The sequence below is a fragment of the Melospiza georgiana genome, chromosome 6 (genome assembly GCF_028018845.1).
Source record: "Melospiza georgiana isolate bMelGeo1 chromosome 6, bMelGeo1.pri, whole genome shotgun sequence".
NCBI classification, from domain to species: Eukaryota; Metazoa; Chordata; class Aves; order Passeriformes; family Passerellidae; genus Melospiza; species Melospiza georgiana.
In genome coordinates, this window is record NC_080435.1 from 21,978,526 (window position 1) to 22,039,473 (window position 60,948).

General features: G+C 60.2%; 12 protein-coding genes across 20 annotated transcripts in view; 5 read left to right on the forward strand and 7 right to left on the reverse strand.

Moving 5' to 3' along the window:
• SYT7 (synaptotagmin 7) overlaps positions 1–10,097 on the forward strand; it is a 26,368-nt gene extending 16,271 nt beyond the window's left edge. For 2 of the 3 annotated variants that reach the window (XM_058026250.1, XM_058026251.1), the window contains 6 exons: positions 5,407–5,542; positions 5,956–6,226; positions 6,559–6,728; positions 7,143–7,257; positions 7,338–7,537; positions 8,350–10,097. In XM_058026250.1, the coding sequence (XP_057882233.1) occupies positions 5,407–5,542; positions 5,956–6,226; positions 6,559–6,728; positions 7,143–7,257; positions 7,338–7,537; positions 8,350–8,454 (997 nt within the window). In that variant the 3' untranslated portion in view covers positions 8,455–10,097. Of the gene's footprint in view, positions 1–1,067; positions 1,440–3,083; positions 3,210–5,406; positions 5,543–5,955; positions 6,227–6,558; positions 6,729–7,142; positions 7,258–7,337; positions 7,538–8,349 lie in introns of all 3 variants that reach the window. The other variant, XM_058026249.1, reaches the window with a different exon arrangement.
• Positions 10,098–12,766: 2,669 nt separating this feature from the next.
• Positions 12,767–13,615, reverse strand: LRRC10B (leucine rich repeat containing 10B). Its single transcript, XM_058027073.1, has one exon. It carries the CDS (start codon positions 13,613–13,615, stop codon positions 12,767–12,769), a length of 849 nt encoding a protein of 282 aa, XP_057883056.1.
• Positions 13,616–14,415: 800 nt separating this feature from the next.
• Positions 14,416–16,614, reverse strand: LOC131084206 (uncharacterized). Of its 3 annotated transcripts, XM_058025433.1 has the most exons (7): positions 15,975–16,614; positions 15,693–15,904; positions 15,188–15,267; positions 15,061–15,111; positions 14,853–14,933; positions 14,707–14,779; positions 14,416–14,633 (listed from the first exon to the last, which is right to left on the reverse strand). In XM_058025433.1, exons 1-7 carry the CDS (start codon positions 16,259–16,261, stop codon positions 14,503–14,505), a joined length of 915 nt encoding a protein of 304 aa, XP_057881416.1. In that variant the 5' UTR covers positions 16,262–16,614; the 3' UTR covers positions 14,416–14,502. The 3 variants fall into 3 exon arrangements, with proteins under 3 accessions (XP_057881416.1, XP_057881415.1, XP_057881414.1); XM_058025432.1 differs by having other exon boundaries at positions 14,416–14,779; XM_058025431.1 differs by having other exon boundaries at positions 14,707–14,933.
• A 93-nt stretch (positions 16,615–16,707) lies between these two features.
• Positions 16,708–18,658, reverse strand: SDHAF2 (succinate dehydrogenase complex assembly factor 2). The gene is made up of 4 exons (XM_058025438.1): positions 18,578–18,658; positions 17,862–18,070; positions 17,064–17,173; positions 16,708–16,984 (listed from the first exon to the last, which is right to left on the reverse strand). The coding sequence occupies exons 1-4, from the start codon at positions 18,590–18,592 to the stop codon at positions 16,854–16,856; spliced, it is 465 nt and encodes a 154-aa protein (XP_057881421.1). The 5' UTR covers positions 18,593–18,658; the 3' UTR covers positions 16,708–16,853.
• A 1-nt stretch (position 18,659) lies between these two features.
• On the forward strand, positions 18,660–26,385 carry CPSF7 (cleavage and polyadenylation specific factor 7). 2 transcript variants are annotated; one of them, XM_058025429.1, is made up of 10 exons: positions 18,660–18,693; positions 19,305–19,425; positions 21,806–22,024; positions 22,470–22,573; positions 22,819–22,964; positions 24,188–24,593; positions 24,668–24,786; positions 24,860–25,025; positions 25,108–25,281; positions 25,362–26,385. In XM_058025429.1, exons 2-9 carry the CDS (start codon positions 19,372–19,374, stop codon positions 25,274–25,276), a joined length of 1,383 nt encoding a protein of 460 aa, XP_057881412.1. In that variant the 5' UTR covers positions 18,660–18,693; positions 19,305–19,371; the 3' UTR covers positions 25,277–25,281; positions 25,362–26,385. The 2 variants fall into 2 exon arrangements, with proteins under 2 accessions (XP_057881412.1, XP_057881413.1); XM_058025430.1 differs by having other exon boundaries at positions 25,414–26,385.
• A 193-nt stretch (positions 26,386–26,578) lies between these two features.
• TMEM216 (transmembrane protein 216) lies at positions 26,579–27,993 on the reverse strand. Its single transcript, XM_058025439.1, has 5 exons — positions 27,934–27,993; positions 27,648–27,749; positions 27,473–27,565; positions 27,062–27,263; positions 26,579–26,971 (listed from the first exon to the last, which is right to left on the reverse strand). Exons 1-5 carry the CDS (start codon positions 27,944–27,946, stop codon positions 26,956–26,958), a joined length of 426 nt encoding a protein of 141 aa, XP_057881422.1. The 5' UTR covers positions 27,947–27,993; the 3' UTR covers positions 26,579–26,955.
• Positions 27,994–28,530: 537 nt separating this feature from the next.
• On the reverse strand, positions 28,531–31,037 carry TMEM138 (transmembrane protein 138). Its single transcript, XM_058025436.1, has 5 exons — positions 30,997–31,037; positions 29,991–30,212; positions 29,737–29,908; positions 28,929–29,004; positions 28,531–28,846 (listed from the first exon to the last, which is right to left on the reverse strand). The coding sequence occupies exons 2-5, from the start codon at positions 30,116–30,118 to the stop codon at positions 28,734–28,736; spliced, it is 489 nt and encodes a 162-aa protein (XP_057881419.1). The 5' UTR covers positions 30,119–30,212; positions 30,997–31,037; the 3' UTR covers positions 28,531–28,733.
• Positions 31,038–31,125: 88 nt separating this feature from the next.
• On the forward strand, positions 31,126–33,496 carry LOC131084208 (lysosomal membrane ascorbate-dependent ferrireductase CYB561A3). 2 transcript variants are annotated; one of them, XM_058025434.1, is made up of 6 exons: positions 31,126–31,209; positions 32,037–32,242; positions 32,305–32,513; positions 32,587–32,741; positions 32,961–33,117; positions 33,231–33,496. In XM_058025434.1, exons 1-6 carry the CDS (start codon positions 31,169–31,171, stop codon positions 33,252–33,254), a joined length of 792 nt encoding a protein of 263 aa, XP_057881417.1. In that variant the 5' UTR covers positions 31,126–31,168; the 3' UTR covers positions 33,255–33,496. The 2 variants fall into 2 exon arrangements, with proteins under 2 accessions (XP_057881417.1, XP_057881418.1); XM_058025435.1 differs by lacking the exon at positions 31,126–31,209 and adding an exon at positions 31,333–31,415.
• A 415-nt stretch (positions 33,497–33,911) lies between these two features.
• On the reverse strand, positions 33,912–38,217 carry TKFC (triokinase and FMN cyclase). 3 transcript variants are annotated; one of them, XM_058025426.1, is made up of 18 exons: positions 38,112–38,217; positions 37,433–37,479; positions 37,158–37,347; positions 36,976–37,086; positions 36,711–36,892; positions 36,562–36,640; positions 36,374–36,463; positions 36,227–36,261; positions 36,046–36,130; positions 35,882–35,971; positions 35,682–35,798; positions 35,392–35,511; positions 35,169–35,306; positions 34,814–34,920; positions 34,618–34,721; positions 34,507–34,540; positions 34,311–34,400; positions 33,912–34,230 (listed from the first exon to the last, which is right to left on the reverse strand). In XM_058025426.1, exons 2-18 carry the CDS (start codon positions 37,436–37,438, stop codon positions 34,063–34,065), a joined length of 1,746 nt encoding a protein of 581 aa, XP_057881409.1. In that variant the 5' UTR covers positions 37,439–37,479; positions 38,112–38,217; the 3' UTR covers positions 33,912–34,062. The 3 variants fall into 3 exon arrangements, with proteins under 3 accessions (XP_057881409.1, XP_057881411.1, XP_057881410.1); XM_058025428.1 differs by having other exon boundaries at positions 37,433–37,475; positions 38,112–38,211; XM_058025427.1 differs by having other exon boundaries at positions 37,433–37,532; positions 38,112–38,211.
• A 76-nt stretch (positions 38,218–38,293) lies between these two features.
• DDB1 (damage specific DNA binding protein 1) lies at positions 38,294–50,599 on the forward strand. Its single transcript, XM_058026893.1, has 27 exons — positions 38,294–38,444; positions 39,550–39,698; positions 39,792–39,908; positions 40,761–40,982; positions 42,199–42,313; positions 42,412–42,509; positions 43,190–43,348; positions 43,691–43,774; positions 43,926–44,042; positions 44,373–44,475; positions 44,571–44,646; positions 44,726–44,834; positions 45,054–45,232; positions 45,313–45,476; positions 45,557–45,664; positions 45,873–46,080; positions 46,177–46,272; positions 46,444–46,555; positions 47,002–47,125; positions 47,353–47,517; positions 47,866–47,960; positions 48,084–48,254; positions 48,726–48,835; positions 48,999–49,168; positions 49,278–49,380; positions 49,603–49,726; positions 50,016–50,599. The coding sequence occupies exons 1-27, from the start codon at positions 38,384–38,386 to the stop codon at positions 50,097–50,099; spliced, it is 3,423 nt and encodes a 1,140-aa protein (XP_057882876.1). The 5' UTR covers positions 38,294–38,383; the 3' UTR covers positions 50,100–50,599.
• A 1,707-nt stretch (positions 50,600–52,306) lies between these two features.
• On the forward strand, positions 52,307–58,053 carry VWCE (von Willebrand factor C and EGF domains). Its single transcript, XM_058026779.1, is given in 21 exon segments — positions 52,307–52,338; positions 52,340–52,358; positions 52,360–52,496; positions 52,498–52,991; positions 53,254–53,382; positions 53,660–53,776; positions 53,843–53,959; positions 54,363–54,491; positions 54,591–54,898; positions 54,977–55,070; positions 55,160–55,242; positions 55,441–55,528; positions 55,637–55,722; positions 55,889–56,006; positions 56,379–56,464; positions 56,635–56,731; positions 56,800–56,882; positions 57,033–57,123; positions 57,216–57,298; positions 57,404–57,535; positions 57,538–58,053. Coding segments are annotated over 21 exon segments (3,039 nt in total).
• A 550-nt stretch (positions 58,054–58,603) lies between these two features.
• On the reverse strand, positions 58,604–60,593 carry LOC131084862 (pepsin A-like). The gene is made up of 9 exons (XM_058026622.1): positions 60,506–60,593; positions 60,269–60,413; positions 59,968–60,085; positions 59,738–59,856; positions 59,456–59,655; positions 59,219–59,335; positions 59,007–59,145; positions 58,841–58,933; positions 58,604–58,753 (listed from the first exon to the last, which is right to left on the reverse strand). The coding sequence occupies exons 1-9, from the start codon at positions 60,559–60,561 to the stop codon at positions 58,604–58,606; spliced, it is 1,137 nt and encodes a 378-aa protein (XP_057882605.1). The 5' UTR covers positions 60,562–60,593.
• Positions 60,594–60,948: the final 355 nt, after the last annotated feature.

Genomic DNA, 60,948 nt, shown 5'->3' on the forward strand with positions numbered 1-60,948 from the left:
GCGGCAGCGTCCGGGCAGTGCCTTTGGCCCCGGCCGCGGGGCTCCGTCCATCCCAGCTCTCCGCTCCTCTCCACTCTCCCTTCCCTCCTCTCTCTCTTTCTCCCACCTTTCGCTCTTTCTTCACCTCCTTTTTTTTTTTTTTTTTTTTTTGTTTTTTTGAGCTGTTTATCCCTCCCCTCTGCTGGCCCTCCCCGCTGCTGGCCCTGCACGATGGCACCGCTTCGGGACGGGGACAGGGTCGGGGGCTGCCGCTCCAGGCCACCCCTCGGTGCCGGGCAGTGGTCCCGGGAGGATTTTCCTCCCCTGATCTCGTGGCCTCGAGCTTCCCAGGCTGCCGTGGGCGATCCGGCGCGGCTGCATGGGCTGCGCCACGCATGAGCTGCATGGCCAGCGCCGCTTCCTTGGGGCATCCCCTGCTCTCTGCGCTCCGCCGCCCACACGAAGCCCGTGCGCCCCGGGCTCTGCGTCCCACCAGAGCTGCGTCCGTATCCCCCAACCCCGTGATCTCCCGCCCCGGTTGGAGCCTGGCTTGGCCCTGGGTTCGCCTCGCTGCAATGTCACCACCCCGGGGGTTCGGCGATGCGGGACTCCCCCTTCCCGCAGCGCCCAGCACGGAGGGGCAGGGCCGCCGAGCCCCCGCGGCGCTGGGCTGGGCTGGGCTGGGCTGGGCTGGGAGGGACCGGGGCGCTGGGATGGGCTGGCTGGCAGCACGTGAGCGGGCGCCACGGGATTTGCCTCCCCGCAGCAGCCTCATTATCCCGCAGAGCAGGTCGGCCGGCGTGCTGGGCAGGCGCCGGCGGAGCGGCGGCCGCGGGAGCGGGTGGGCATCCGGCCCTGGCGAGCCCCCCGGGAGGCAGGATGGCGGCGGCCCGAGCCCCCCGCGCCGCCGGCAGGGCCGAGCCGCGGGCGAGAGGCGGAGGATCCGGGCGCTGCCCCCGCTGGCTCCCGCCGGAGCGCTCCCTGCGCTGGGGCATCTTCTCTCTAACTCTCTTCTTTTCCTTCCTCCAATTTTGCCCCTTCACCTTCTTCTCCTTTCTCTCCTCTCCTCTACCCTTCCTCTCCCTAAGTTTCGAGGACTCCACCCTGTCCACAGCCACTACCCTTGAGTATATCCCCACCTCAGCAGGCGATCCCAAATTCCAGAGGCCCCGCACGCTCGTGCGCCAGCAAAGTCTGCAGCAGCCCCTGAGCCAGCACCAGCGCGCCAACCACAGCCAGCCCACCACCAGCCAGAGCCTGGGCCACCTGCAGGCCCACAGCGGCTCCCCCGCCGCCGCCGCCAACTCCCGGGGCTCCCGCGGCGGCGGCCCGGCGCGCCAGGGCACGGCCGCCGGCTCCAAGACACGGATGGCCGGGGGCAGGAGCCGCTCCAACCCCGGCAGCTGGGACCACGTGGTGGGGCAAATCCGCAACCGCGGCTTGGACATGAAGTCCTTCCTGTAAGTGTGCGCTCGCCATCACTGCCCTCTGCGTTCTCCTCTCCGCCCCCGTCCATTCCTCTCTCCATCCCTTCCCCTCCTCTGCTCCATCACTCTCCATCACCGCTCTGTCCTCCTGCTCTTTTGGTCTCTCCACCCCTCTCTCCATCGCTCTCCTCCGCTCCTTTGCTCTCTCCATTGCCTCTCCATCCCTCTCTCCTCTACTCCTTCCTTCTGCCCATCCCTCTCTCCTATGCTCCTCTACTTGCCCCGGCGCGGCCGCTCATCTGTCACCCCCTTGGGGACACGCTGCCCCCGGCCTTTGGGAAGGTCCATGTCTCCCCCGGCTCACGGGGAGCTCAGGGAAGAGCTCGTGCCCTTCCCCAATGAGCTTTGCCACGTCCCTGGCCATCCCCTTCCATCCCCAGGGACGGCCACAGCGAGGTCCCCAGGGAGTGACGTTGTCCCCGGTTGTCACGGTGCGGGTGGCGCAGTCTCCCGTGCCGGGTGACCGTGAGTTGGGCCCCGATGTCATTCCCAGCCAGAGGAGCTGTGGGATCTCTAATCCTCCTTAACCCCATCTCCTCCATCGGCGCTGGATTTCCAGCATCAAACCCCGGGCACTAATCCGAGTCCCGTGTTGTCACCGTGTCTCGGCACATGACATTGTCCCTCCTCTGCAGAGCTGGGCCCCCCGGCTCCATCTTCCCTTGGATTCTCCAGCTCCTCCCCGGCCGCTGTTTGCCCCCTGGCACCCTGGAAAAAGGAATGCTGAGGTCCCAGCTTTGCTTCCTGCAGGCTGGTGGCACTTGGAGGGGATGCAGGAGTGACCCTGCCCTCCATGAGCTGACACTTCCCGCACCAGGATTAGATGAGCGACACAAGTTTGGGTGCCCATCCCACCCTGTCCCGCTCTGGTGAGCGGGTTGAACCTTCCTCCAGGCACCCTCGGGTGCGCTGCCCACCATCCCCTCTCCGCTCTCCCAGGTCCCTCCCAGCTCCATTTCCCGGCTTCCCGGTGTGGAGCTGCGGCTCTCCAGCCATCCCGAGGGTCACGTTCTCCCTGTTTACCCAGCGCCCGTGCTGGTTCCAGCCTGACTCGGCGGAGAGGGAGCAGCAGCCGCAGAGCCCAGACGTGCCGAGTCAGCGCCGCTTCCCAGCGGAGGAGCCGCTGTCATTCCCCACCGCCTCTCTCCCCATCCATCGATTTTTCTTTCGCTCTTTCACCCCGCTCACCCTCCCCGGCGCCGCGGCGTAAATGCAGTGACAGACCCGAAGAGGTCAAAGAGCCTGGCCACGGCACCGCCAATCCCTTCCTCCATGGAATGATGCTGGCACCTCACTCCTGTCACGCTCTCCCTCATTCCTCCAGGCATCTTTTCCCCCCCTTTCATCAGGATTTTGGCACCCTCCCTGCCCGGACCGGCGGAGGAGAGGGACAGCGCGGGTATCCACGCCTGCCGGGCTCCCTGGAGCCTTTCTCCCCACAGCCCTGTGCGCCCATCCCGGCACCGCCACCCCGCAGGAGCCGGCGGGGAGAGCCGGGGTCCCCTGGCCGCCGGGGGTCCGCGGGGCGCCGCCGGCTCCTGCCGGTTCCCTGCCTGACGCTGTGTTCTCCTCTCTCTTTCTCTCTCTCTCCCGCTGCCGGCGGGGCCGCCCGGGCAGGGAAGGCCGGATGGTGGTGCTATCCCTGGTTCTGGGACTCTCAGAGCAAGATGACTTTGCCAATATTCCCGACCTGCAACCCGCTGGGACGCAGCCGAACCAGGCGAACGCTCAGGGGGACAAGAGGTATGAGCGAGGACGAGGCCAGTCCCGCAGGAGGAGGAGACGAGGGCCTCACCCAGGGTGGAGGAGGAGGAGGAGGAGGAGGCTGGCCTCGTGGAGCGCGAAGGTTGGAGCGGCACAGGGTGGCCCAGCGGGCACCGGGACGTCTGAGCTCTCCCCGGCACCGGCACCCGCGGTTCTGCCTCTGGAGCGGCGGCACCGAGAGGACCCCCATCCTTTCCTCCTCCCTCCTCCCTCCTCCCTCCCCTCCTGCCCTTCCCGGCCCTGGCTGCATGCGGGGAGGGGGGCGGGGGACACGCTCGGGGACAGGGGTCACGGGGAGCGCCCCCGAGCGATGCCGCATGGGCTGAGCCGCGTTCCATCCCGACACGCTGCTGCCGCCTCCATCCCGGCGGGATGGGCAGCTCCCCGGGGACCCGGGGACGCCGCTGCGGTGGCGGGGGGGCACAGCGAGCGCCACGGGTCGGCAGGACTCCGTACCCCCGCTCTGCTCCGGCACGGCACGGCCCCTCGCCTCCGGCTGCTCCCGCATTCCCGGCGCGCCGCAGGCTCGGCAGCGCATCCAGCCCCGGCGCCGGCGCCCGGCCGCGGCCACGGCGCTGGCTGGCAGAGGCAGAGGGTCCGTGCGCCGCCGGGAGCGGGTGCTCATCCCCTCCGGAGCGGGGAGGAGGTGTGAAGCCGGCGGGCGCTGCCTCCCCGTGTGCTCGGCGTGCGGATGAACTGGCACCGTTCTCGCCCGCCGGCTATTTTTACCCTGCTCCGCTTGGTTTCGCTCCATCTTTTAGCACTTCCCTCCCCGGCGTCGCGCTGCGCAGCCGGTCCCCGCCGGGAGCACCGGCAGCCCGTGCCGAGGGGACGGGGACGGGGGACACGGCGGGTGGGTGGCTGTGCCGCAAGACCCCGCTCCTGCTCCCCGCTTGCCGCAGCTCCCTGCTCCCAAACCCATCCCAGCACATGCATGGCGCTCCCCGCTCCATCCCTCCCGCCCCTCGTTCCCTGGACTCCGCAGGATCGGCCGGCGGAGGGGACGCGCTCCGGCAGCCTCGGCGCTCTCCCGCCCCCCGACGCTGCCGACCACCCGCTCTTCTTCCTCAAAACATCTCCTCCATCCCTGTTTCGCAGCTTCTTCCTTCCAGCCCGTCCCCGGCGGCTCCAGCCTCGGCGCGTCTCCTGTCCCGGCGACTCCGTCTGTCCGTCCACCCGTCCCGCTCCTCTCTCCCATTCCCTCCCGGCAGGCCGGCGCTGGACGACGCTGCTCCTCCTTTCTTTTGCTCTCTCCCGCTCTCTCTCCCGCTATCCGTGACCTCCGCCGGCATTCCCGGCTCCACCGGCGCCTCCTCGCTCAGCGGCCGCGCCGCCGGCTCCTCCACCTTCATTTTCCCTGGTTTTAACCTGATTTTGCCTCCCCAGCTGCCTCGGCCTCTCCGGTCCTTCCTGGGTACCATCCCGTGTGTGCGTGTGGGTGTCCCCATCGCCCCCCCTCCATGTCCCCTGCCCGTGTGTGTCTGCGTGTGCTTGGCGTGGTGGCGCGTGTCCGTGGCATGTTGTGGCTTCCCGTGTGTCCCTGCGCCTCTCGGTCCGTCTGGTGGTTTGTCACCGTGTCCCAGCTCGGACAGGAGCCGTGGCGGGGGTGGTGAGAGCATCCCGGGCTGCCTGTCCCCTCCGCCACGCGCCTGTGTCCCGTTGTCCCCATGCCTCGTGGCAGCGTGGCCTCGGCGCATTCCCGCCTGTCTCCATGGCTGCTCTGTCCGTCTGCCTCCCGCCGCCCCCGGCTGCCCACCCTGCCCGGCGCTGTGCCCGGGAGCCACCGAGTGTGGGGACAGCCAGGACAGTGATCCCAGGGCTGTGAAACGAGACAGGGGCAGCGAGCCCACGTGGAGCACCCGTGGGTGCCTGGCACCCACCGGGACAGCAGGGTGTTGGTGTGTGAGGAGCAGCCAGAGCTGTGGGTGCTGTGGGGACCGCGCTGTGCCTGCCATCGCCGTGGGACGTGGCCAGGGGACCTGCTGGCGCGCCCCAGAGGTGCCAGGCCACCAGCTGGCGCTGGGACAGGGCCGGGACGCTGGCGGGCTGCAGCCACCGCGTGTCCCGGCAGCGTCCGTCGCTGGCTCAGTGCCCGCTGCAGAGGGCGCCCGGGAAGCCCCTCGCTGTCTCGCCCCCGGCTCCCGGCCCCTCTCCTCCAAGGCCTCTCTTCCCGCAGGTTGCCGGCCGCCGGGAAGGCTGGGAACGCGGCACCGGCACCGGGGCAGCCGCCGCACGATGAGTCCGACCGCAAGACGGAGCCGCACTCCTCCGTCTCCGACCTGGTCAACTCCCTGACCAGCGAGATGCTCATGGTGGGTGGGTGGGGTGCGCTGGGTTTGGCGGTCTCCACGCTCGGTGTCCAACCCTCCCGGCTCCTCCCCGCGCCATCCGCAAGCGCTCCGGCACGTCCCCGCCCGCTGTGCCGAGTCCCCGTCGGCCGAGCCGAGGCGGCGCGGACGCGTCCCCCGGGCTGGCACGGGGGAGCGAGCGGTGCTGGACACGTGAGGGATGCGCTGTCAGGAGGAATTTGGCTAATTGGAGCTCCCGTTCCGCGGGACGAGTGGCGCCGAGCCAGCAGCCGTCGGAAGCGGTGGGGGCGGCGGGAAGCCGGGCAGAGGCTGATGCCCCCTGACAGCTGCCGGGGCTGGGGTCTGGGGGACGGGGCTCGGGCCCCCGCCTGTCCCCGGCGCTGCGCTCACCCCCCTCCTCTGCCCCCCTCCCGCAGCTCTCCCCGGGCTCCGAGGATGACGAGGGCCACGAGGGCGTCAGCCGGGAGAACCTGGGCCGCATCCAGTTCAGCGTCGGCTACAACTTCCAGGAGTCCACCCTGACCGTGAAGATCCTGAAGGCGCAGGAGCTGCCGGCCAAGGACTTCAGCGGCACCAGCGACCCCTTCGTCAAGATCTACCTGCTCCCCGACAAGAAGCACAAGCTGGAGACCAAGGTCAAGAGGAAGAACCTCAACCCGCACTGGAATGAGACCTTCCTCTTCGAAGGTATGGATTGGGATGGGTTGGAGGGGATCAGGGTGGGAGCGAAGCCTCATGAGACCCTCCTGGTGGCTGCTGGTGATGCGATGGGTTGGCCAAGCCACTGAGGCCAGGCTGGATGTGCATCCCATAAGGGGGATGTAGGGGAAGGTTTGGAAGGTTCCGTGCCCCTGTGGATAGGTGCAGGTGTGGGAATTAATGTGGCAGCAGCTCCTTGTGCCATGGGCTGTTCCCTGTCCTCTGCCTGGTGCCAGGCTCTTGCCACCAGCACAGGAAGGGTGGAGCAGTGCTGGAACTGCTGCTCCTCATCTCCTTTGGCTTTTCCACCTGTGCCACAGGGTTCCCCTACGAGAAGGTGGTGCAGCGGGTGCTGTACCTCCAGGTCCTGGACTACGACCGCTTCAGCCGCAATGATCCCATTGGGGAGGTGTCCATCCCGCTCAACAAGGTGGACCTGACCCAGATGCAGACCTTCTGGAAGGACCTGAAGCCCTGCAGTGATGGCAGTGTAAGGCCCTGGATGCCCCCTCATCCCCCTGGGGAGGGGAGGTGACTCCCTGCCCCTGCAGTGTCCCAAGAGGAACATCCCCCATCACAACAGGGATATTTTATCCTTCAACATCTGACGGAGATTTTTCTCTTCCCAAATTTTATATTAAGTAGCCCAAAGTCCCATTTTGGGTCAAATCAAACTGTTTCAGGTAGACCTAAAATGAAAGTTTTTTCCTCCTCCTGCCTCCAGCAAGACCAGAAAATGTCCCACAGGGGGTGGCCCCATTTCCTCCTGTCCTGCCCTGATTTTCTGTGCCTTCCCAAACCCCAGCCTTGGGCTGCATCGGTGGGGGTCCCGTGCCAGCACCCAGCTCCCACAGAGGAGCTCTGGGGGGCGTGGGTGTCCTCAGGGAACACGTGTGTCCTGCAGGGAAGCCGTGGGGAGCTGCTGCTGTCGCTGTGCTACAATCCCTCAGCCAATTCCATCGTGGTGAACATCATCAAGGCAAGGAACCTCAAAGCCATGGACATCGGGGGCACCTCAGGTACGGCACGGGCTGGCCCCGATCCCGGGCAGCATTCCCTGGCTCCCATCCGGGGCTGAGAGCGGCTCCTCTCCCGCCAGATCCCTACGTGAAGGTGTGGCTGATGTACAAGGACAAGCGGGTGGAGAAGAAGAAGACGGTGGTGATGAAGAGGTGCCTGAACCCCGTCTTCAACGAGTCCTTCGCCTTCGACATCCCCACGGAGCGGCTGCGCGAGACCACCATCGTCATCACCGTCATGGACAAGGACAGGCTGAGCCGCAATGACGTCATCGGCAAGGTGGGTGACACGCCCGAGGGACACCCAGGTGGGAACTGGGAACAGCCAGGCCCAGAGCTGCCAGCACCTGGTGCCATCTCCAGTGGGGAGCACGGTGGGAACCCCTCGTGCTGGGTGTCACAGCCACAGAGGGCCGGAGCTCTCCCAGAAAGGCAGGGATGGAGGGATGGAGCATGAGGAGACACACTGGGATGGATCCCACCCCCTGGGATTACTCCCGGGGATGGGAGCGGTGGAATTATCCATGAAATCACCCAGCTCATCGTTAGCACAACGATGACAAACGAGCGCCATAATCCCCATCCATGATCCCCAAACGCCGCGCTGGGGTCGGGACAACTCAGCAGTGGGGATAAATCCATTAAATAAATCCCTGGATCAGCGCTGCGGGCTGCCGAGCAGGGGAGGAGGTGGCAACGTCCCCAGTGTGGGCACATCCAAGAGCCTGATTCCAGGGATGGACAGGCAGTGGCCACGATATCCCGCTCTCCCTTAAAACCCCGCCGTGGCCTGAGAGTCGCTAATCACTTTTGATCGCATAATTAGCAGCGAGCCCGGCTCCATCCCGGCTCTCCGCGCTGATCCGTGGCACCGGCTCCCCAAGGTGGTAGCAGCAGCAGCAGCAGCGAGAGCTGGCACACGCACTTTTCCGCGGTGCCATATGGAAAACTGAGGGATAAAAATAGCGCGGCCCCGTGCCGAGCCCGGAAAAGCGGGGCTGCAGCAGTTTGGGGGTGAAGGCGTCAGCGCCGGGCAGCGGGATGGGTGGGCATGGAGAGGCCGCGGGGGCTCCAGGGATGCGTTTCCCGCAGATTTACCTGTCCTGGAAGAGCGGTCCCGGCGAGGTGAAGCACTGGAAGGACATGATCGCCCGCCCGCGGCAGGCGGTGGCACAGTGGCACCAGCTGAAGGCCTGAGCGCCCCCGCACCGCGGGCTCGGGGTCCCCCTTGCCAGCCCCCGGCCCCTTCCCGCGGCCCGGGACCGGCGGGACAGCGGCCTGGCTGGCGGGAACCCCGCGGGAGGACGGGGACGGAGCCCCCCGAGCCCCGGCTTCGCCTCTCCCTGGGGCGCGGGGTGCGGAGCCGCCCCCAGCCCAGCCCCGGCCGAGGAGGTGCCAGAAGCGATGTCCCCCCATCCCTATTCCCACCACCGGGCAGGACTTCTGCGAGTGCTTCCAGCCCCGCTCCCGGAGCCCCTCGGCCCCTCCCCGGCCTCGCCCCCCGCCCCATTTCAGGGGGTCAGGCTGCGGGTGCAAGAGGGACCCTCCTCCCTCCCCTTTCAGCTCCATAGAACCTCTCGGAGCCGCCAGCGGAGCCACGGAGCCCCCCTGCCCCAGCTCGTCCCCCCGCGCCCCCACACCGAGGGGAGGGGACAGCCCCTTTTCCTGGGATCGGAAGCCATGACACAGTTCCTAATCCAAAGCGGGCTCCTTCGTGCACTGCCTTCAGCCGGGTTCGATGCTTTACCTCCGTCTCGGGTTTCGGCGGGAGCGGCGGGTCCCCAAGCCGCCCTGGGGACCGCGGTCCTGCCCTCCCGCCCAGCCCGGGCTGGAAGGGGCCCCTCGGGGGAATGCAGAGCTCCACAGGGTCCCCTTCCAGCCGGGCTGATCCGGGCGCCGGGGCTGCCCCGGGAGCTCCGTGCCCACCCCTGGGGATAAAGGGTGGAGCGAGCGCTGTTGTCCCCATCGAGGGCAGGTGACATTCCCCGGGCTGGTGGCATTCCTTGGGACAGCCAGCCTGGCAGGATCAGTGCCAGCAGCAGCATCCCCACGGAGCCCTGGGATGCACACGCCAGACCCCTTCCCACTCCACTCCCTGGGACCCCCAAAAACAGGGACAGACCCACCTGGGAGCCCCCACAGCGGTGACAAGGGGGTCGGTGGTGGCTCTCCGTGGCAGACACCAGATCATCCTCAGTCTTCCTGCTCCCCCCGTGGCAACCTTGGCTCCCAGCAGCTCCCACAGCCCCAGTTTAGACGATTTTGGACAATCTGGAGAGAAGTCATAATACTGCTATTACAGTAATAACAACGCTTTTAGGGACATTTGTATTTTTGTCATATTCTCTCTTTTTTTAACATAAAAGAAGAGACTTACATGCCTGGGGAAGAGGTGGCAGGGCCAGGGCTGTGCCAAGCCGGGTGCCCCCCACGGCCCCTCGGGCACCCCGCTTTTCCAGGCTGGATTCCTCGTCCGCGGTCGGGCTCCCCGGGGGTTTGTGTGTTCATTTTTAACTCTAGAGCTCATAGCCGTGATCTTGTTCAGGTTCTCTCTTCTTCATGTGACGGTAACATCCAACTGGTGTGTAAAATAAAGAAAAACAGGACAAAAAAAAAAAGATTAAAAAAAATGAAAAAAAAAGATAAAAAATCCAATAAAGAGCCCAGCCCGGCCTGGCTGGGGAGCGGCTGGAGCGGGGGGTGCCCGGCTGGCGATGCCAAGGATGGGGCGCACGGGTCGGGGCGCCTCCTTTGAAGAATCCTATTTTTGGGGAGTGGGGCCCCTCGTTTTCTGGAGGCAGCCCCTGCTCTCAGTAATAAAGGACAGTCAGTAACTGCCAGCGTGAGTCATCTGTGGGATGGGAGGAATGCAGGGGGTGGATCCTGGGGTGGGAATGGGGGCACCACACATGGCTGAGCACCACAGTGGTGTTGGGGGGGCATCTCCCCGGCACTGAGCATGCCCCCCAGTGTTATCCCTCCTAGTCTTGAGCATTCCCACAGTATTATCCCCCCCATCACTGAGTATCCCCACAAAACTCTGGGATCCTGCTAGGATTGAGATCCCCATGGGGGAGTCAGAAACAACACTGACCCCCGCAGCCTGCTTGGAGCCAAGTGAGTTCCCATCCCATCCAGGTCTGGGCTGAACTCCTTGGCATGGGATAGGGAGTGGAATGTGGCTCCGAAGGGAAGGAAGAGGCAGGGAACCATATCCTGTGTCCTGGTGCCATGGAAAAGGCACTGGTGGCTGTTAAATAATTCACAGATTGCTGGTCTTAAATAAATAAATGAAACTCCAAACGCAGGGATGGCAGGAGGGCCATCCATGTCCTCCCTGCACAGGATAAGATCCCTCTGGATCCACCCTTCAGGCCCTGGGATACAATGTTGGAGGTGGCAGCAGGGGACAACGCTGTCCCCTTGCCACCTGCATCCCTGTGAGAGGAGGTGGCTGCTGCCTACCCACCAGCTGAGCCAAATCTGGGAATTTTGGCATTCCCAAACTGCCAATGGCATCGGTGCCACCGATCCTGGCTCTGCCTGGGCTCTTACACCAACGCCGGGCTCCTTTTATCCTCCCAAAGCTTTGGAAGCGCAGCGATCCGCGCGCTCCTGTTGCACGGATCGGCAGCGATTGCCGGTGCCGGTGCCTGGTGCTGGCAGGCAGCGGGAGCAGATGGAAATAGCAGCGTGATCCCAGCTGCGGAGAGGCCACAAACCGTCGCACGCGGGGCCGGGCGAGGAGGCAGGGATATATATAGGGACAGACGTATGGATGATGCACTGCCGGCAGCGGGGACTCGCCGGTGCCGGCGGCCCCAAAATACTCGAGCGGAGCCGGAATCTGTCACCACCGTCGTCACCGGTGCCTGCATCCCGACCCGGCTCCTTGGGAAAAGCCGGGTGGTGAGAAAAGGCTGCAGACAGGGAGGACCCCCCTATCCCAGGTGTCAGAGCTCCTGGATGTGATCCCAGCCATGGGGACGGGCTGGTGGCATCCAGAGCCACCTGCATCCCAATTCCTGCCGAATGGGTGGGCTGGCAGGGATCTGCATGGAGCTGCTGGCATCAGATCTTGCCTGCATCAGGGGCTTGGAATGCTGAGGGTCTCTGGCTGGGTCAGCAGCCTCGGGATCATGGATAATTCCTTGCTAATTATCAGCAGTGCCTCCCCAGACAAAGCAGCATCACCCTGGATCAATGGCATGAAGGGCTGGGAGACACCCAGAATTCCAGGAGTGTGTTCCTGGGATGTTGTGGGATCCTGGGATACTCTGCCCTACAGTGATGGGTACCTGGGTGGGAAAAAGGATTGACAGCCTGCCCCTAATGGGAAGACCTCATTCAAAGCGCCTGCTAAGCCCCTGAAATTACCCCGGAGGAGCTGGCACTGACAGCTCCTGCAGATCCTGCAGCTGAGGAAGTTCCACATGTCCAAAATAGCCTGTAGTGGGTCCTGCTGTGGGATGGGAAGTGGAGGGAAACGCCGGCAGCACCTGCCCTGCCAGTGCCGGAGCGGATGTGGCAGGAGCTCTGGCTGCCTCCCAGCCCCAGCCCCAAATCCACGGCCATTAAAAGCGGATGTGTGGTTTGAAACCTCCAGCGAGCTGCAGACCTCGGATCCCCAAGCTTTCCACCACACTGGCTCAGCTCGGAGATGGATGGAGGGAATCAGGATTCCTTGGATGTCCAGAATAAGAGGAGCTGGTGGTTGCACACCAGGATATGTCACTTGGTTTGAGGGGATCCCAAATTAACCCTTCCCTGAGGCTGGTCCCCACCACTTTTCTCTCACAACAAATTCCTTGAATTTGTGCTGTTTATTGCCTGTGTTTGGTCCAAGAGGCACTTGGAGAGAGGAAGAGAAAGGATAAGGTGTCAGCCCTGGATCTGGTGCCTGTTTTGGGACAGACAATGCCAGGGATGAGCCTCCTCTTCCCACAGAGGCAAAACCCCCTGTCCAGGTTGGAGACAAGCCATGCTTCGACCCAGGAGGAATTTCCATCAGCTCCTTCCCAAACCTGATGGCCAGGAGGAGCCTGGTGGGAAATTCTCTTCCCCAGCCCAATTCCAGCAGCAGGATGGGGTTCTCAGGGTCTGTGCCTTTGTTCCCAAACTTCAGAGCTCTCCAGGATGATGGGATCCACGGAGTGGATGCAACCAGCATTGCTTTTTCCCGTGCTGCCCATTGGGACAGGAGAAAAGGATTTTCAGAGGTGGAGGAGTGGAAATATCCCCATTCTCGTGGGGTGGCAGTGTGGGATCACCCCTCTGGGAAGGGGGCTGTATCCCAATGCAAGGCACCCTGGAGTAGGTGGGATAACCATTGGGATCCATGAGCCCTGCCAATCCAGGACACAACGCTGCTATCCCAGCTGGATAAGGCTGATCCTCAGACCCCTGGTTTTCCTTTGTGGAGGCTGTGAACTTCCTCCTTTCCCAGACCTAGATGGGAGTTCCCTGGGAGGCAGGTGGAGGCTCTGCACCCCTTCAGGGGGACAGCGGCTCACGTTTCCTCAGGAGATCCCGTCAGGGCTGCGAATTCCCCCTCCCCATCCTCAGGGCCATCCTCGGGGGATACCGGGGCGGCCTCGGTGCCCTCCTCCTCCTCCTGCTGCTGCTGCAGGCTCTGCAGCCGCTCCTGCCGCGCTTCCATGTATTCCTGCGCCCCGTCCCCCACCAGCTGCACTTCATCCCCCACGCAGGGCGGCTGCCGGACGGGGTTGTGGTCGTAGGACAGGAGGCGCAGGGAGGCGAGGCCGCTGAGGTCCGGGAAGCTGGCGATGCGGTTGCGGTCCAGGTCGAGGACGCGGATGTGATCCATGCGCAGCAGCACGGGCGGGAACTCCTGGAAGCGGTTCCCGTAGAGCCAGAGCCCCCGCAGGCCGGCCATGCGGGGCAGCGCCGCGGGCAGCCGGCACAGCCGGTTGTCCCCCAGCTGGAGGCTGCGCAGCTCCGGCAGCTGCAGGAGGGCGCGGGGGAAGTGCGCCAAGAAGTTCCCCTCGACCCAGAGGCAGCGCAGGCTCTGGAGCTGGGCGAAGGCGGGCGGCAGCTCCTGCAGCCCGTTGCGGCCCAGGTACAGGTAGGCCAGGTGGGGCAGGTCGCACACGGCCTCGGGCACCTCCATCAGCTCGTTGCCGTCCAGGGCGAGGGTCCGCAGGTGCTGCAGCTCCGCCAGCTCGTCCGGCACCTCCCGCAGCCCCGCGTCGCTCAGGTAGAGCTTCCGCAGCCCCTGCTGAGCCCACAGCTCGGCCGGGATCTGCCGGCGCCGCACCTCCAGCCGCTGCTCGACGCCGTCGGGGCCCTCGGCGGCCGCCACCGGGACCCCGCGCCCCGAGGAGCCGCCGCTGCCCATCGCTCACCGGGACCGCCACCGGGACCTGCACCGGACCCGGCGGGGCGGCGGGAGGGCGACGCCGTGGCCATGGCAACGCGCCGCGGCCAATGGGAGCCCGCGCCACCGGGGAAGAGGCCACGCCCCCGTCCCGGTCATGCCACGCCCACCAATCCCATTCATGCCCCGCCCCGCCGTTCCCACGGCCCCATTCCCGTCCTACTTGTCCCGGCTCTGTCCCCAAACCAGGCAGGACACCCTCGCACCCCAGCAGTCCCAGCCCCGCTTCCAGCAGCCTGGCCTCAGCGTCCTCACCCTGAATTCGGCGTGAGGCCCTAAACTGAGTGTGCGGTCCCTGGGCTGGGTGGGAATTCCTAAACTGGCAGGAGGCGCTCCCTGAGCTGTGTGTGGATGCCTTGATTGGGTGGGGGTCCTTAAACTGGTGGGGAGTCCCTCTGTGATCCTGCACATCCCCTGGGACCCTGCCGGGAACCACTCCCTGGGGCACAGATCCCGTTCCCCATGATCAGGGAAGATATGGATGAAGCCTCTCCAAGCGCCCCCTCCCCGTGCCATGGCTGCCCACCCTGCGGGGTCCTTCCTCCTCCTCTTCATCCTCCTGCTTCCCACCACAGCCCTGCCCGGATTTTCCTGCCGCAAATCAGCTGTGTCATCCCAAAGGCGGCTCGGAAAGCTGGAAAGCCGGGCTCGTACAGCCCTCCAGCGGCAGCTGGCCAGGTGACACCCCCGACCACCCAAACCCCTCCTGCCAGCTTTCTGGGATGCAGGAAACCCCCCAAAATGAGAGAGCAATCCAAAGGCATCGTGCAGGGTCTTTATTCCTCCTACGGGGATTTGGGAAAGGCCGAGGATGGGATTCCCAGGATGCAGCAGCACTTTTGGGGGGGTCACGTCAGGGGGTCATCGATGCGCCACAGGCTGGTGGGGCGGTTGTTGGTGCTGAAGCCACTGGGACTCGGGATCTGGACACCCTCCACAGATCTCGGGGCCCACGTGATTGGGGTCTGTGCCCACCAGCCTGGAAAATCCAGGAGGGATTGGTGAGGGGGGTGTCTGCTCCTCCTGGGGGCTGGGATCCCCCCCAAACTCACCTGGTGCTACAGGGGCCATCTGTGAGTGCTCGATCAGGTACTGGTTCTGGATACTGCCATACCCCAGCGGCTTCTGAGGGATGCAGTGAGTTGGGAGCGTGGTTCCTTGGGAAAAGGGATGGGACAGGGGACATGGCTGCACCCACCTTCTCGGCTGTGACTCCCTTGGGTCCCACCTGGAGCTCCGGGGGGGCGAAGGGGGCCGGGTAGCCCATGGCAGGCTGGTACTGTGTGGGGACACAGGGATGGGATCCTGCTCATTGCCATGCCCAGGCAGCTCCTGATGCCTCAGAGCCCACTGGGAGCACCGGGACAGGATGTCCCCTGCCCTTGCCACCCCGTCCCTTTGCTTACAGTGCTGCACGTGGCAGGAAAGGAATCCATCCGACCATCACCGACACCAAGCTGTGGGATAGGAAAAGTGTTCCCTGGGGTGCTGAGGGGTGGGGGGGACAGGGGACACAATGGGGACAGGGCTCACAGGCTGCTCTGGCACGGTGAGGTCACTCCCCGGGGCAGTCTCGGTGCCGCCCGACAGCTCCATCGCCCTCGGTGGGACATCTGTGGGGAGCAGATGGAGCAGGGATGTCCCCTGTGTCCCCAGGCCTGGCATTACCTGGATACACCTGTTCCATTCTGAGGGGGGCAGGGGGTCTCCAACGCTCCCAAAACCTCCTGAGGTCTGACCTGGCTCCAGGAACACTGACATCCCAAAATCCCTGGAGTTGGATGTGTCTCTGGGACCATCAATAATCTCAAAACCTTCCTGATGTTGGAGATGGGCCTGGAACCCCCAGGGCCTCAAACCCTCCTGCAGTTGGAGGTTTCCTAGAAATCCTACCACCCCCAAATCCTCCTAAGGACAGAGCTTTCCCTGGGATCACCACGACCCCAGAATCTCCTGGGAATAGAGCTTTCCCTGCGATTTCAACACCCCAAAACCCTCCCACTAAGGCTGGAGCTTTCCCAAGACCCCAGAATCATACCTGGCTGGGCAGGAGTGGCGCAGTACCTCTGGATGCCGTATTCCCCAGATGTATTTGGGGCTCTCACCTCCCCGAAGCGGAGGCGGGAGAAGGAGAAGCCAGTGGGATACTGACACTGCGGATCATCCACGTGCTCAGGCAGCATCCTTTGGTACTCCGGGCGCCCAAACACCTTGAAGTCCTCGGTGGTGGTGGAAATGTCGGTGTCCTGGCTGGGGTGGGAATTGCTGTGATGGGGTGACCCCAAAAGGTGCCCCCCAAACTCCTGGAGCAGGGACCTACCGCTCCACGTGCGGGCAGAGCAGGGATCTGAGCTCTGAGTAGTTGTTGACGACGTATCCCGAGCCGGTGTGGACGCCGAGGAGGGGGTGGATGCTCCTGTCGCTGGGGAGCTCAATGGCCAAAACTCGCCCCTCCTGCACCTTTGGGGGTGACCCCCTGGGCCTCTTGCCAAAGGCCGCCTCGTAGCTGGTGACGTAGAAGCCCATGAGCTCGGACGGGGAGCCCTTCACCATGGGGAAGCCCGTCCCCAGTCCCGCGGCGGGCGAGTCCTGCGGCTGGGACGGCATCCTGGCTCTGGGAACGGGCCCCTGGCGCCGGGAACGGCCCGAGGCACGGCCCTACGCCATGGCTGGAGCTGCACTGGAGCTGCACTGGAGCTGCGGGCCCTTCCCGGCAGGCACGGAAGCTGCGGAATGTGCCCGTGGAACGCGACTCTATCTCCTGGTAACCGCGACAACGGGGACCTCCCGGAGGCTGTCACCACGGCAGGGCAGGAGGTGGGACAACCTCTCTGCTTGTCGCTGGAGGGCACCACGGGGAATGTCCCGCTCCAGCTCCACGACAGCCCCCGCCCCGGGGTGGGGTCACCTCCTGGGGGTCCTGGGAAAAGGGGCAGGTGGGAATTGGGAACATCAGTGAGGTGGCATGTGCCAGATCCAGCTGGGAACGTCACCGAGGGCACGACCCCGATGTCACAAAGCAGGAGAGGGGCAGGGCCAGCAGCCAGGCAAGGCCGGTAGTCAGGGCTTTATTCAGCATTGCATGAATGTCCAAAGGCTGCTGGGAGAGGAGGAAAACCATAGGGAAGGTGGAAATGCCAGTCCAGAGCCCCATGTCCCCATGCTAGTCCAGGGAATGGGGACAGAGGCGTCCCCTCCCTCAGCGTGGTGCCTCAAACAGATACTCCAGGTCCGGCTGCCGGAGCCTCTGCTCCCTGTTCCTGTTTTTGGCAAACTCCCTCAGCATGGCCATCACATCCGTGTCGAACTCCGCTGGCGTGGGCTTCGCTTCTGAGGGGAAAACAGGAAAAATCAGCTCTGTGCTGTGCCCAGGTGCCACCCCAGTGTCCCAGGGCACGGCCACACGTACCAGTGGCCCAGTAATAAATGTCCCAGTCGTTGCTGGGCTCGTTGATGAGGCGGTCGTAGCGGTTCAGCTGCTCCTCGCTCATGCGCGCCAGGTTCTCCTTGGCAAAGAGGCTGGGGAGGGATGGATTGGGATGAGGTGAAGGAAGAGCTGGGATATAGGAACCAGTTCAGTGTGATCCTGATAAACACCGACTCCCAGCCTGCCCTGCCTCACCTCTGTGGGTGGGAAAACACCTGCCCAGCATTCCCAGAGAAGCTCTGGAATGCCCTTACCCAGCCTGGTCTGGTGGAAGGTGTCCCTGCCCATGGCAGGGGGTGAAACTGGATGACCCTTTAGTCCCTTCCATCCCAAACCATTCCAGGATTCCATGCGCTCATTCACATGAGATATTGAAAAGGGATTCTTTCCTGAGAGGGTGCTGAGGCCCTGGAATGGATTTCCCAGAGAAGCTGTGGTTGCCCCATCCCTGGAAGTGTCCAAGCCAGGCTGGATAGGGCTTGGAGCAACCTGGGATAGTGAAACGTGTCCTTAAGGTCCTTCCCCACACAAATAATTCCAGAATTCCACAATTCTGTGTCTCTAATCTCTCTTTCAACATCCAACTGGCCTTGTGTTCACATGTCCCACAATTTACAAACATCCTTCCCAAAGGATTTTGGCTCTCTGAGCTCTCCCAGCTCTACTCCATCACTGGATCCTGGACCAGCAAGATCTTGGAGCAACTTATCCCAAGAAGTTTTGCCCTACCTCAATGAACTCTCCCCTGTTAATGACTGGAATGCTCAGAGCCAAGCCCACCTGAGCAGGATGCAGTTTTCCAGCATCCCCCTTTTCCTGCTCTCGTACAGCAGCCGGGCTCTCTTGGTGTCCAGGGGCTCGTCCGGACGCTCTTGCCAGGGGGGCAGCGGGATCTCCAGCACGTCCTTCCCGGAATCCGTGGGGGAATCCCCCCGGTAGCCTCGCTGCGGGATCAGCGGCCACAGGAGCTGCCGGCGCAGGGAGCAGAGCTGGAGGGAACAGGGAAAGCACAGGGACATCAGGCCTGGGAGTGCCTGCACACAGGGACCTCTCCAAATCCTACTGGACACGATTCCCAATCCCCCAAAACCCCGCTGCCCAGACCCCATCAATACCCCAGACCGCCCTCATCCCCCCAAAATCCCCTTTTGCCTGCTTAGACTCTCCTCCTTTTCCTCTCCTTTTTCCCCCTCAATACGCTAATTTTCCTCCCATCCTGCCTCTCCCGCAAACTCACTTCTTTCCCCTCCTTTTCCTTCCCCCTCTCTCCCCGTTTTTTCCCCCTTTCCCTCCCCTTCCCCCCGTTTTTTCCCTTTCCCACTTTCCCTTTCTTTACCCTCTTTCCCCACTGTTTTTCCCCCTCTTTCCCCTTTGACCCCCTTTTAACCCTTTTCCTCCCATTTTAACCTGGTTTTCCTGCTCTCCCTCCCTCCCTCTCCGCTGTTCCCCCTTCCCCTTCCCTTTGCCCTCCCAGTTTTCCCCCCTTCCCCCCCCACCCTGGCCGCCGCCATCTTGCCGGGCGCCGCTCTGGCCACGCCCCCCGGCTGGATGGGGCGGGGTGTGCCGGAAGTGGGCGTGGCCACGCCCGGAAGTGGGCGCGGCGGCGCTGGCGGTGAGCGCGGGCGGCGCGCGCGGGGCTGGGATCGGGGGAGGGGGGGCCCGGGGTGGGGGGCGCGACCTATCGCGACATATCGCGACCCGCCACCCCCTCCCTTCACATTCCCCCTGCCCAGAAACCCCCCAGCCCGGGCCCCGCCGCTCCGCAGGGCCGCATATGGCGGGGACGGGGCGCCGCGGAAAAGAAGGGGGGGCAGTGGGGGATCGTGGGGGGCACAGGGAATTTGGGGGGAACAGGGATTTGGAGGGGAGACAGGATATGGAGGGACGAGAGGATTTGGGGGGACACGGGATTTGGAGGGAAATGGGATTTGGGGAGGCACAAGGATTTGGGGAGCAGAGGGGATTCAGGGGGACACAGGGATTTAGGGGGGACATGGGATTTGGGGGGACACGGAGATTTAGGGGGAAGAGGAGATTTGGGAGGCAGAGGGGATTTAGGGGCTAGAAGGGATTTAAGGGGGGCACAGGTATGTGGAGGGAAGAGGGGATTTAGGGGCACACAGTGCCTGGGGTGAGGAAAGGGGATTTGGGGCTCGCAGGGCTTTGGGGGGGCGCCCCCAGCGGGTCCCCCGGGCCTCAGTGACCCCGTGCCCCCATTCCCAGAGCACCTTCCGTGTCCTGGCTCCGCCCGGTCCCAGCCCGGGCTCCCGCTCTTCCCGCCTCTGGAAATATGTCCGAGGGAGTGGATCTGATTGACATCTACGCCGACGAGGAGTTCACGCAGGTGAGGGCTGGCATGGGGGTGCATATCCCCCCCTTTTCTTTCAGGAAGAGATCCCAGTGTCCTGCAGCTCATCCCGGTGGAAGATGCAACTGGTGTGGCTGGGAAAAGGGAAGGATCGTTCCCAATCGTTCCCAAATCTCGGTGGCTGCCACCTCCAGCTGTGATTAAAGGGTTTCCCTGGGGGTTGTGACACGTGCCTGGCCACAGAATGTTTGGGATTTAAGAGCTTAGCTGAGTCCTGGTTGGGAAAATGAGAAATTCCATCTGGAAGAAGCATTTCCAGGGAATTACACAGTGAGGGGATACCAGGAGCCAAATCCATGGGATCACCCAGGCTGGAATCTGTGCAGGAGCTCGCTGTTTCTGTGCTGCTTGTCCCATCCCAGGAATATCTGGGATTCACAGGAGGAAATGATGAAGGAAGGGGGTGTTGGAGAAGCAGATTTTAGGGAGTTCTTGGATATGGGAAAGCAAGTGCGAAGGCAGATGTTGGAAAATTCAAAACTGCCATGGAAAGCTTGTGGAGAGAAGTTGGCAGGAGGAAAAGTCATGGAAACTGGAAGCAATGCACCCAGAGGAAGGAATCACCATGGAGAAAGGAATTCCTGTGAGCTCCTGCAGTGATCAAGAGAAGCTTCTTCTGCTTACTGGGTGAGAATATCCCATGGAGTCTCCTGGGAGGACCAAGTGGATTGAGGATTCTCAAAGCTGGAATGATGATCCAGGCTAATGACTGCGGCATGTTCCTCCCTTTGGGATATGTGGCAGGAGAGCACCGGGAATGAATCCATGCCAGGATCAAAGCAGTGGGGAGGTGCTGTGGTGTCCCTGTGGCACGCCAGGGATGCCAGTGTAATTCCAAATCCCACATTTCCACGTGGTGATTCCCTCTAACAGTGCCCAGCTTCATCCCTGTGCACCTCAACTCAGCGTGCATGGATGGGGAGCAGGAGAATCCCTCAGATCTCCCAAGCTGAATCCCCTAAGTAGCAGAACTGAGGGATTCCAGGGGATTCCTCCTCTAGCCCCTCCTTCTTATTTTTGGTTTTGACTTTCTGAAACTTCCAGGCGGGAATCTTCCAGCCTTGGGCTGTGTCCAAAGGCTCCTGGTGGAGGTGGGAGCGTGGGAGTTGGATTAACCAAACACTTGAGCTTTTTTGGGAAATGAACACAAAACTACAGCTCCCTTTTCAAATCATTCTTTTATCAGCTCCAGGGAAAGAGCTGGATGCAAAAGTTCAGGGAGAGGGAAAATGGTTGGATTTTTGGATTTGTGCTGAGTGTCCTTCTCTGTCCAGCTCCCAAGAGGATGTTTGCAATTCCCTGATCCTCAGAGTATCTTCAGCAGAAAACATTGTCCAAACTGCCTGGAATTGAAAATTTGGTAGCAGAACCTCTGGTTTTTGTGGCACACTAGCTCCTGTGGGATGGATCCTCATGGAGTGATTTTGTGGGATGAAACACCTGGCAGAATCTGAACGAGGAACTGGGACCCATAGTAAACACAGCACTTGCTGGACATTCCAAATTAAATATAGCCTGTGAGAGAATGGGAATTGGGAGGCAGATCTAGGACATGCTGGAATTCCCAGCTCTGGAGCTTCCTGAGCTTCCTCTACCAAAGGGACAGATCCAATGTGTGAGAGCTCCTGCCCTAAAAAAAAAAGGGCTTTTTTCCCAAAAATGAGCAAGTTTGGGGTGCTGGGCATGGTTTGAGAGGGGTGTGCAATTCCAAAGTTGGATTTTGAGGACACATGTGTTGCCAAGGAGCAATAGGCTTATCCCTACTTGGGATTTGGTTTTGCCTACCATTTGGTTTCCACCACTGAATTCTTGCCCTCCAAATTAGGAATTTCTTCCTGGTGGCAACAACAGGGTCTTGTCCTGTTTGTGGGATCCAAGTGGGCTGATCCTTGGAATGTGCTGGAGCTCAGTGGGGGTTTAGATGAGATATTGGGGAAGAATTTCTTCCCTGTGAGGATGGTGAGGTCCTGGAATGGATTTCCAGGGAAACTGTGGCTGCTCCATTGCTGAAAGTGTTCCAGGCCAAGTTGGACAGGGCTTGGAGCAACCTAAGATAGTGGAAGGTGTCCCATGGCAGGAGGTGGGATGGGATGATCCTTAAGGGTCCTTATTCCAACCCCAACTATTTCGTGATTCCATGAAATCAGAGTCACTCATCCTGTTTTTTGGGATTGCCCAGGCAAGGGGTGGCTGTGATTCCCAACTGTGCACAGACCCAAACCAAGTGATTTGGGCCTTAAACCATTGAACTCGGCTTGGAAATTCCACTTGGGAATTGGGACAGCAGGTTTGGAAGGAGCAAAGAAGGCTTCCCAAGCCCTTCCCAAGGCAGGATCTCATGACGTTTTCCCAGCAGGACCCGGAGTTCAGTAATGCTGACCAGATGGATCTCTACGACGACGTGTTAGCAGCCAGCTCCCAGCCCCAGGAAAAGCGTTCCAGCAGCTCGGAAGCGCCTCCGGAGATCCGTCAGGAGCCGTCTCCCAAGCCCAACAGCAAACCCCCGGCCATCCTGTACACCTACAGTGGCCTCCGGAACAAGAGGGCCGCCGTCTACGTCGGGAGCTTCTCCTGGGTGAGCTCATCTTCCTGGGAAATTTGGGATTCCTGGGGAACCTCTGAGGGGCTGCTGGGCTCTCTAGGGGAGGGGAAGGGGTTTTGAGGGGGCCTGCTCCCCCTCAATCCTGAGCTGGATTGTGAGCTGGGCTTGGCTTTGTGATCCTCAGGGAAAAGGGATTTGTATCCCTGAGGAGCTTCTGGGCTGGGGTGTCTGCTGATGTCCCTTTGAAGCTGTGACTTTGGGGTGCTGCTCCTGAGTTGCCTTTTCCTGCTCAGGGATGCAGGAACAGTTTTGGGAAGGCTCTGTCTTGTCCGGAGAACTTGTCACTGTTATCCATTCCCAAGGCTCGTTCCAGATGATTTTAAGCTCCCTGAGGAAGTCTGGGGGTGACATTCCTCAGGTGGGTGGGGGGACACTGGGGACGGACATGGATACCAGAGCCTGTTCCCTGTGCCCTCAGTGGACGACTGACCAGCAGCTGATCCAGACCATCCGCTCCATTGGAGTCTATGACGTGGTGGAGCTGAAATTCGCGGAGAACCGAGCCAATGGCCAATCCAAGGGGTGAGAGCCCATGGAATTTCGGGTGGGAATGATGGGAGCCAGGCCCTCATGGCCACATCCATTGTTTGGTGGAGGGTGAGGAGCAGCCAGTGCTTTTCCTGCCTGGGACAGGGAATCCATGGAGCATCCCAAATAGCATGGAGAAGTGAGGAGGGGGAGTGGAACAGTGGGATGGGATCAGGAGGAGGGTCTGGGGGAGGTCTCTGCTGCGGGTTCAGGGCTCAATCTCCCTCTCTCCCACGCAGGTACGCGGAGGTGGTGGTGGCCTCCGAGAACTCGGTCCATAAACTCCTGGAGCTGCTTCCTGGAAAGATCCTGAACGGAGACAAGGTGGAGGTGAGGCTGGCGACCCGGCAGAACCTGTCGCAGTTCGAGGCTCAGGCTCGCAAACGTGAGTGCGGCGCCGGTGTGAGGTGGGGTGGGGGTTCCATCTCACACACATCCCAGATCCCCCTCAGATCAGCTGCCAGGCCCAGCCCAGCGAGCCCTTGGGATGGGGGGAAGCCTTGCCAGGAGCGTTTGGGGGTTGTTTTTCCCATTCCTGAGCCGGATTAGCTCCTGACCCGAGTCTTTATGATCCCCTTTTAGGTGCTCCCACACTGCGAAGATCCCTCGTAGCCTCCTCCTCCTCCTCTCCAAACTGAATGGGCTTAAGCTCTTCAGGCTCTCAGCATAGCTAAGACCCTCCATATCTATTAGTAGCTCCTCTCTGGATCTGCTCCAGAATTTTTCCATCCCTGCGGAGGTAAGGTGCCCAACACTGGAGGAATATTCCAGCTGGGGCCTGGCCGTGGGCGTCCCTCAATGGCAATAGGTGGTCCTGGCCTCACTCCGCAGCGATGCGATGGGATCCGCAGGGATTGTCCTGGCAGGAGCATGTCTGAGGAGGTCTTGGCCAGCTCTGGTCGTTGTAGATCCCTTGGCATGTTTTGTGCGAGGAAAACTCCCCCTTCCCAGCAGAGTTGCTTCGCTCCTTTCCTTTGGCTCAGGTGCCTGAGGGGATCGGCTGCTTGGTGCTTAGGCTGTGTCCCAACTTGCCCTGCAGTTTTGGTGGAGCAGGGAGTGTTCCCTGGGCCGAGTTCCGGCTGCCCCCAGGGCACAGCGGAGCTCCCATGCAGCCTTTTGGCACAGCTGGGAGCTGTGGCTCCTGTCACACCCCTTCTGTCTCATCCTCAGTGCCTCTTTGGATAGAGCAAGGCTTCTTGACCCTCTCGGAATGCTGAGTTTTCCTTCCTCTAGCAGCAGCTCTGCTGCTGTCAGCACTTGAGTTCTGTCCCCTCATGTTCTTCCATGCTTGGGCCTCTCAAAAGCCATGTGTGGATCTCAGGCTCTCTGGGTCTTTGGATGTCTTTGGGGATCTCTCACCATTCCTTGTGGCTTTTGGCTCCTGTCCCTGTAACCTGCCTGTCCCCAGGACACTGTGCAGGGTCTTGCTGGAAAGCTGGGCCCCTCTTGGAAAAACACATGGAAGTGGAGGCTATGTGTGGCCGGCTGGATCTCTCTCTGGGCACCTCCAGCCCTCCAGGGGTGGGAGGAAGAGGAGGAGCAGGAGGTCTCGGAGACCCGGACACCCTCCAGCTGCACCTCACAGCTCTTTCCCCGTGCCACTTCCAGGTGTGCCGCCGCGGGCCCACTCCCGGGATTCCGTGGATGCGGTGGACGGCCGGGCGACGCCGACGGAGAACGCGCTGCCCCCCGCCCGCATGGAGAAGCCCCCCTCGGTCCTGCCCTTCTTCAGCCGCCCCCCCGCGCTGCCCCTCATGGGGCTACCCCCCCCTCCCATGCCCCCCCCCCCTCCCCTCTCCTCCGCTTTCGGAGTCCCTCCGCCTCCTCCTGGAATTCCCTACCAGCACCTGCTGCCCCCGCCGCCCCGGCTGCCCCCGCCCCTGGCCGTGCCCCCGCCGGGGGCCGTGCCCCCCGCCCTGCACCTCAATCCCGCCTTCTTCCCGCCGCCCACCGCCGCCCTGGGACCCCCTCCGGATACCTACGGCAAGGCCATGGCTCCCTACAACCACAGCAGGTGAGCTGGGCAGGAGTGGGGTTGGGATGCTTGGGGAGGATCCCGCTGAACCCCCGTTCCTGCTGTGCCCACAGCCGGGAGCTGGGCCCGCCGATCCCGGCCTTGAGCGAAGGTGAGTTTGAGGAGATCATGAACCGCAACCGCGCCATCTCCAGCAGCGCCATTTCCAAGGCGGTGTCCGGCGCCAGCGCAGGTACTTCCCGTGTCCCTCATGTCCCCCATCCCGGGATGGATTCGTGCTCCTGACCCCCTGCTCTGCTCCTCAGGGGATTACAGCAACGCCATCGAGACGCTGCTCACAGCCATCGCTGTCATCAAGCAGTCGCGCGTGGCCAGCGACGAGCGGTGCCGCGTCCTCCTCTCTTCCCTCAAGGATTGCCTGCATGGAATTGAGGCCAAATCCTACAGCAGCAGCTCCAGCAGCAGCTCCAGGTATCCCCCTGGATCCAGAGAAGGGGATCCTCCCTGCTGGTGAGCGACTAAAAAATCACTCTGGGTTCTGTCTCCTCCAAAGGAAAAGGCACCGATCCCGGGAGCGCTCTCCCAGCCGGTCCCGCGAGAGCAGCCGGCGGCACCGGGATCTGCTCCACAGCGACGATCGGCACGAGGATTATTTCCCAGAGCGGAGCCGGGAGCACGAGCGGCATCGGGACAGGGACAGAGACAGGGACCGGCACCACTGAGACAGGTGGGAGGCTGGGGAATCCCCTGGAAGTGTGAGGGATGAGGGAAGGGCGCGCCCACCATTCCTCTCCTCTCTCCCGACAGGAATTTGGCAGGAAGTGGTTTTTAATGGACTCTATCTCCTCACCTCGACCAGGATGCCGTGCCCGAGGCTGCTCCGCCCCATCCCGGTCCCTTCCTCGCCACCGCAGCCCCCTCCGGGCGGGATCCCCGCCCGCACCTCGTGGCCTTGGGAATCCCCCCCACCACTGCTGCTGCTTCCTGGGGCCATCCCGCTCCGCTCCGTGGATACTCGGACCCAAAGAGAAATGGTGCTTTTATTCCATGGAGGGAGGTTTGTGAGCCCTTCCCAGTCCGGGGGGGGACGGAGGAGACGGAGCCCTCCCTGTGCAGCTCGGGGGCTTGGAGATGCACAGCTCCCGATCCTGGGATCAGGAGCCACGTGCCATCCTCTGCATTGCCTGGGGACACTCGCGTCCCCATCGCCCTGGTGGGACACTGTGCCACGCTCCTCCTTTGGCCCTTCACCCTCCAGGAGCTGGGAAAAAGGGGCTGGAGCTGGGTTGGGGGTCATCCTCTCTATCCCGACATTCCCCACAGCAGCATTCCCACGCAGACGGCAGCTCCGGCCCCTCCCGCAGAGCCTTCCTTGTTTTAGAGGAAGCGGAAGAGGCAGGGCAGGCTGTGACCCCCTTGTGTCCCCTCAGAATCCCAAAAAGGAGAGGGAGGGAGAGCCCAGGAGGGTCAGGATGAGCTGGGACACACTGGGTGACTTCCAGGGCTGGAATCACGTTTGGGTAGGAAAACCCAGGCCCTGGAAGTCTTTTTAAGTTGAAATAACCCAAATTCAGGAAAAACCACCCCGATTTTCCCAAGCCCCACGAGGTGGGAGCACTCGTCAGGAGAGCTCCGGGTTTTTTTTTTACTTACCGCCACAGATTTTTAGTTTCTTTCCAAATAGTGGAAGGGGGAAAGATTCCCCCCAAATTGCAGAGCAAATCCCTGGAAGCCCCGGCGAGGCGCCGCCCCTCCTGCTCGCAGTGATTAGATTTGTCTTTGGATAGGTTGGAATTGTGTAATAAACTCAGATGACGTTGTCAGTCTTTTACACAGCGCTCCTGTTGCCTTCCTACGGTGGGATTTGGGATAATGAGGGATAATTTGGGATCTGGGAGGTCTGGGCACCCATTGTCCCTCACCCTTTTCCTCCTCCAATGGGTTCCTGTGCTTCCCAAACTGGCTCTGAGGTACTGGAAGCACCTGAGCATTCCCAGGGGGGACCCACATTCTTGGGCACCAAGTAAAAATAAATATTTATTGGAAAATAGTGAATTATTCTGGAAGAATGTTGTAGAAAAAAAAAAGGATTCTTCATACCTTGAGCTGGCTCAAGCTCTGAGGAGTCCAAGTGGATTGGAGAATGGGAAAGGTGGGAGGGATATGTCCAGGGGGCAGTGGGAAAAGGGAGGGATGAATATGTGGCAGCAGGTCCCTGGTGAAGTGGGAAGCAGGAAAAATAGGAGGGATATGTCCACATAGAAGTGACAAAGGTGGGAGGGATGTGTCCAGGTGGCACCAGGTGAAATGGGCAGTGGGAAAGGAGGGATCCTCCCCCTTCCCGGGGCTGGGAATTGGAGCTGGCACGGGTGATGCTCCCCTGTGTCCCTGGGCCGTGTCCTCAGTAGGGATCCGTGCTGCGGGAAAGGACAGAGACAGGGATGTGTGGGTGCCAAACCAACCTGGCAGCTCCTGCACCGGCTCCCCCAGTTCCTGGGATGCAGCACCTGGAGAAGGAGAGGAGCGCCAGGACACCCAGGAGCAGCTCCAGGCCATAGAAGAGGAGCAGGATGGCACTCAGGAACGCTTCCAGGCGCAGGGAATATGTCTGGAGCAGCAGGTAGTACACGGCCAGCGCGGCTGCCGGCACTGTAAGTGCCAGGCTGAGGGACAGCGGCACCTTCCGCTGGCACAGGTTCCCCTTGGAGCCTGTGGAGCACAGAGTTGGGATCAGACCATGGAAATCATGGCAGGGTTTTAGGTAGGGAATTAAAAGTCCCGTTCCCGTGGGCAGGGACACCCTCCTCTAGCCCAGGTTGCTTCCTGCCCCATCCCACCTGAACATCCAGGTATGTTCTTTGCGGGTGTTCCAGGACTCTGCACTCCCTGTGGAGCCTCTGGCATTCAGGGGCACTCACCGAAGAAGATGCGTGTGGCCTCAATGCCGAGGTAGAGGAGGAGCAGCACCACGTCCAACACCAAGTTGGAGACGGGATAGGGCAGGAGCAGCACTGCAGGAAAAGCACCGCCCTCAGCACCACATTCCCGCCCGTCCCGGCGGGATCGGGAGGAGTTCTGGAGCGAAGGACTCACCTTTGTACACGAACACGAACGCTTCCAGGAGAAAATATGTGGCGCAGTACCAGCCGTTGAGGAAGAGCAGGACCTGCAGCGGAGCCGAGGAGCGATGGCGGTCTGAGGGGACACGGGGCGGCCATGAGGGGGGGCACGGGGCGGGCATGGCAGCGCGGCCCCCGGAGCCCTGCAGCGCCTCGGCCGCCCCCCTGCCTCGTTCCCAGCGCCGCTCCCAGCCCGGCTTCCTCCCAGTACCCCCCGTATCCTCCGGGATGCCCCGTTTGCCCCCCGGTCCTGCTCCTACCCCTGGGCGCCATCTTCCATCTCCATGGGAACCGCCGCCGCCGCGCTCGCCCGCACGGGGGCGCCGAGGGCGAGGAGCGTGAGGGCGGAGCCGCTCTATGGCCCGCCCCTCTCGCTGGTCTAGCGGCGCGCGCGCTGCCGCTCTAGCCGCACCTCTCTATGGTTGGAGGACCAAGCGCTGCGGCGCAGGTTCGAGTCCCCCTTCCCTCCCGACCCCGTCCCCGGTATCCATCGGGACAGGAATCTCACACCGGAGCGCGGGAATGTCCCCGTTTGGCGGCTGCACTGTAACCCAGGAATCCCACACCGGAGCGCGGGAATGTCCCCGTTTGGCGGCTGCACTGTAACCCAGGAATCCCACACCGGAGTTTGGCGGCTTCACTGTAACCCAGGAATCCCACACCGGAGCACGGAATATCCCGGTTTGGTGGCTTCACTGTAACCCAGGAATCCCACACCGGAGCACGGGAATATCCCGGTTTGGTGGCTTCACTGTAACCCAGGAATCCCACACTGGAGCACGGGAATGTCCCCGTTTGGCAGCGGCAAATGTAAGGAGTGCAGCCGTCACACTGGGTGGGCACAAACACCCGGCAGCCTCTGGAAAACACATCCGATTTATTCCTTTAGTGTTTCCAAAAATATTCCAGTCCCAACCACGGCCGTGGCCCTGAAATGCAGGGATGCCCCACAAGCCTCCTGCTGACTCCCAAAATCCCAAGGGCTGGACCCCAGGGAAAGGATGAGCCAGAACCGACCCTGACAGAGCTGGTGGAGTGCAAGGAGACTCCAGGGGATCCATCAGCCACGGAAGTGGGCAAATTCCTTGCGAAGCCAGAGTGAATCCTGGTAGAACAGGGGGTCTCCCAGGTGCACAGCTGTCCTCTTGTAGAAGTAGCAGTAAAGTACGGCCGCTGCAGGAAATTTCGGGATGAGAGAGGGCCCCCAGCACCCCCAAAGGATGTGGGATCCCACCCTGATCCTTGGGGTCCTTACCCAGCCTCTGGAAAACGAACAGGGTCTGAAGGCCTTCAGTCCAGATGAAGCGGCTGGAGTCACGCCAGCGCAGGTTCTGAGGGGGGTGGAAAACTGGGAGTAACCCCTGGAGCAGTTTTATTGAGCCCTCCCAGACCCCTCACCCCATTCCAAAGGTTCTGAGCAGGATGAAGGGACATCAAGGCAGGAATTCCACCTGGAGAAGTTTGGGAATCTCCCTACCCCAAAGGTTAAGCAGCTCAGGGGATTTAGGCATTGAGCCCGGACCTATTCCGGCTTCAGACTGCAGATCCCTGCAAATCCCTGCAAATCCCCCTCCTGGACGGCGTGGGCAGCACCAGAGCAGCTGCTGTGGCTCCTGACCCCCCAAACATTCCCCATGCTCCGGGGCAGCAGGAGGGAGGGAACTCCAGGAGGTGTCCAGGGGATGGGAACTGCTCCATTGGGAAGGAGCTAGGAAGGAGTTTATCCAAGAAGGAAAAGGGGTAGGTGCTGCCAGGACAGATCCAGGAGCCTGCACAGCCCTTGGAGCTGTGGGAAGGGAGGGGGCTGCCCTCAGGTATAAGGATTAATCCCAGAAAAAACAGGAGCTGCTAGCACAGGCTTTCCCTGGGGAAATAATGAGCTGGGATGGGGCTGGCATTGGGCAGGACATTTCTAGGCAGATACCAACCACAGGGTGATGGAATGGGACATCTTCCATGGGACACCTTCCAGGGGGAAGCCATGAGAAAAGATTGTGGGAAGCTGGGGGGGTCATGGAAAAAGCCCTTGGGAGAATCCAGCAGCTGTGCCCACGCCATCCTACCATAATCCAGACGTGGAAGGAGATGCTGAGTGCCAGGTAGGCTGCAGAGAGCAGGATGGTTCCCTTGAATTTATGGAACAGGAGGTTGACCAACCCCGCCTGGAACACGTAGGTGTTGAAGAACATGAGGAAGACAATGATGACGTTGAAGACGATGGCGATGTCCTGGATGCTGCCGGGAGAACAGAGGGATTGTGGGGTCCTGGATCTCCTGGATCTGCTTCCAGGACTTTCCCCACCTTCCCTGTACTCACATGAAGAGGACGAGCTGCACGGCTGGAGCCGTGCGCAGCAGCTCCGAGAAGGAATTCACAAAGAGGTCGTAGGAAAGCAGCAGGAACTGCAGGAACAGCACCAGGCTGTAGTTGCTGGGCTGGAGCATCCTCCTTCCTGGGGCTTGCAGCCCTCAGCCCCAGCATTCCCAATGGATCATGGCGCTGGGGAGGATCAGCAGGGCCTCTCCCGACATCCCAAACCTGGAGGGGGAACATAGGGATTGGGATGGACCCCAGAAACCAGGAAAACCCAATGAGCTGTGTCCTCTCTTTCCTCGAGTGTCTTCCTTGCCCCTGAAATGCACCCCAATCCCCATGTGAGGCAATCCAGGGATGAGTGAGACGTGCAGTCCCAAGAAGCAGTGTCCAAGCACGTTATTCTTGGCTGTTCCCAACTCCATGGGCAGTTCAGAGCAGGTCTGGGCATGTCCCACTCTGGGCATAGGGAGAGAGGAGTGAGAAGAGACAGACGGGAATTTTTGGACACCGGAGCAGGTACAGCTCTCGTGGGACACATATCCCACGGGAACAACCCCCTCAGGGATCATCCTGGCCGGAGAGGGACGGAGGGCAGAGGGATGCCCCGTGTCCCGGCAGGAAAGGGCTGTGCTGGGGGCTGAATTCCCTGAGGGGCAGACATGGTGACAGACGGGGGTAAAGGGGCTGGGAAAGGACGGAAAGTAGCTGGAAACGCGGAGGAAGAAACGCTGGACATGGGAGCGAGAAACTGACAGACGGGAGGGGGGAAGGAGCTGGATATGGGGATGAAGAGAACACTCTCTGCCCCTTCAATCCCGCGTCACTCCGCCCCTTCTCACAGCCACCACTGCGGAGACCACCGGGTCCCCTCTCGCCGCCCTCTCCCCCTGTCCCTGCCGCCTCCTCGCTCCCGGGCCGCCCCCCGGATACGCCCAAACCCCGCTGGGTGCCGGAGGTCCCGGCGGTCCCGCTGGGTCCCCGCCGTGCCCCCGCCCCGGGCGCTCACCCGCCGCCGCCATCTTGGTCCCCATGGAAACGGCCGCCAGAGCCGGAAGTGAAGGCGGAAGTGGAGGCTGGAGGACCCGCGGGGCCGCTCTGGCCGCCCCCCACTCTGTGGCAGCACATTGGGGTGCGCGGGAAAACCATAGAGATGAGCAGGCAGAGCGGCGCTCGCCAAGATGGCGGCGCCCAGTGACGAGGAGGGGGCGGTGGGGCCCAGGTACAGCCCCGGGGTTGGGAGCGCTGGTGGGCGGCTCCGGGGTTGGGAGGGGCCGAGGGACCCCGTGGTCTGGGTTTTGGGTGGAGTCAGGGCCGGGCGTTTTGTTCCAGGTCCCGGGGAGCCTCAGGTTTGGGGGGGGCTGTGGAGACACGTGTTCCCAGATTTCGGGGAGTCATGGCACCGAGTACCCCAGATTTGGGAGATCCGTGAGTCTCTGTGTCCCACATTTTGGGGAACCATGGGGCCCCGTGTCTCCACCCGTTTCCTGTCACTATGTCCCGTGAGGCAGCTTATTTGAGGGTGTCGGGACATCCCCCGTCCCCGGAGGGGACAGAAATACCGATTTCTGGGGGCACATGCAAATCACATGCAAATGAGAGCTGTCAGGTTCCTGCAAGGGGGACCATGACAGCTGACACTGAGAACCCCTTGCTGCCATTCCCTGGGCTGCCGTGCCCAGGAATTCTGCTCTGCATGTCCTGTTCCATCGCTGGCCTCCTTCCCAGTCCAGGGCACAGCTGGACTCTGGTCATCCCCTCAGCGTTCCAGTTCCCCTTTCCGTGGTTCCTCCTGGCAATGTCAGAGAGCCCCAAAAGGCCCCTCGATCACCCCCAGGTGCAACCATCCTGGATCCATCCCTGCTACCATTCCCAGACTGGGAAGGAGCTGGGCCACCATCCCTGGCTGGGAAGCAGCTCCATCCTGTCACCTTCCCCAGGCTGGGACACAGCTGCCCCCCCACACCCTCTGGGCTCCCAGTTCCTCTTTCCGTGGCTCCTCCCTGGGACCGCATCCGGAGCCTGAGCCGGCTCCTCGCTCACCCGCAGGTGCCACCACCGCTCCCCGGCCATGCTGGACGTGCCCTTCCTGCCCTTCAGTGCCTTCCTGGGAGCGCTGGGACTGCTCTGCGTGGCCATGGTGGGCACCTGGTGCCAGCACTGGCGCGGGGGCTTCTCCCTGGACGGCAGCTCCCGCACGTTCAACTGGCACCCGGTGCTGATGGTGACGGGCTTGGTGGTGCTCTACGGCGCAGGTGAGCAGAGGGAGCGCGGGGATCCCGCCACGGCTCCTTCCTGATGTTTTTTCCCCTCACAGCTGCCCTGGTTTACCGCATTCCCCACACGTGGAGCGGCCCCAAGCTTCCCTGGAAGGTGCTGCACGGCATCTTGGCTTTGGGAGCGTTCGTCCTGACCGTGCTGGGGCTGGCGGCCGTGTTCTGCTTCCATAACTCCCAAGGGACGCCCAACATGTACTCGCTGCACAGCTGGATGGGGCTGGCAACTGTCCTGCTCTTCTCCTGCCAGGTGGGAATCCCTCCTGCATCCCCCCATCCCTCGGGCATCCCGAGTTTTCCGCCCTCACATTCTCTTCCCGCAGTGGGCGGCGGGTTTTGGAGCGTTCCTGCTGCCCTGGGCTCCCACCTGGCTCCGGGCACTCTACAAGCCCATCCATGTTTTCTTTGGCTCCACCATCCTCATGCTGTCCGTGGCTTCCTGCATGTCAGGAATCAACGAGAAGCTTTTCTTCAGCCTGTGAGTGTCAGGGGCAGGGGGTGGGCTTGGGAAGATCCCTCGCAGGGGATAGGGGGGCACTCAGGATGTGGATTTGGGCTGGATCTGGGAGGGACCAGCGCAGAGCAAAGGGAACTGAGCACTTCCTCAGGTGTGTGGCTCCCTGCACACTTCCCTGCAAGGTTTGAGGGGGAGTTTGGGAATATCCAGAACACTCCCAGCCTCTCTTCCCCGCTCCAGGAAGAACGGGACCATGGCATACAAGCTCCTGCCAGCTGAGGCTGTGTTTGCCAACACCCTGGGGCTCCTCATCCTCATTTTTGGAGTGCTGGTGGTGGCTGCCCTGGCCAGGCCCAGCTGGAAGCGCCCGGATTCCGATTCCCCGGACTCCCGCCAGGTACAGGACGCGCTGGGTGGATTTGGGAAGCTGAACTGGGAAGCTGCCCCCCCAGCACAGTCCCGAGGGTGGGGAAGGATTGAGGGACCCCGGCTCATCCCTGTCTCCCACAGCCCCTGCTCTCTGCCGAGCGCTGATCCCAGGGATCTCCAGCACTGCCAAGCTGTATCCTTGTGCCTCCACATGCCAGCTCCTGCCTGGATCCCGGGCCATGCCCAACCCCAGCGCTTGCCGGTGCCATCCCTCAACGCCGCAGCTGGAGCTGCCGGAGCCTCGCTGGGACAACGAGGAGCATCCTTGTCACTGCCACTCCAGAGGATCCAGCTCAGGGTGGAGCTACTCAGGGGCATCATGGACATGGAATAAAACATTGGCTTCTGCAGAGCTCTGGCACTCAAATCCTTGGGGACAAGGGAGGGCCTGGGAGCTGGGAGCTTGGGAGTAGGTCTTGGCCAAGCCACGCTGTCCCTTCCAAGGCTTATCCCTGCTGGTTGCCTGGAGACATGAGACAGCTCCCCGTGGTCACCCCACGGGATTTAGGATCATGCTCTGCCCTGTCCCTGCTTCTCCTTTACCCCTTCCCCAAACTCACCCCCAGACCCCGTGCCCAGAGCCATGTGAGCTCTGTAGCTTCCCCTCCACACCCTGGGTTTCCTTCCTCCCCCAGTCACAGGATCCCTGTTCCCATCTCCCTTCCCAGCCTGGAGCAACGGGGGGCACCCCCACATCCCCAAATTCCACCACCCGCCCCTCCAGGCTAGCATGGGGGACACAGAGGATTCCTGGGGGCCACATCCTAAGGTTTATTGAGAAACATCCTTGAAGGAGCACAGGGGGTTGTTGGGATACACCTCCCTGTCACGTGGGTGGGACAAGTGTTTATTGTGATAACCGTTTTGATCACTACAAGGGGACACAGGTTTTTAGGGATACACATCCCTGTAATTACTGAGTGCCCAGGGGGTCCCGCATCCCCTGCAGCACCGCCCCCAGCACTGCTGCCACTGCCACAGCCCCGGCATCGGGCTGGTCCAGCCGGGATGAGTGCACGTAGCTGGCTCTGCCCGCCCCAGCCTGCATGTGCCTGGTGGCCTCCGCCGCCGCCTCCGCGCTCTGCCGGGGAAAACAGGCTGTTCTCCAGGACAATGGCAGGGACTCCCATCCAATTGTCCCACTGTCCCAGCTCTCCATACCTGGACAGCTGCCGCCAGCACTTGGAGCGGGTCAGCACCGGGACTGCGCAGGGAATGCAGCGCCTGTCCGGCTGCAAACAGCGAATCCAGCTGCAAAGGGTGGGAATTAGTCTGGGAGCCAGGGCTGAGGCCAGGTGGGAACTCCCTTGCATCCTCCTGGAAGCTCTCCCAGCTCCTGGGCTCTCCCAGCACTCACCATTGTCCGGTCTCCTGGGGCGGCTCCTCCATACCTGTGTGGGATGCAGGGAAATTCAGGGGGGATTGGGATTCCCAGGGGGCTCTGGGGTTCCACAGCCCCGGCACTGACCTCTGCATGGCCTCAATTCCGGCGTCCATGGCATCAGCCCATGCCCCGGAATCGCTGCGGCCACGCAGGCTCTGGCCAGCCGCCGTCAGGAAGAGCCCGTAGAGCTTTGGGAATACCATCAATCTCAGCCTGGAAACACGGCCCCATTCCCAGGTGTGTTCCCCCATTCCCATCTCCACTCCCATTCCCCACTCACCACTCCAGATGAGCCTCCCATCTGCGCCAGCACCACATCAGCCAGGGAGGAGAACAGCAGGGCTGGGGCAGCCGGAGGCGGCCGGGAGCGCATCCATTCCTGGATGGCTGTGGGAGTAGAAGGGATAACGGGATGGGTGGCGGCCCTGCAGTCCCCTGTCCCTCGTGGGGACAAGCAGGGACAGCCTTCAATTCCATAGAGAAGCTGCCACTGGATGCAGGATACAATTACAGGAAGGGACACCCCAGGTTTCCTTGGTCCCAGGAAGGGATGTCCTGGGGAACTCCCCACTCCTGGGAGGTGCCATTAGGGCAGCATTCCCCACAATTCCCTGGATAATGTCCCCCACACCCACCTTGGGCTGCCTGGGCGTGGGTGTGGCCGCAGTCCCCGTCACCGGCTCCCCGATCCAGCTCATTGAGCTTCTCCTTCATATCCAGCAAGGTGCTGCACACCCGCTGCAGGACCCGCTCCACCCGCGCCGTGCTGAGCCCTGCGGAGAGGAGATGCAGCCTGCACATTCCTGAGGGAAACTGAGGCACAGAGCGGGGGTGTGACAAGGGATGGGAGCCCTGTACCAGTTCCAGTCTCATCCTCTGCCTTCCTGGGTGGCTCTATCGGTGCTGGCACCTCCTCCTTCCGGGTGGTCGCCGGACCCACGAGAATGTTGGGCCATGCCATGGCCATGGTCTTGGCATCTGGAAAAGCCAGAGGCATGTGGTGGCTCAGGATCCCATTGGATCCTCACTGGCACACCCAGCAGCCAGGAATTCCACCCCCAGACATCCCACCGACCTTGTGTCCCATCACCCAGCATGTGGAAACCCCCGTGCCCCAATCCCAGGCCACATTCCCACCGGGAACTCACCGATCAGCCTGAGCAGCTCCTCATCCACCAGCATGAGGGTGAGGGAGACTCCAGCCATTTCCATTGCTGTCATGAAGGATCCCACCATGGCCCGGACGATGCGGATCCCTTGGTTCTCTGCAGGATCCAGGATCCAGACAGGGTCACTCCAGACCAGCCAGAGCCAGGGAATGGGATCCCAAGCTCCCCTCTGCGCTCACCCAGGTAGCGCACAGCAGCTCCAGCCACAATTCCCAGCTCCAGGCAGGACAATCCACCCAGGTTGTTCACAATGAGCACCACAGAGGATCCTGCAGGGTGGGGGGCAGGGTGAGACTGGGATCCAGGGGGTTTGGAGGAGCACAGAGGGTCCTGAGGAGCTCACCAGGCTTCAGGGACAGGTGGGAAGCACTGGATGGATCAGTCATGTGCGTCAGCATCGTCTCCACAGCCTTATCTGCCGGCAGCATCTGGAGGGGACACGAAGGAGGGGAGGAGCAGAGTGGGGAAGTCTGGGAATCAGGGGATTTGGGAATGGGGAGGGAGCAGCAGGATTTCCCCCTCACCTTCATCCTGCGCACTCCAGCCTCGCCGTGGATCCCTATGGAGATGGGGCCGTGTCACATCCCAGCCCTGGTGACGCCTCCCCGGGGGGGCAGGGACACTGGGACCCTCCAGGGACACAAGAGGGGCACCAAGGGGCCGCTCCTCACCCAGCCCCAGCTCCATCTCGTCCTCAGCCAGCTGGAAGGAGGGCTTGGATCCTGGGATGCTGCAGGGAGACAGGCTGAGACCCAGGGTACCTGTGCAGGTGGGAATGTTCTGTTAAAACTGGGGGGATTTTTGGGGTTCAGGGGCTGGGGGACACAGGACAGCATTCCCATGGGATAACACAACGCACCCATGACTTTGGCAGCCGCCATCGCCTTCTTCTCGACCTCATCCAAGCTCGCTCCCTCCTCGGCCAGAGCTCCCGCCACCTGTCCCGGGCAGAGCAGGTGAGTGACCCCCCAGAACTCCCCAAATCCCCACCAAGGGTCCCAGCAGAACCTTGTGGATGAGGATGGTGCCACAGATCCCACGGCGCCCAGCTTTCCCCGGCTTGGTGAAGGCGCAGTCGTCGCCCACCACCACCATCCGCACGTCGGTGCCCTCGGCCCGCGCCCGCTCCAGGGCCATCCCGAAATTCAGCCGGTCCCCAGTGTAGTTCTTCACAATCAGGAGGATCCCGGCTGCAGGATGGATGTGGAGACAACGGGAATGATGCAGCACTGGAGGGAGGAACCCCAGAATTCCACCCCGGTGTGTTCCCAACCTGCTCCAGCCTGTGCCACAGCCCGGATGGCCGCCAGGATGCTGCCCACGGACGGGGATGCAAACATGGTTCCTGCCACCACTCCGGTCAGCATTCCCTTCCCCACGTAGCCTGTGCAGAGGGAAGAGGGCTCAGCACCGTGTCCGTGGGTGAGGGGTACAGGTGGGACAGGGGGGTCTCACCTGCGTGGGCGGGCTCGTGGCCGGAGCCCCCCCCGGAGAGCAGGGCCACACGGCCGCGGATGGCCTGCAGGTCATCCCGAAGGACCACCCGGTGTCCCTGCAGCAGCCGGAGCCCGGGATTGCAGGCCACCACTCCGGCCAGCGAGTCATCGGCACAGCCGGACACCGTTGTCACCAGTTTTTTGGGGATCTGCGGGGAAAGTGGGGAGCGGTGGGACGGCAAAAGGAGGAATGGCAGCCCCATAGGAATGCCAACCCCCCTGCTCCGGGCTCACCTCCATGGGAGCGGAGCGCAGCACTCGGAGCCGAAGATGGAATCTGTCTGCAAAGAGGGCAAGGTCCAGCCTGAAGTGGACAGCGGTCCGGAGAGGGGGGCTGGGAAGGGGGCGGGATGGGATGGTGTCTGGGGTGATGGTGATGCTATGGGGAGTGTCTGTCTGGTGGGAATGGGGCTGGCGTTGGAGTCGTCCCCACACAGGGACACCTGCCCAGGCAGGGAGTTCGGTTTGGAAAGAGGCGCCAGAATGGAGCCACTCCCCCGGCACCCAGCCAAGCCGCCCTTTTGGAATGAGGCGCCAGCATGGAACAACCCCTAAACAGGCGCCTTTTTGGGGCGAGAGAGGACAGTGACGGCCCCCCCCTCAAAGAGGGACCCCCTTTCGAGGCGGGAAATCACGATGGGACCCCCCGCCCCCCAAACAGGGACCCCTTTTTTTTGTGATGAGGGACTCCCACCTTCAGGGATCTCCCCTCAGTGCAGGTCCTTAACGGATCCACACTCCCCCCTCACAGCGGGGACCCCTACCCCAGGTTTCGGGGGGCACAGAGCTGCAGGGAGGGGGCTGCACCCTCCCACGTGGGGCCCTCCCTTCGGGATACGGCGTGGGACCAGGGTGGCATCAGCGCGGGTCCAGCGGGTTTAGGGGGAGACCCCCCGCGCATCCCCCTCCACACCTGCGCTCGGCGGGGCCCTTCAACCGCCCTTATCGGCTTCTCCTCGCGGTCCTCCCAGCGGGCTAGAGCGGCTCCTCTCGGCTGCTCCTCGCAAGTCCTCCTAGCGGGCTAGAGCGGCTCCTCTCGTCTGCTCCTCCCAAGTCCTCCCAGCGGGCTAGAGCGGCCCAGTGCGCCCACTTCCCGGAAGTGGCTGCGACGGCGGCGGAGAGGCCGCGCTCTCCGTTCCCCCCGGTATTCCCCGCGCCCCGCCGGGACCTCCCGGTTCCCCCAACATGTCCTACAACTACGTGGTGACGGCGCAGAAGCCGACGGCCGTCAATGGCTGCGTCACCGGTACGGCGGGGCGGGAGGTGACGGGAGCGCCCTGTTTGGGTCGGCGTGGGAGGGCGGTTATGGGCTACCGGGGGCTGGGGGTACGGGGGACACGGGGGGATGGAGGTGCCGGGGGGCACTGGGGGTCCCGGGGCGGTTTTGGGGTACCGGGAAGGGATTGGGAGTACGGGGAGGGTTTTGGGGTTCACGGGTGTGTTTTGGAGTCCAGGGGGGTTGGGAGTACCGGGGATTTTGTTTACCGGAGGGTTTTGGGGTATCGGAGGGTTTTGGGATGCTGGGGGATTTTGGGGTAGAGGAAGAATCAAAGTGCTCCTGAAATCCATAATAGGAGTGAGAGAGAGTGGGATTTGGGGAAACTACGGGAGCCCCAAGAGCCGTGGGAGTGCTGGGCGTGGTGGGAAGAGACCCCAGGAATGAGGATTCCTGAGGAAAGACAGTGGGAAGAGCATTTCTGCCGAAAAACAAGGAGTGTAGGCTGAGGGAAAGCAGTTGCTGAGAGTGTTTAGCACTATGGAATGAAGTGAAGCAAAGTGAAAATTTTCCAGGATAGAAATCCTTTTTAATTTAGGTGAAATGTACATTTTTGAGTTGAGTCTGTGGTTGGAAATTGTAATTATTTAACCAGACTGCAAGGCCTAAGCTCAGTGAAGTTACTTCAGCGAAGGACAGAGATAAACGGGAGGAGACAGAAGATGATAGAGACAGGGACTGCTGTAAGGGCAAGTCAGCCTGACCTCAAAATTCTTTCTGATAAAAAGGAACTAGTGGTAAAAGTCACACGAAACCCATAAAAATGAATATGTATGAACCTGTTGTGAAACTGTATGCATATGTGTTTGAGAGTGGGATAAAAGGAGATCTGAAGTTCTCAGAGTATGCAGAGGTACTCTCCTCCTTTTTTGAGGAGAGTTTTCTCCACATGTGTCCTGCGCCATAATAAACATACCGAGCTTTACAACTTTTATAGAGTTGTGAGGTTTCTTCTTTTCTCCGCAAAACAGAAGCTGCTGGGATTTTGGGATGCTCCAGGGAGGCTGTGTGGAAGCGCAGCCTGGCTCCTTGAGCTGATCCCTCCTCTGGGATTCCTCCTCCCCTGTTTTCCCAGGACACTTCACCTCTGCGGAGGACCTGAACCTGCTGATTGCCAAAAACACCCGGCTGGAGATTTACGTGGTGACGGCCGAGGGGCTGCGGCCCGTCAAGGAAGTGGGGATGTACGGGAAAACGGCCGTCATGGAGCTCTTCCGCCCCAAGGTGGCTGTGGCAGGGCAGGGAGGGGGCTGGGGATTTGGGAATTTGGGAATTCCACCCCTGGAATTTGCACTGACTGTGGGTTTTTCCGGGCAGGGGGAGAGCAAGGATTTGCTGTTCATCCTGACGGCCAAGTACAACGCCTGCATCCTGGAGTACAAGCAGAACGGGGATAGCATCGACATCATCACCCGTGCCCATGGGAACGTGCAGGTGAGGGGGATGCAGCACCTGGCATGGGAATGCCCTTCCCTAGGGGTGGTTTTGCCCTCCTGGTGCAGCAGGGTGTTGGATTTCTGCTGCTCTGTTGGTGGGTCCTTGCTTGATCTGGGATGGGTCACAGGATGTTTGCAGAGTTAGTCTTGGCCTCTGGAAGGATTAGTGGAATTCTGGGATGGTTTGGGTTGGAAAAGAGACCTTAAAGCTCATTCAGTTCTCTTCTGTGGGCAAGGACGCCTTGTGCTATCCCTGGTTGCTCCAAGCCCCATCCAACCTGGCCTGGAACACTTCCAGAGATGGGGTAGCCACAATTTCTCTGGGAAATCCATCCCAGGACCTCATTACCCTCACAGAGAAGGATTTCTTCCCAGTATCTCATCTAAACCAGCACATGGAATCCTGGAATGGTGTGGGATGGACAGGACTTAGAGATCATCTCATTCCACCCCTTGCCATGGATACCTTCCACTAGACCAGGATGCTCCAAGTCATTTCCCTATGGATTCAACTATATTTTTGGGAGACCCTGTGGAATGACAAATTAAATTTAAGGAAAATGAAAGCCTAAACTCCTTGTGAGGCCGAATTTTCCCTGGGAATTGAGTCCTGTGGTAATTTGTGGTGAAGCTGTGTGGCGTGGGAGCTCTGCCAGGTTGGGCAGTTGGAAAGGCATCTCCTCCTTAGGCTTGGTGGCTTCCCAGCTGGAATTCTCAAGCCCACTGGGAAGTGTGCAAGGAGCCATTCCTCACCTGAGGGCTGGCAGCTAACTCCTGTCCCTGTTTTCAGGGATATTATCCTGGCACTAATCCCCTTTCCCTTTCCCCTGTCTCTGGAATTCTCCCTCAGGATCGCATCGGGCGGCCCTCGGAGACCGGGATCATCGGGATCATCGATCCCGAGTGCCGGATGATCGGGCTGCGCCTCTACGACGGCCTCTTCAAGGTCATCCCCCTGGACCGGGACAACAAGGAGCTAAAGGCCTTCAACATCCGCCTGGAGGAGCTCCAGGTCATCGATGTGAAATTCCTCTATGGCTGCCAGGCTCCCACCATCTGCTTCGTCTACCAGGTGCCTGCTTATCCATGGATAGCCCAGGTGGAGCCAAGGGCTCCCAAGGATTTCCAAAGGATTTTTGGAGGGCAGAATCAGGGGTGATCCAGCTCCTCCAGGTCCATGTTCCTCCATACTGCCTTTTTCCAGCTCTGGGAGGGAGGAAGCAGAGCTTTTCCACAGGATTCCAGGGCAGCTCTGCCTTGGGTGGGAATTTTCCTTGTTATACCCCCCAGGAGGAGTTTAGGGATCTTTCCAGCAAGATCCACAACCAGTTGTTTCCCAGAGCAAGACTTGAGCCTTTCCTTAAAAAACAAGACAGTGACCTGCTTGCTGTTCTTGGGAGGTGATTCCAGGTGTGTAAAGAGGATTCACAACCTCTCCCATCACCTGGTTCTTTATGGAAGGAGCATTCCCAGTCTCCTCTGGATGCCTTTTTGATCCCAAGAGCCTTTGCTGTTCTGACTGAGCAAGGGATTAGCTTTCCTTTGTTAAATTCCAGGCTATCCCAAGCTTAGCTGAAATCCTATGCCAGCAGTGGCTCCATTATTCCTTGTTTGGGCACTGCTGCATCCTCCCTAAAGTTCCTGAAGGGAAGAAGCCACTTTGTCACCACATACCTGGAGTATGGGGGAACAGTTGGAAAAGTGCTTTTCCAACTTCAAGGATTCCATCATCCATGTCAAAACAACTTGAACCCTTGGAGCAGGATGTCAGTTCTGACTCATAAACCTCTGGATTGTTTCGATCCTTGCCTATGGAGAGGAGAAAGTTTCCAAGTTGTTTCCATAATTCCTTCTCCATTTATTACCCATTATCCCAGGACTTGGTCTGAATAGGATAGCAGCAGCTGGGATGATTTTTGGGAAGTCCTGAACTACAAGGAAAAAAGATAAAAACTCCTGAATTCCTGAACGTTTGCAAGAGCTGGAGGAGGGGGTGATACTCCATTATGCCACTTGTTTCCAGGTTGTCAGAGGAAAACAAATTCCAGAATATCACTTCCCATATCATTGTAAAACAATGGAAAAATACTTCCCAGTCTTTTCCAGCTCAGGGATTTCCTCAGGGGGTAATTATATATGGAAAAATTTGGGAGAATGGTGGTGTGTGGATGTGGGGGAGGATGAGGAGGTGAGAAACCTCAGAAGCTTCCTGGAAGGGGTGTTTTTGCAGGAGCTGAGGTGGAATCTCCTCACTTCTGGAATCTCATCCACTTTTGCTTCTCTCCCAGGACCCCCAGGGCCGCCACGTGAAGACATATGAGGTGTCCCTGCGGGAGAAGGAATTCAACAAAGGCCCTTGGAAGCAGGAAAATGTGGAGGCCGAAGCCTCCATGGTCATTGCAGGTTGGGCCTTGTTTGTAAATGATCTTGCCATGTTTTTCCAGGCTGGATGGCTCCTTCTTTCCAGGCAGGTTGCCTCATGTTTGTTGTGTGTCCCACAGTGCCGGAGCCCTTCGGAGGCGCTATTATCATCGGGCAGGAATCCATCACCTACCACAATGGGGATAAATATCTGGCTATTGCTCCTCCCATCATCAAGGTGAGGGGATCCAGGACTGCATCCCAAAAAATCCCTCCTTTCCCAGGCCTTCCAGACAGGAATTCAAACCCCTGTTGTCCCAGGTGTGGTCTAATAGTGCCACTTACTTGGACTCGCAGAGGTTTGGCTTCCTGGTCACTGTTTCTGGGGGCTGAGAGACATCCATGATCCCTGTGTGCCTCCTCTTTCTGTAGAGCTCTTGGAATTTTGTTTGGGCCCCAGGGACTGGGATTAATTAGGAATTAGTGCATGGTCTGGGCACAGTTCCAGGGCAGAGCCTGGTTTCATTTCAGGCAGTGGAAAACATGGATGAGCCCCCTGGAGACTTGTTCAGAAGAGAAAAGGCTTAAAGATTTTGGGACAGCAATTGGACTTGTGGGTTTTGTGGGAATAACAGGCCACTTCCCACATTTAATAGGGGGAGGAAGCACCAATGGCAAGGCTGAGGTGCTGTTCCAAGCTGAAAGAGGGCTGAAAGTCCTTTTAAGATGGAAATAAGCACAAGCTAAATATCTGGGGGGAAGAAACAGGAATATTGGTGCCTGAAGGTCTCAGTCTGCTCCTGGAGCTCTGGAATGGGTGGGATACTGGGGCTGGGAGCACATCACCTGCACAGAACTTTTGGGGACTGGTTTGGGGCTGTTCCAGTGGAATCCTAGATTTCCCTGCTTTCCCTGCAGCAAAGCACCATCGTGTGCCACAACCGTGTGGATCCCAACGGATCGCGGTATTTGCTGGGAGACATGGAAGGGAGGCTCTTCATGCTGCTTCTGGAGAAGGAGGAGCAGATGGACGGCACTGTCACCTTGAAGGATCTGCGTGTGGAGCTGCTGGGAGAGGTAGGAATCACCTGGGCCATCCCCTGCCACTTGTCTGGGATTCTCCCAAGTCTGGAAAGGCTCCTTTCAGGAATGAGTGGGAGTTTTGGGTGCCTCACATTTGTCACAGCCCTGAACTGTTGGGAAGGTTCCCTGTGGGCACTTAAACTTATATTCTTCCCATTTTTTTTCCTGGTACTTGTACTGTGAGGAGCTTGGACTCTGTGGGATTTATGAAGGGATTAAGTTCCCTTACCTTGCCCAGGGATTTTCTGTTGGATAACAGCTTAGTGGTGGAAGGGGTGTGTATGCCAGGACTTTTCCATGTCATTGGTGGGTCACCTGCCTCTTCCCATTTCCCAGACATCCATTGCAGAGTGCCTGACCTACCTGGATAATGGAGTGGTGTTTGTTGGCTCCAGGCTTGGAGATTCCCAGCTTGTGAAGGTATGTGGCAGCTCCTGGCTGTGGGTTCCCACAGAACTCGATTTCCATCCCAACCTGGAGATCTGGATACATTTTCCTCTCTTCTCCTTGCCCGCCCTTTCCTTGTCCTGCTTCTTGAAAGACAGAAATTGATTCCAGTATTTATTCCCAGCTCAACGTGGACAGCAATGAGCAGGGATCCTACGTAGTGGCCATGGAGACCTTCACCAACCTCGGGCCCATCGTGGACATGTGCGTGGTGGACCTGGAGAGGCAAGGCCAAGGCCAGGTAACATTCCTGCTTTTCCCTCCTCACTGCTGGGAATTTTTGCCTGAGTGTATCCATAAAATCATAGGATCCCAGAATGGTTTAGGTTGGAAGGGACCTTAAAGGATCATCTCATTCCATGGGCAGGGACACCTTCCACTAGACCAGGTTGCTCTAAGCCGTGTCCAGCCTGGCCTTGGTGGATCTTTCAGGTCCCTTTCAACCCAAACCATGCCAGGATTCCATGATTTGAGAATGGCTTCCCCATTTCCATGAGAAATGGGACCTCCCAGAGAGGAGTGGGAGAGCTTCCCAGCCACAGCTGGTAAAGTCCATCTGCTTTTCCTCCAGCTGGTCACCTGCTCCGGGGCCTTCAAAGAGGGATCACTGCGGATCATCCGGAACGGCATCGGGATCCATGAGCATGCCAGCATCGACCTGCCGGGAATTAAAGGTGTGGGAGGTGTTCCACAGCCTCAGGGGGGACATGGCGGGCACAGATGAGGTTGAGATGTGGAATTGTGAGGAACTGTGGTGTCCTTGTTGCAGGATTGTGGCCACTGAGGTCGGATCCACACCGGGAGACGGACAACACCTTGGTGCTGTCATTTGTTGGCCAGACCAGGTAAAGGTGGGATGAGCTGATCCAGGCTCTCAGCCCCATGTTGGAGCAGGAATTAATGGGAATTCCCTTCCCTGTTCAGGGTTCTGATGTTGAACGGAGAGGAAGTGGAAGAGACAGAGCTCACAGGATTTGTGGATGACCAGCAGACCTTCTTCTGTGGCAACGTGGCACATCAGCAGCTGATCCAGGTAAATCCAGCATGAGGAAAACATGGATATGGCTCTCCTAGCACCGTATGGATTGTGACATATCCAGGGCAGAGGCTGAAATGCTTCCGTGAGCTGATGGGATCAGCAAACAGGATCCTGGGCTCATGTTTCTAAGGGATATGGAAAGAGGGAGGTTCTTGCTGTGCCACCCACCTTGGAAACACTGTTTCCCATGATTTTTCCTCTCTCTCTTCCCAGATCACGTCTGCCTCGGTGCGACTGGTCAGCCAGGAGCCCAAATCCCTGGTGAGCGAGTGGAAAGAGCCCAATGGGAAGAACATCAGCGTCGCTTCCTGCAACAGCAACCAGGTGGTGGTGGCCGTGGGAAGAGCCTTGTACTACCTGGAGATCCGGCCCCAGGAGCTCCGGCAGATCAGGTGAGCCCACATCCTCAGGGCCCTTGGGATGCTGGGATTTGGGATCCAGGCAGACACCTGTCCTGTTTCCTTCCTCCCAGCTGCACAGAGATGGAGCACGAGGTGGCCTGCCTGGACATCACCCCCCTGGGAGACTCCAACGGGATGTCCCCGCTCTGTGCCATCGGGCTCTGGACCGACATCTCTGCCCGCATCCTGAAGCTGCCGTCCTTCGAGCTGCTGCACAAGGAGATGCTGGGAGGAGGTAGGAGCCTCCCAAGGGTGGCAGGGGTCACTATCCATGTCCTGAGTGACCTCATCCATCCCTTTGCCTGCTTCCCACAGAGATTATCCCTCGCTCCATCCTGATGACGACCTTTGAGAGCAGCCACTACCTCCTGTGTGCCCTGGGGGATGGAGCTCTCTTCTACTTCGGCCTCAGCCTTGAGACAGGTGACCTTTTCCCTTCCTTTCCAGGTTTTTGGGAAAGATCCTCCTTGCTTTCTCAGCCTCATGCTTAGGGACTGGCTGTGGGCTGGGGGATTTCTCCAGCACACTGGAGGAAGGAGATGGATTCTTAAACCTGGGGTGGGGTTACCCTCAATCCTTTTTTCCCTGAGGTGTTGTGGCATGTCCCAATCCCTTTTCCCTTTGAATCCAGGCTTGCTGAGTGACAGGAAGAAGGTGACCCTGGGCACACAGCCCACGGTGCTGAGGACATTCCGCTCCCTGTCCACCACCAACGTGTTTGCCTGCTCTGACCGCCCCACCGTCATCTACAGCAGCAACCACAAGCTGGTCTTCTCCAACGTCAACCTCAAGGAGGTCAACTACATGTGCCCCCTCAATTCCGACGGATATCCCGACAGGTGAGCCCACCACGAGTCCCTGATCCTAAGGCATATGGGGGAGAGGGAGGTTCTTGCTGTCTCACCCAGTTTTCCATGATTTTTTTTCCCCACAAGTTTGGCCCTGGCCAACAACAGCACCCTGACCATTGGCACCATTGATGAGATCCAGAAGCTTCATATCCGCACTGTTCCCCTCTATGAGTCGCCCAGGTGAGGATTCCTGGAATGAGGATTCCTGAGATCAGGGTGCTCTGCTGCACAGGACAAGGGTTGGGGTGATGTTGCCATCCTAAGAGCAAACAGACAGCTCTTGTTGTTTCCAGAGCTCTTGGAATGGCCTTTCCTGGCTCTCCCACCCACATGGCTCTGTTTATCCCACAGGAAAATCTGCTACCAGGAGGTATCCCAGTGCTTTGGGGTGCTCTCCAGCCGGATCGAGGTGCAGGATGCTAGTGGGGGCACCACAGCACTCAGACCCAGTGCCAGCACCCAGGTGAGATCCCAGACTGGGTCATCCCTATGCTGTGGGGATCAGAATTCCTGATCCAGGTCTTTCTTGATGGTCCTCCTTTCCAAAGCTGTGAGTCCACTCCTGTTCCTCAGCTGGGGAGGAATAGAATGGTGGGATCTCTCTGAGGAGGCACAGACAATGTTCCACCTGATCCGCTTTATTTTTGGGTGCTGCTCCTTCCATATCCCAAACAGGCTTCTGTGTGGTCTCTAAAGTTTTCCTTTTCCCAAGGATCCAGCTCTGGAAACCAGCTCTTTGTAAACTCAGATTAACACCATCACTCAGCCCTGCAGGAGAAGGGAGTGTGTCCCTTTACTCATTCCTTGCTCCACCTGTTCTCCCATCCCTTTTCCCTTCTCACTGGCTACCTGAGGCTGTGTGGATATCCCAAGTAAGACTGGGATGTGATGGATTTTCCTGTTTCCCAGGCCTTGTCCAGCAGTGTGAGCACCAGCAAGCTGTTTTCCAGCAGCACAGCTCCACACGAGACATCCTTCGGAGAGGAGGTGGAAGTGCACAACCTGCTCATCATAGACCAGCACACCTTTGAAGGTACCTGTCCCATCCCAAAATCCAGCTTTTCTCATCCTGGAGAAGCTATGGGGAGCTTCAGCCAAAACATTTTCCTGCAGGAACATCAGCCATAAGGTTTAGGGAATACCAGTTTTTGATGGGCACAAGGTGGTGGGGAATAGGGCAGGGAATCTCCAGGATGTGTCTTAAGCTTTCAGTTTAAGGACTTTGGGATCCCAGTTGTTCCTACATTTTTTTGCCCCCAGTGCTCCATGCTCACCAATTCCTGCAAAATGAGTATGCCCTCAGCCTGGTCTCCTGCAAGCTGGGAAAGGATCCCAACACCTACTTCATTGTGGGCACTGCCATGGTGTATCCCGAGGAAGCAGAGCCCAAGCAGGGCCGGATCGTCGTCTTCCACTACTCTGATGGTAAGATCAAGGTGTTCTCACCTGGAAAAATCCAGCTGTTTTTGGTGGGAGATCAGGGATGAGCTTCTCAAGCCCCAGAGAGCTTGTGTCACAGGAGCAGGCAGTTTTTCCCAAGGAATCTGTTGTTGGGATCTGTAGGTGCTGTGTTCCCTTTCTCCCTGTCTCCTAGAGATGCCCAAGAATCCCTCACCAGCCCTGGATTCTGGGATTTGCTTTCCATGTCACTTGTCCCCCTCAGAGACAGTTTTTTTTAGGAAACAAAATTCAGGCCAGCTGAAGCTGGGCTGAACCCCCTTGACTTCCCACTCTTTGGATAAACAACCCAAGTAATGCCTGGCTTTATTCCAGGGAAGCTGCAGAGCCTGGCTGAGAAGGAGGTCAAGGGAGCTGTGTATTCCATGGTGGAATTCAACGGGAAGCTGTTAGCCAGCATCAACAGCACGGTAGGCAAGGCCCTGACTTTTCTTTGGGAGTGTGCTCGTGGGTCTGGATGTCAGCCAGGTGTCTGTTGAGGAGCATATCCCAGCTCCCATGTGGAGAATCCCAATCCGTGTCCCATCCCACAGGTGCGCCTGTACGAGTGGACAGCGGAGAAGGAATTGCGTACAGAGTGCAACCACTACAACAACATCATGGCCCTGTACCTGAAAACCAAGGGGGATTTCATCCTGGTGGGAGACCTCATGCGCTCCGTGCTGCTCCTGGCCTACAAACCCATGGAAGGGAATTTCGAGGAGGTAAGGAAGCGGTGCCAGGAATCAATTCTGACAGATCTGGGCACAGAGAATGGTGTTGGAGGGGATAAAAGGAGGGGCTTGGCTTGACTGGATAAGGTTTGACATGGATCCCTGTGGTTTCTGGAGGGATGGATCCCTCAGTTTCCAGGGAACTGGCTGTGGGAAGAGCAGCTGGTGCCTGGTGGGTGGGAGGTGCCATCTGGGATGCCTGGTGTCCACTTGGAATGGGGGTTTAAATTGCTGGAGTGGCTTTGGCATAGGCTGCTCCACGCTTTCCCAGGATGTTATCCAAGTACCACTTGGACTAGGACCATCTCCAGGAGTGCCTTTCCTGCTCTGCTGCTTCCTGGAGCAGAGAGGGACAGGCTGGATCCTGCCTTGCTCCTGAATATTGCTGTTGGGTGGGATGAGGATGCAGGATCCCAGGCCAGGCCACCTGGACACAGCATGTCCCCTCTTGGCCCCTTCCAGATTGCCCGGGATTTCAACCCAAACTGGATGAGTGCCGTGGAGATCCTGGATGATGATAATTTCTTGGGAGCAGAGAACGCTTTCAATCTGTTCGTGTGCCAGAAGGACAGGTAAACTGGATGGGATGGGGATGAGATGTGATGTGACAGCACATGCTGGGAGGGATGGATTATGGGATCTTCAGGAAAACTGGAGGAGCATTCCCAGCTTTTGGGAGCAAGGGAAAGTTTTGGAGTGCCCCCATCCGGGACTGAGCGGTGTTTGGGATTCCAGCGCGGCCACGACAGACGAGGAGCGGCAGCACCTGCAGGAAGTGGGATTATCCCACCTGGGAGAGTTCGTCAATGTCTTCTGCCACGGATCCCTGGTCATGCAGAACTTGGGAGAGACTTCCACGCCCACCCAGGGATCCGTGCTCTTTGGCACTGTCAATGGAATGATCGGTAAGGAGCAGGGGCTGAGGATTCCCTGCAGAATCCTGGAATGGTTTGGGTTGGGAAACTCATCCAGCTCCACACCTGCCACATTCCCATGACCGTTATTCCCGTGCAGGCCTGGTGACATCCCTGTCGGAAAGCTGGTACAACCTGCTCCTGGACATGCAGAACAGGCTCAACAAAGTCATCAAGAGCGTGGGGAAGATTGAGCATTCCTTATATCCTTTAGCATTCCAGCCAGGAGCTTGTGCTGGGGGGAGTTTACCAGCTGGAGAGGGTGGGAGTGGGTTTGCCATGGCCCTGAACAATCATAGAATTAAAGATGGGAAATCTCTCTGAGACCACAGAGTCCAACCATTAACCCAGCACTGCCATCCCACCATTAACCATATCCAGGGCTGGTGTTATTCCCTGTGGATTTGGCTCCTTGACAGCAGCACCTGGAGATCGTTCCACACTGAACGGAAGACGGAACCAGCCACAGGATTCATCGATGGAGACTTGATCGAGAGTTTCCTGGACATCAGCAGGCCCAAGATGCAGGAAGTGGTGGCAAACCTGCAGGTGAGCTTGGGAATGTGGCCTTGGATCCTTCAAGGGCTTTGCTCAGGAATCCAGGCTCAGTAAATCATGGAATTGCAGAGTTATGGAATGGTTTGGGTTGGAAGGAACTTCAAGACACCTCCCACTAGACCATGTTGCTCCAAGCCTTGTCCAACCTGGGCTGGAATACTTCTAGAGATGGGGAAGCCACAGTCTCTCTGGAAAGTTCTAAATCCACACCTTCCTGAATGATCTGGGAATGTTTTTTGGCACCTGCCAACATCTCCAATGCCTTTTCCTCCCTGTGCAGATCGACGATGGAAGCGGGATGAAGAGGGAAGCCACCGTGGATGACCTGATCAAGATCGTGGAGGAGCTGACCCGGATCCACTAGCAGGACTCGGGATTGTTCCCTGCCCCTGCCCTCCACATGGAGCAAGGGAATCCTTCCCCAGCTGTGCCCAGCACTGGCAGCAGTGGCCAGAGGGGGACGGAATCTCGCAGGGGAAGCGGCCTGTTAGGAATTTGGGGAGGTGTCAGTCATCTCCTGCTGGGATTTATGGATTCTGCAGAATTGGCTGGACCCAGAACTGTCCCTTTCCTTGGGTGATCCACTGGGATCTGATGCCCTCGCCTCGATTCCCTTTTCCCCGATGTCCTTAGATATTTTATTACTTTTTTTGGCTTTTGGTTTTGCTTTTGATCCTGGATTTTTTTGGATTCCTTGTGGTTTTTTGGAAGAGGAATCAAAGCTGGAGGAGCAGCCGAGGCTGGAGCCGAGCAGGATAACTCTCTCTCCATGGGATCCATGCCTTGCTGAGGGAGGGAAGTTCTGGGAAGTTTAAGCTATTGCTGATTTCGGAGTTTTACCAAATAAAGTAGTCCAAGAGGAAAGATCTGTGTCCTAAGGAATGATGATATCTGTGTCCTCGGCTCTGGGATATTGGGGACACCTGTTTTCCAGGTCCATTTTTCTAGCTTTTCTTGGATTTGTAGGAAATTTTAGTTCCTTGTCTGGTTGCCAGTGGCACTGTGAGTGCCTTGAGAGGCAGATGGTAATGGAATTTTTTTGGAAAGCTGGATTTTCCAGCCTCTGGCTAGTCATTAATAGTTCTCATGGTCTCCCACCTCCCTCACATCTCTCATGGAATTTGGGGGTTATCCTGGATCTTACCATGCTCTCCCCAGCCTGAATCTCCCCTGTAGCCCCCCAAGTGCCCCCCAAGTCCCATTCCCTGATGGTTTTTCCCAAATCCTTCCCTCCCAGAGGCAGCTCATGCTGGAATCATCCCTGGCTCCGCTTCCATCCCGTGTTTTCAGAGGAGACCGCAGGGACAGGGCTATATTTGGACATCTCTTCCGAGAGCTGGGGGAGCAGGGAGTGACCTTGGACTCTGTGCTGCTGCTTTTATTGCCTCGGGCTCTGTTTACCTGCCTGGAGCAGCCTATTCCCAAATTTTGGGTGGCCCAGGGAGCAGCACAGCCCAGGACCTAGCAGTGCTCTTTTTCCCCCACAAAAACTGGGGGTGGTGGTGCCAGTGCAGTGTTGGCACCCTGCTTTTTTTGGGATAAAAGCGCTGCTGGCTAGGGCTGGATCATTGTTTATCCAGTGCCACAGGAGCTGCCTCCCAGGGATTTGGGATCACATTCCCTTAGCACAGGAGCTTCTCCTGGCTTCATGGGGTTCCTAAAAAATCAGTGTGACCCCCCCCCACACACACACACACACCATGGTTTTTATTTTGAAGGGGGCTATGTCTTGCCTGGGTGATCCCAACCCTTGGGCAGGATTTTGTGGGGAGAAATCCATGCTGGATTGGGAATTTTGGCGGCAGCAGCGCCTTTTGCTTCATGGGATCAATCATTTACCTGCCTCCAACCTTTGCTTCATTCCCTGCCCTGGGAGGGGGGGCACGGGGCCGGGGGGAATCTGGGGGTCACCAGAGCGGGGTGTCCCGCAGCATCCCTCTCCCTCCGGGATGCATCCCACCATCCCGTCTCCACTTGGCCCCTTTCTCCGCCGCGTGGGTCCCCGTGCAGGGCTGGGAAGGCGGCCCAGCGCCTCCAGGAGAAGGAGCAGGAGGAGGAGGGGTGGGGAGAGGCCATGCCGGATCTTTGCCAGATGTGGGAAAGGAGAGAAGGGGGGACGCCTTTCCCGCTGCTTCCCAGTCCTAGGGGGGACCCCGTTCCCCGGCGCGCAGCCAGGGCAGCAATGGCCGGGATGCCGCCGCTCGCCCCAGCGGAACGGGACAACCCCGGGGTGACCCCAGGCCCCCGTGTGGGTTTGGGGGGGTGGGTGGGTGCCGCTGGCGACCCCCCCGCTCTCGCCCCCCTCCAATCCCGCATTGTTCCCGGCTCGGCGGGAGGAGGAGGAGCAGGGCCAAGGGCCAGCGGGAAGGCAGGCGGGAAGGCGGGCGCCGGGACGTGCTGGAGCCGCCTGTCATGTTGGTGGAGCTGCTCTTCCAGGCTGCCTGTGTGTCCCTGTTCCTCTCCAGCGGCCAGGGCAGGGTGTATCCCGCGAGGAAGAAGCCGGCCAGCTTTGCCGTGGAGAGGTAGCTGGATTTTCCTATTTTCCTTCTCCCTCCTCCGGCTACACCTGGGATGGGCAGCGCGCCGGGCTCCGGCTATCCCTGCCTCCCGCTGCAGGAGGGCTTGGCCGGAGGGGTCCCGGCCGGAGGGGCTGGCACCCCACAATTCCCTCCCTCTTCCTGGGTCCAGGGGAGAGTGGCACTGCTCCCCGCATCCCTGTGCTTCTCCCCACATCCCTGTCTTGCTCCCCGTATCCCTGTCCAGCCGGGGGGCGCTTCTCCCGGCACCACGTGCTGGGATGTTCAGGATGGCTGGGAAGTGGTTGTCCCCTCTCTGTCCCACCTTATCCTACCTGCCTCTGATCCGTGCCATGCTCTGCCTCCCGGTACCTGGGCACATCCTGACCGCTCCAGTTGTCCTCCTGTCCTCACATTCCTGGGACCTTTGCGCCGTGCAGGGGGCTCAGGACAGGGTGGCCTCAGGCTCTGGTGTCCCACAGGCGCCGCGTGGGGCCCCACGTCTGCTTCCCAGGCTCCGGCAGCGGATGTTGTCCTGGCTGGATGCTGTCTCCGGGCAGCGGGAAGTGCACCCTGCGTGAGTACAGGGGTCTGGGGGGCTTGTGGGGATCCTGTTCCCGTTCCCAGAGCTCCTGTTCCCATTCCCACAGCGCTCTGCTCCTTCGGCTGCGGTGGTGGCTCCTGCATCGCTCCCAACCTTTGCATGTGCCCGGATGGAGAGCAGGGAATCACCTGCCCAGGTACTGAGGGAAGTGGATATGCTGGATGCCCTTCCCTCTCCACACCATGAATCCCAAGGGATGGAGATGGCCACGAACACATAGGCACTGTGCCCAACCCTCTTCCCTCTCCATGCCACAAATCTCAGCAGATGGAGGTGACTGCGGCTCCTTGTCACCTCTTCCTGGCATCCCCATCCATGGAGTGAGATGGGAAGCGGGTGGTCCTGGGGTGGCATGGGTATGGCATGGGTACCCCGTGAATGCCATGTCCATGTTCTAGAACCACCAGGGACTTGCGGAGAGTACGGCTGTGACCTGTCCTGTAACCACGGCGGCTGCCAGGAGGTCGCCCGCGTGTGTCCCGTTGGCTTCTCCATGGCCGAGACGGCCAATGGCGTCCGCTGCACCGGTGAGTGGGAGTGGTGTATCCTGATGGGAATGATGAGTGGGAGTGGTGTATCCTGATGGCTGTGGGGAGTGGGAGTGGTATATCCTGATGGGAATGATGAGTGGGAGAGGTGTATCCTGATGGGAATGATGAGTGGGAGTGGTATATCCTGGTGGCCATGGGGAATGGGAGTGCTGTATCCTGATGGCTATGGGGAGTGGGAGTGGTGTATCCCGATGGGAGTGGGCATCCCCGTAGTGCCCACGCCCCAAGCCTGACCGTTCCCCGTGTGCCCCAGACATCGATGAGTGCCAGAGCGCGGCCTGCGAGGGGACGTGCGTGAACACGGAGGGAGGCTTCGCCTGCGAGTGCGGAGCTGGCCGGGAGCTCTCTGCTGACCGCCGCAGCTGCCGGGGTGCGTGGGGTCCCAGGGGGGCGGCTGGGGCTCCCGAGGGATCCTGACCCTCATCCCAACCCCCAGACACGGATGAATGCCAGGCCACGCCGTGCCAGCACCGCTGCGAGAACAGCGTGGGCAGCTACCGCTGCTCCTGCCGGCCCGGATACCACCTCCATGGGAATCGGCATTCCTGCGTGGGTGAGCACTGGGATGGGGCTCTTCCCATCGCTCCTGGGAGATGGAGGTGGCCCTGAGGCCCTGAACACTGTGCTACACCCCCTTCCCTCTCCATGCCATGAATCCCAAGCGTGGAGGTGGTCACTGAGCCCCTGCATGTATGCTTAACCCTTTTCCCTCTCCATGCCGTGAATCCCAAGGGATGCAGGTGGCCATGAGCCTGTGGCACTGTGCCAGACCCCCTTCCCTCATCATGCCACAAATCCCAAGGGATGGAGGTGTCCATCAGCCCATGACCACAGTGCTGACACCTCATCCTCTTCCCTGTGTGGTCCATGCTGAGGGCCCATCCTGGTGCTCTTGGCTCTTTCCTGGGCCACATCCCAGGGTGCAGCACCTCCTGCCACATTCCCTTATCCCTCAGATGTGGATGAGTGCCGGCGGCCTGGCACGCGCCGCTCCTGCCAGCACAGCTGCCACAACATTCCCGGCAGCTTCCGCTGCTCCTGCCGCCCCGGATACCGGCTCAGCGCAGACAGGGTGTCCTGCGAAGGTACCCGTGCCCTTCTCCCGGCTGGAGGAGCAGAGTGGGATGCTCCCATCTCCCAGCCAGCCCCAAGTGATGTCTCTGCCTTCCTGATTTCCTTCCTAGGGTACCCCAAATCTATCCTGGCCCCGTCGCCCATCCTGCAATCCCTGCAGCATCCACCCACCCTTGTCCTGCTCCCTCCTGGCTCCCACCTGCTCCCGAGGGGCTCCCCCTCTCCCCACCTCCCTGTGGCAGCTCCTGGTACCCAATTCCCTCCCTCCTCCCCATCCTTGTCCCCTGAGCCATCCCCACGTGCCATGGGAGCCCCCGGCACATCCATCCCACCATCCCCTCACTGTTGGCACCGGGGAATCTCTTGGGAGCCCGGCAGTCGCTGGACAGAGCCAGGCTGCCAGAGCTGCACCTGCCAGGTGAGCATCCCATCCTCCCATCCCATCCTTCCTATGGCACCATCCCGACCTGGCATGAGCCACCACATGTCCTGGCAGGGGGGACAAGTCCTCTGTGACACCGTGAGCTGCTCTGTTCCCTGCTCCCACCCGCTTCCTGCTCCGGCTGGGGGTTGCTGCCCCACCTGCACGGGTGAGTCCCGACCTCCTGATCCCCCCCAGTTCCCAGGATGGCCCCCCTTAAATTCCCAGGGGGACACCCCTGACCCCAATGGCTTGCAGGGTGCCTGCACGAGGGGGTGGCCAGGGCAGAGGGCGATGTCTTCTCCCCATCCGATGGGAATTGCACCGTCTGCGTCTGCTTGGTGAGCTGGATTGGGATGGGAGAATCCCCCCTCATCCCTGGGAACCTCCCAGCACTGGAGACCCTTTTCCCTGAGGACCCTCATCCTGCATCCTGGCTCAACCATGGATTGGGATGCTCTGGAGCTGATGACACCCTCCCCTCACCCCTCCGTGGGGAATCAGGGTCCTCTTTCCCAGCCCCACGTTCCCCTCCACAGGCCGGGAATGTCTCCTGCCTGTCCCCGGAATGTCCCCCAGGATCCTGCCCCAGCTCCTCTCCGGCTGAGTGCTGCTCCTGCACTCCAGGTGATCCCAGGACCCCTACTCTGGGGGTGTGAGTACCCCTGGGCTGGGCTGAGGGTGAGGGAAGAGCTGTGCTTGGCTCTCCAGCACCACTCCTTCCCCTTTTCCCAGAAAAGTGCAATTTCCGGGGACGCACATACGCACACGGAGCCCGGTTCAGCCTGGATGGGGACGACTGCACCACCTGTGTCTGCCAGGTGGGTCCTGGATGTCCCCAGGCATGAGGATCCCCAAAGCTGGGAGGCCCCCAGGGATGAGGATCCCCAGGGATACTCCAGTGCTTCCCAGCACCTGCTGGGGGCATCCCAGCTTCGCTCCGGGCTGATGGCAGGGACAGCAGGTGACCCATTCCCGTGTCCCCAGGGAGGAGAGGTGGAATGTTCCTTCACTCCCTGCCCCGCGCTGGATTGTCCCCAGCACCAGCGGCAGCTGGGTCCCGGGCAGTGCTGCTCCACCTGCCGGGACCCTCCAGCCCCTGCCGGTGAGCCGGGATGAGTGACACAGCTGGGAATGGGCAGGGAGGGATGAGGGGGAAAAGGTGAGGGAAACGGGAATGGCATGGCATGGGAAGAACAGCTGGGACAGAGGATGTGGGAGACACTTGGGGATGGGGAGAGTGGGATGTTGGGACATTTGGGGATGGGATGTGGGGAAGGGCAGGGTGGGATGAGGGTGGACAGCTGCAGACAGGGATGGTGGGATATGGGAGACACAGGTGGGATGTGAGGATACTCGATGATAGGAAGGTGGGAGATGGGGAATACCTAGGAGCAGGAAGGGTGGAATATTGGGAACCCCTGGGGACAGGAAGGGTAGGTTTTACAGGACAGCTGGGAACAGGGATCCTACCCAGGTTGCTTCCTGGATGACAACGGTGTGGAGTTTCCCGTTGGACAGATCTGGTCTCCGGGCGATCCCTGTGAGTTATGCATCTGCCAGGTGAATGAGAACCTGCTCTGCTTCATTCCCTCTTCCCTATCCCTGCCCCAGCGCACGGCTCCTGCTCCGTTCCCGCCCTCAGGATGCCCGTGGCCTGTCAGGCCCCAAATCCCCCAAATCCGGCGGGTTTGGGAATCCCGAGGTGTCTGTCAGGGTGTTCCCGCCTGCAGGCAGACGGCTCCGTGAGCTGCCAGCGCACGGACTGCGTGGAGACGTGTCCTTATCCCATCCGCATTCCCGGGCAGTGCTGCCCCGACTGCTCCGCAGGTGAGGGCGCGCCCGGAATCCCGGCATTCTGAGCCGCCCGGGGACCGCCTGAGCCCCTCTCCCCGCAGGCTGCACCTACATGGGGAGGATCTTTTCCAACAACGAGACCTTCCCGTCGGCGCTGGATCCCTGCCTGAGCTGCATCTGCCTGGTGAGGGCTGGGCCGGGCATTCCCAGAGGATTTGCGGCTCCCGCCCCGTGGGCTGAAGCCCGGTTTTTGGCTCCGTTGCAGGGAAAAGCTCCGGGGGCGCTCCGGGGCTCCTAACGCCCGGCCCTCGGGGGTCTCTCCCGTCTCTCGCAGCTGGGCTCGGTGGCCTGCTCGCCTCTGGAATGTGCCATCGTGTGCTCCTACCCCTTCCACCCCGAGGGTCGGTGCTGCCCCGTCTGTGAGGGTACGAGCTCGGGCGGGTCCCCAAAATCCCCCTGAATCCCTCAAAATCTCCCCGAGCCCCCCAAAACAGCCTCTGGACCCTGGTCCCTGCAGACTGCAACTACCAGGGCAGGAAGGTGGAGAACGGCCAGAGCTTCATTCCCGAGGGACAGCCCTGTACCCGCTGCACCTGCCAGGTGAGACCTCCTGCCCATTCCCATAGGATGCCCGTGTCCATGGTGCCCGTGCCAGTGTCATTGGATCCCAGCAAGGGCCAGGCTGGCTGATCCCTGTTTTTCCAGCTTGGAGAGGTGAGCTGTGAGGAGAGGCCGTGCCCCCACTCCTGCTCTGAGCCCCACACACTGCCCGTGGGCTGCTGCCCATCCTGCCCAGGTAATGGGATCCCTGGATCCAACCCCAGGCACTTGGATGTGCCCCCTCCGGACTGGGGGTCTGGGGAAGGAGGTGGGTGCTGACCAAAATCCTCCCTCCATCAGCCTCAGACATCCGGCTCCTGCTGCAGGGCAGTGACCTGTCCCCATCCTCATCCCCATCCTCATCCCCATCCTCATCCTCATCCCAGTCCTCATCCTCATCCCAGTCCCCATCCTCACCCCCATCCTCATCCCAGTCCCCAGTCCCTGAAGATTCACCCCCTGGCACCCCTCAACACCGCCGCTATCGCCTGGCCCAGCTCCTGCTTCCCACTACACCCCCCCTCGGCCCCTCTCCAGGGATTTGGGGTGCTGGGATGCCCCCTCTGACCACTCCAAGTCCCTCTGGATACCCCTTGGCACCCACTGTGCCCCCCGACCCCCTCTGTGAGGCCACAGCCCCCGCCAGTGCCACGGGCAGCCCTGAGGTTCAGGGATCCCCCAGGAATGAGGATCCCTCCACGGTGCCATCGGACAGCCCCAGGCTCCAGGCGCCAGGTGTGCCTGGAACACCGTGAGGAGGAGGAGGAGGATGAAGGAAAGGATGAAAAGGGGGTCTGCAGGACCAGCAGGCCTGGCCCTGGGGAGGGAGCAGCTGTCCCCCTGCCACCAATAAAGTCACTCTGGTATTTATTCCCTGTCCCCTCATCCCTGCATCCACCAGCACAGGGAGCCCTGGGGCTTGTCCCCTGGGAATTTTGGGATGAGTGGCTTTCCAGGATGATGAGGGCAGTGCTGGAGGTGTTCACCCACCTCACCCTGAGTGGGGTTTAGGGACAGGAGGGACATGTCCTGCCCCAGGTCCCCCAGGCTGGGAGCTCCTCAGGGATGAGCAGAGCCACATCCAGGCTCCCATCCTTGGGCCACAGGGACATCCTTGGTGGGTGCAGCTGAGGGTGGCACCAGGGACATGCCACATTCCCAGGAATGTGTTGGCATTCCTCAGAGAGACACGGCACAGGGGCGCTTCTCCACACCTTTATTGTCCTCGGTGGTGGCAGGAGGGCTGGGAAAGGGACAAGCCCTGCCAGCCACCGAGTTGGGGACACCTGGGATTCCCATCCCAGCTCAGGGCAGCCGGGACAGCCCCACCTTGTTGGTGGCCCTGTTGAAGATGACGTAATACTCCCGGATAAAGACATCCCCCAGGATCCAGAGCTCGCCCTCCTCCGTGGGCACATCCATGCCTTGCAATGCCAGGCTGCAGTACCCGTTACTCTGCTCCAAGGACATGGAAGGGGGTGGTCACCAGCTGTTGGATCCCTCCCTCTATCCCTACAAACCCATTCCCAGTGGGATGCTCACCCTTAACACGTAGGCTCTGGGCGGCACTGGGAATTCTTTGCCATTGATATGGAAAACGAGGCTGGGAAGGTTTCTGACAGCCTCACAGCTGATCTGGGGAGGACACGGCAGGTTAGTGGTCATTCCAGCTGGGATCAAATGTCCTAAAGAGCATCCTGAGCCTCACCTCACCACTGGAGCTGGCACCAAGGAGCCTCATGAGGGTGCGGAAGGCCCGGATAGGAACAGCCAACAGAGTGGTTCCTGTATCCACAATGGCCTGGCACCCCGAGGAACAGGCCACCGGAGTCCCGCTGACAGAGACACTGGGAAGGGGGATGCAGAGTGAGCCTGGACTCCCTACAACACCAGTTGGAGGGCAGGGAATACTGGGAATACCTCTGCATGGAGATCTGCCAGTAGGTTTCAGCAGAGAGAGGGATCCAGGAGATGCCTCTGGTGGTGTAGTAGGGATCGATGGCACCGAAGAGGACAAAGCTCCCACCTTCGTCGTCCCTGGAAAGGGAGATCCGTCTGGGCTGGTTCCCAGCCCACCAACACCTCCATTCCCATTGGAAAATGGGGCCAGTGTGAGGGGAAAGGGAGAAATCCTCAGCAGCTTTGGCTGGGATTTACCTGCTCAGGTAGACAGAGAAAAGATTCCTATCCACGAGGTTTTCCGTCATCATGTTGTCGAAGACAGGGGTGGCTCCGGAGGAGGCAATGCTTGGGAATGCCAATCCCAGGATGCCATCAAAGGGGGTGTAGTAGAAAAAATCCCCTGGCTCTGTCTCAGCCAGCCCAAAAATCTGGTTGCGGACGTTGATGCCGGCAACCTGGGAGAAAGGAGAGAGGTGTGGATTGGGCAGGATCCCGTGGGATCCCATGGGATGAGGGGGCTGGAGCTCCTGGCCGTACGTCGACGGTGTCGTATCCCAGGACCCCGGTCATGCTTCCTGTGCCGTAGGCGATGAACAGGGTGTCATTGGTGCTGAGGAACGTGGAGGATTCCGCGGGATTGAAGCGGTTGTGGTTCCCTGTGGGGGTGGGAAGGATGGGGATTGCCTGGGATTTGTGCCTTGGGAAAGATGGGCAGAGCCACGCAGGACTCCCAAAGGACACATTCCAGACTCATTCCAGACACCTACTGCAGGCTGGGCTGGAGCAGAAGACTGAGGGAACCCAGAGGTTGGAGGAGCCAGTGTCGAAGACCACAGTGAATTCCTGAGGTGGGGTCCCAATGGAGATGGTGCCAAAGTACTCATCCTGTTGGAATGGGATTGGGAAGGGGTTAAGGGGATGGGGAAAGGAGAATGGGTAAGGGGCTAATGGAATAACTTACAGGGATGGGGAAGGGACTAGTGGAATGGATAACAGGCCAATGGGATGGGGAAGGAGCCAGTGTCCCCCTGTGCTCCCTGATCCCAGTTCCCAATCCCAGCCCCTCACATCCATGTAGTTCTCCAGGGGCTCCACGGCGATGCCCGGGAAATACTTGGCAGCCAGGTTGTAGGGATGCTGCTCCAGGTAACTCTCCAGCAATCCCTGCTCCCGCAGCCTCTGCCGCAGCGACTTCATCTTCCTCAGGGGCACCCTGCGGACAGGGACCGGGACGCATCACTGGGATGTGCCACTGGGATCACCCCACATCCCACATCCCTGTTTTGGGGACCCCCTGGGGCTCACCTGGTCTCGAGGCCCTGGGCCAGGCCCACCAGGGTGAGGAGCAGGAGCAGCTTCATGGTGGGAGCTCACGGAAAATGTGCCTCCGATCCCGGCCCCGCTCCTTATATCCTGGCTCCGGTGTTTGGCCGGAGGCCCCGATAAGAAAGGCAAACTGCTCCTGGGATGGTTATCAAAATGTCCTTAAGGAGGGTGGGAATATCAAGCCAGGGGATCCCCATATTCCTGGGGGGATTCAGGCCACAAGTATGTTGGGATGGGCAGGAAGCACTCCCGGTTATGCTGTGGGAGCTGGTGGGAATGCAGGGTGGTTTGGACCCTGAACCCTCGAATTCCTTGCTGGAGGGTTTGAGCCAGACGCTTCCAGGAATGGGGCAGGCACAGCTTCCCTGGGAATTCCATTCCCAGGAATGACTCACCACCCTCTCAAGGAAGAATTTCTTCCC

Coding starts and splice junctions, on each gene's coding strand:
- SDHAF2 (XM_058025438.1), bottom strand. Junction 17,174..17,861: donor GAAAACTGCATCCTGCTCAG/GTGGGCTTGGCT, acceptor ATCCCTCCCCAG/CCTCTTTGCCAAGGAGAACC. Junction 16,985..17,063: donor CATTTATTACTGGGCCACTG/GTACGTGTGGCC, acceptor TTTTCCCCTCAG/AAGCGAAGCCCACGCCAGCG.
- LOC131084862 (XM_058026622.1), bottom strand. CDS start 60,561: ATGAAGCTGCTCCTGCTCCTCACCCTGGTGGGCCTGGCCCAGGGCCTC. Junction 59,336..59,455: donor TTCTCTGTCTACCTGAGCAG/GTAAATCCCAGC, acceptor CTCCCTTTCCAG/GGACGACGAAGGTGGGAGCT. Junction 58,934..59,006: donor GTGCCAGCTCCAGTGGTGAG/GTGAGGCTCAGG, acceptor TGTCCTCCCCAG/ATCAGCTGTGAGGCTGTCAG.
- LRRC10B (XM_058027073.1), bottom strand. CDS start 13,615: ATGGGCAGCGGCGGCTCCTCGGGGCGCGGGGTCCCGGTGGCGGCCGCC.
- CPSF7 (XM_058025429.1), top strand. CDS start 19,372: ATGTCCGAGGGAGTGGATCTGATTGACATCTACGCCGACGAGGAGTTC. Junction 22,025..22,469: donor ACGTCGGGAGCTTCTCCTGG/GTGAGCTCATCT, acceptor CTGTGCCCTCAG/TGGACGACTGACCAGCAGCT. Junction 24,787..24,859: donor GGTGTCCGGCGCCAGCGCAG/GTACTTCCCGTG, acceptor TCTGCTCCTCAG/GGGATTACAGCAACGCCATC.
- TMEM138 (XM_058025436.1), bottom strand. CDS start 30,118: ATGCTCCAGCCCAGCAACTACAGCCTGGTGCTGTTCCTGCAGTTCCTG. Junction 29,909..29,990: donor GTGCAGCTCGTCCTCTTCAT/GTGAGTACAGGG, acceptor TTCTCCCGGCAG/CATCCAGGACATCGCCATCG. Junction 29,005..29,736: donor CCTTCCACGTCTGGATTATG/GTAGGATGGCGT, acceptor CACCCCCCTCAG/AACCTGCGCTGGCGTGACTC.
- DDB1 (XM_058026893.1), top strand. CDS start 38,384: ATGTCCTACAACTACGTGGTGACGGCGCAGAAGCCGACGGCCGTCAAT. Junction 42,314..42,411: donor AGCCTCCATGGTCATTGCAG/GTTGGGCCTTGT, acceptor TGTGTCCCACAG/TGCCGGAGCCCTTCGGAGGC. Junction 46,273..46,443: donor CCCCTCTATGAGTCGCCCAG/GTGAGGATTCCT, acceptor TTTATCCCACAG/GAAAATCTGCTACCAGGAGG.
- TMEM216 (XM_058025439.1), bottom strand. Junction 27,566..27,647: donor GTTCGTGTTCGTGTACAAAG/GTGAGTCCTTCG, acceptor CTTTTCCTGCAG/TGCTGCTCCTGCCCTATCCC. Junction 27,264..27,472: donor GGCCACACGCATCTTCTTCG/GTGAGTGCCCCT, acceptor TGTGCTCCACAG/GCTCCAAGGGGAACCTGTGC.
- LOC131084208 (XM_058025434.1), top strand. CDS start 31,169: ATGGCGGCGCCCAGTGACGAGGAGGGGGCGGTGGGGCCCAG. Junction 32,742..32,960: donor GAGAAGCTTTTCTTCAGCCT/GTGAGTGTCAGG, acceptor TCCCCGCTCCAG/GAAGAACGGGACCATGGCAT. Junction 33,118..33,230: donor ATTCCCCGGACTCCCGCCAG/GTACAGGACGCG, acceptor TGTCTCCCACAG/CCCCTGCTCTCTGCCGAGCG.
- LOC131084206 (XM_058025432.1), bottom strand. CDS start 16,261: ATGCCGTCCCAGCCGCAGGACTCGCCCGCCGCGGGACTGGGGACGGGC. Junction 15,112..15,187: donor TCACCGTGCCAGAGCAGCCT/GTGAGCCCTGTC, acceptor CCTATCCCACAG/CTTGGTGTCGGTGATGGTCG. Junction 14,780..14,852: donor AGGGAGTCACAGCCGAGAAG/GTGGGTGCAGCC, acceptor TGCATCCCTCAG/AAGCCGCTGGGGTATGGCAG.
- TKFC (XM_058025426.1), bottom strand. Junction 36,641..36,710: donor GCACCATCCTCATCCACAAG/GTTCTGCTGGGA, acceptor TGCCCGGGACAG/GTGGCGGGAGCTCTGGCCGA. Junction 36,464..36,561: donor GGCGGCTGCCAAAGTCATGG/GTGCGTTGTGTT, acceptor CCACCTGCACAG/GTACCCTGGGTCTCAGCCTG.